This window comes from Zea mays, chromosome 1 (assembly GCF_902167145.1).
Source record: "Zea mays cultivar B73 chromosome 1, Zm-B73-REFERENCE-NAM-5.0, whole genome shotgun sequence".
Taxonomy (NCBI): Eukaryota; Viridiplantae; Streptophyta; class Magnoliopsida; order Poales; family Poaceae; genus Zea; species Zea mays.
In genome coordinates, this window is record NC_050096.1 from 270,752,941 (window position 1) to 270,819,893 (window position 66,953).

General features: G+C 46.2%; 6 protein-coding genes and 2 pseudogenes across 7 annotated transcripts; 5 read left to right on the forward strand and 3 right to left on the reverse strand.

Moving 5' to 3' along the window:
- Positions 1-9,964: 9,964 nt before the first annotated feature.
- On the reverse strand, positions 9,965-11,278 carry LOC103645552 (uncharacterized; annotated as a pseudogene).
- Positions 11,279-20,788: 9,510 nt separating this feature from the next.
- On the forward strand, positions 20,789-22,485 carry LOC103643853 (putative nuclease HARBI1). Of its 2 annotated transcripts, XM_020547280.1 has the most exons (3): positions 20,789-21,036; positions 21,140-21,300; positions 21,441-22,485. In XM_020547280.1, exon 3 carries the CDS (start codon positions 21,504-21,506, stop codon positions 22,404-22,406), a length of 903 nt encoding a protein of 300 aa, XP_020402869.1. In that variant the 5' UTR covers positions 20,789-21,036; positions 21,140-21,300; positions 21,441-21,503; the 3' UTR covers positions 22,407-22,485. The 2 variants fall into 2 exon arrangements, with proteins under 2 accessions (XP_020402869.1, XP_020402868.1); XM_020547279.1 differs by having other exon boundaries at positions 20,789-22,485.
- A 261-nt stretch (positions 22,486-22,746) lies between these two features.
- Positions 22,747-23,688, reverse strand: LOC103643854 (histone-lysine N-methyltransferase ATXR3). The gene is made up of 3 exons (XM_008667029.4): positions 23,426-23,688; positions 22,856-23,226; positions 22,747-22,782 (listed from the first exon to the last, which is right to left on the reverse strand). The coding sequence occupies exons 1-3, from the start codon at positions 23,559-23,561 to the stop codon at positions 22,747-22,749; spliced, it is 543 nt and encodes a 180-aa protein (XP_008665251.2). The 5' UTR covers positions 23,562-23,688.
- LOC109943536 (splicesome associated protein pseudogene) lies at positions 27,072-29,267 on the forward strand (annotated as a pseudogene).
- On the forward strand, positions 29,587-31,332 carry LOC542657 (formate dehydrogenase 2). Its single transcript, XM_020546877.2, has 3 exons — positions 29,587-30,160; positions 30,240-30,364; positions 30,650-31,332. The coding sequence occupies exons 1-3, from the start codon at positions 29,652-29,654 to the stop codon at positions 30,772-30,774; spliced, it is 759 nt and encodes a 252-aa protein (XP_020402466.1). The 5' UTR covers positions 29,587-29,651; the 3' UTR covers positions 30,775-31,332.
- Positions 31,333-31,942: 610 nt separating this feature from the next.
- On the forward strand, positions 31,943-35,547 carry LOC100193051 (Adenylosuccinate synthetase, chloroplastic). Its single transcript, NM_001358606.1, has 4 exons — positions 31,943-32,300; positions 33,902-34,594; positions 34,666-34,977; positions 35,242-35,547. The coding sequence occupies exons 1-4, from the start codon at positions 32,007-32,009 to the stop codon at positions 35,410-35,412; spliced, it is 1,470 nt and encodes a 489-aa protein (NP_001345535.1). The 5' UTR covers positions 31,943-32,006; the 3' UTR covers positions 35,413-35,547.
- Positions 35,548-36,639: 1,092 nt separating this feature from the next.
- LOC541936 (silencing gene B 102) lies at positions 36,640-39,025 on the reverse strand. Its single transcript, NM_001111599.1, has 6 exons — positions 38,841-39,025; positions 38,670-38,760; positions 37,814-37,946; positions 37,270-37,339; positions 37,026-37,086; positions 36,640-36,861 (listed from the first exon to the last, which is right to left on the reverse strand). The coding sequence occupies exons 1-6, from the start codon at positions 38,916-38,918 to the stop codon at positions 36,770-36,772; spliced, it is 525 nt and encodes a 174-aa protein (NP_001105069.1). The 5' UTR covers positions 38,919-39,025; the 3' UTR covers positions 36,640-36,769.
- Positions 39,026-39,296: 271 nt separating this feature from the next.
- On the forward strand, positions 39,297-43,761 carry LOC100284442 (uncharacterized). Its single transcript, NM_001157337.2, has 2 exons — positions 39,297-39,778; positions 43,070-43,761. The coding sequence occupies exons 1-2, from the start codon at positions 39,398-39,400 to the stop codon at positions 43,442-43,444; spliced, it is 756 nt and encodes a 251-aa protein (NP_001150809.2). The 5' UTR covers positions 39,297-39,397; the 3' UTR covers positions 43,445-43,761.
- Positions 43,762-66,953: the final 23,192 nt, after the last annotated feature.

Consider the following 66,953-nt stretch of genomic DNA (forward strand, 5'->3'; position numbering starts at 1 on the left):
AGTAAAATGCTGGTAACAGCTAGTTGGTGGGTGAGGGCTATTTATACCCCCTCCACCCACCATATTCAATGTCTTGCACCCCACATTTATTCCAGCACATTGCTAGAGCATTGCAAGCACCAAAAGCCTAGTGAGGAGATTAGAGAATCTTAATCCGCGTTTGTTCCTCATTAGCGCTAGCGAGAGCCACCTAGAGCACACACCACTTGCATTAGGCTTCTCTTGGTCAAGCGAAAGTCTACGGCTTGTTACTCTTGGTGATCGGCATCACCTAGACGGCTTGGTGGCGTTGGGAGCTCGGTGATCACCGTGAAGATCTTGTTGGTGACCCGACTCAAGTTTGTAAGCGGTCTCGAGGGATCCACCGCGCCGGAGTAGCAAAGGATCATCTCGTAGTGAGCACTTGGTTCTTGCAAGGACCAAGGGGGAGCGATACCCTTGCGCGGGTGCTCCAACGAGGACTAGTGGAGAGTGCCGACTCTTCGATACCTCGGGAAAAATTGGAGGAGTCTTCTAAACCTTGCTTTACATTCCGCACTTAATTTAAGCACTTTACATTGTGTATTTGTTTAGCAAGTATTTGAAGTATTGTCTTAGCATTATTGTATTTCTAGTATTATTATCTTAGTGCTAGTTGTTGGGGTGAAGTTGGGCTCTTGCTTAGCTCTTGCTTAGCTTTTAATTAGTGTTGATTTTTAGAAAAGCCCAATTCACCCCCCCTCTTGGGCATCGTGATCCTTTCAAATGCCCAACACAAAAATGGACTAACTAGTTTGCTCTAGAATACATGTTCTATAGGTGCATAAAGGTTCAACACAAACCAATAAATATTCAAGTTAGGGATCAAATTCAAAGGAGCAAAGAAACCGAGTGTGTTGTGGTCTGGTGCACCGGACTGTCCGGTGTGCCACCGGACAGTGTCCGGTGCACCAGGACCGTACAATCTCAAACGAGCCACTCTCAGGTTTCTTCAGGCGCACTCCGCTATAATTCACCGGACTGTCCGGTGTGCCACCGGACCAACGACTACTCGCGCAACGGTCGACTGCAAAAGTCGCGCTGACAGCGCTACAGTGAAGAATAGTGCGCGGCAGAGTAGAGTGCAGAGTCAGAGGCGCACCAGACAGTGAACAGTACCTGTCCGGTGCTACATGAGGACAAAGCCTCCAACGGTCGACCAGCTCCTAACCCTGACGGTTGGCTGACGTGGCGGCACACCGGACAGTGTCCGGTGGTGCACCGGACTGTCCGGTGCGCCCATCGCTAGCAGCCTTCCCCAACGACTACAATTTGGTTGGTGGCTATAAATACCACCCCAATCGGCCATTTCAAAGCGTGGGAGCCCAAGCAACATTCCAAGTCATATAGTTGACATATCCAAGCCCTCCCAACCACCTCTATTCATTGATCCATCTTATACACAAGATATAGACCACCACAATCAACACAAGTGCCACAAAAGAGAGATCTAGCAAAAGAGAGCTACTCGTGTGAGTTTAGCATTAGTGCCTTGTGAGAATAATTGAGAGAAACTGTGTGTCAGTGCTACATCTTGTGATCTTTTGAGCGTGGAGTTTTAACTCCCATTCATTGTAAAGCGAGCAAGAGCCCCTTATCTTTGTGGTTGGCCTTGCGGAGACTTCAGTCTTTTGTTGACAAAGAAGAAGAAGCATTCACCAGTCTTGGTGATCGGTGGAGATAGGGAAAGGGTTGAAAAAGACCCGTCCTTAGTGGACTCCTCAACGGGGATTAGGTTCTTGGTGAACCGAACCTCGGTAAAACAAATCACCCACGTCACTTGTGTTTATTACTTGTGATTTGTTTGTTCTCTCCCTCTCTAAGTTCTCTTGCACTATTCCTTGCTAACTTTATTTTGTGTTGCTTCAAGTTACAATTCTCATTTACAGAAGCAACGCCTTGCGAGAAAGAACTTGTGTTGTTCCTCTTCTTATCTAAGCCCTCTTACTTTATTCTCTATAAACATTTTAGTTGTGTTGATTTGTTAATTCCGCATTCTTTGAAAACAACACTCTTTGCAAGCAAAGGACTTAGTTTTATACTCTGATAATTATGCATCTTGTTCTAACCACTAATCAAGGGACCAAGTCCAGGTTTAAAGTTATAATTTCCAGGTTTCGCCTATTCACCCCCCTCTAGGCGACTTTCAGAAGGAGATGAAGAAAGCACGATTAAGAAAACCAAGCAACAAGAGCAACAAATAAAACACGAATAACACCCTCTCAAGTCACTAATCACTAATGATCACTAGTCTCAATTGTGGCACTTGGAGAGGTTTGAAAGCTTTGAATGTGTATTGGACTGAAGTACTGGCTCTTGTATTGAATGCGAGTTAGTGGAATGCTTGGCTCAAATGAATAGAGGTGGCTGGGTTGTATTTACGGCCACCAACCACTTCCTAGTTGTTGCCTCCTTTCTGCCAACCGTGGAAGGTCCGCGCCTCAAGTCCGGACGATCCGCCACGCACATCAATGACTGAAATCACAACAGTCAGCAGTAACGGCTATATCAATGGCTATAGTGCATTAATTGTGTCATCAGATGTCAGATAAACAGTTGCAGACGTTCCGGTCGTGCACCCCGGATGGTCCGCGAGGACGCTAAAAATGAATTTTTACCGAACCCGTCATCTTCGGGTTTTTCTGTTTTTTCAATGAGCGGACGGGCCGCGCCTGAGGCCGGACGGTCCGAGCTTGGTCCCGAACGGTGCTCTCTTCTGCTTCAGACGGTCCATAGTATAAATGCAAGTTTTGCACAGTTCCTATACGAGACACACCTTGGTGTTGCGGATGGTCCGCTGGAACGGTTCGGACGGTCCACGCACAGGTGAAATTTCAAAAAGGCTTCTCCTGTTCGGAATAATCTACGATATTATGGACAATCGACTTGGAATTGATATAGATGGACTTATGCACGTGAGAAATAATAAATTAGGCAAACTAATTATTCCATAATATTTGTGATGGTCGTCAAGCACCAAAATTGATTATAGAAAATGGTTAAGACCATTTCCCTTTCACACCCATCATAAACCCAAACTAAAAGGTCACATATTAATCTTGTGTTCACAATCTTTCTCTTGATGTACATTGTCAACACAACAACACAAACATAGAGAGCAATAGAAAAGAAGAATAAGAAAAGCAAGAAGTCACTCAAATATGGAGTATCTTTCTTCAAATCTTGGAGAGATTGGATGAACATTTCCCCTACTTCACTCTTAAGACTGATGCACTTAGCTACAATGGCTCCCCCACCAAAAACGCACAAATGCTCTCCGCATGCTCGTCTATGATAGTGTTCTTGACTCCATTAGAGAGTATATTAAAATGGAGAAAAAATCGTGCATAGAGTGTCTCAAATATTTTTGCAGGGGTGTCATTTATGTTTTATCGAGTAGTCGTCGTCCCATAATTGACAATTTTAGGCGAATTTTAGCTAAGGGCAAGGAGAGGAGATTTCCTAGTATGATAAAAGTATAGATTGTATGAATTGGAAGAGGAGAAACTGTCCCATTGTATAAAAGAGTCAGTTTATAGGGGAGACATTGGATTCACAATCATAATGCTCGAGACAGTTGCCTCGTATGACTTGTGAATCTAGCATGTTTTTAGTAGCAGGTCGAACAACGACGCTAATGTGCTTAATCAATGATCGTTGTTCATTGACGTGTTGAAGAAGGAAGCATCATATGGAAACTTCGCGATGAATAGGGTTAACCTTTTCCTATAAATAATTTTGGTGGTTGAATGCCCAACACAAATATTGGACTAACTAGTTTGCTCTAGATTATATGTTCCACAGGTGCATAAAGGTTCAACACAAACCAATAAAAGATTGAAGTTAAGGTTCAAATTTAAAGGAGCAAGAAACTTGAGCGTGCCCTGGTCTGGCGCACCGGACAGTGTCCGGTGCAACAGGACCGTACAATCTCAAACTCGCCACTCTCGGGTTTCTCTAGGCGCGCTCCGCTATAATTCACCGAACTGTACGGTGTGCCATCGAACTGTCTGGTGTGACAGCAGAGCAACGGCTACTTCGCTCAACGGTCGACTGCAAAAGCGCGGGCGACAGAGCTACAATGAGCAACAGTGCGCGCAGAGTCAGAGCCGCCCGTCAGAGGCGCACCGGACACTGAACAGTGCATGTCTGGTGCGGCACCGGACTGTCCGGTGCCACTAGAAGACAAAGCCTCCAACGGTCAGAAGCTCCCGAACCCTAACGGTTGGGTGACGTGGCTGGCGCACCGGACAGTGTCCGGTGCGCCCATCGATAGCAGCCAACCCCAACGGCTATGTGGTGGTTGAGGGCTATAAATACCCCCAACCACCACCACTCCAAGCATCCAAGTCTTCTGAAGTTTTCATTCAATACAAGAGCTAGTGCATTCACTCCTAGACACAAATCAAAAGATCAAAGCCTCTCTAAGTCCCCAAAATCATTCCAACCACCTAGTGACTTGAGAGAGTGTTTGTTCGTGTTCTTTGTGCTCTTGTTGCTTGGATCGCTTTCTTCCTTCCTCATTCTTGTTCCCAAGTGAATTGTAATCAAAGCAAGAGACACCAAGTGTGTGGTGGTCCTTGTGGGGTCTAAGTGATTCGTTTGATTAAGGAGAAAGCTCACTCGGTCTAAGTGACCGTTTGAGAGAGGGAAAGTGTTGAAAGAGACTCGGTCTTTGTGACCACCTCAACGGGGACTAGGTTCTTTAGAACCAAACCTCGGTAAAACAAATCAATGTGTTCATCTGCTTTATTTCTTGGTTGATTTGTTTTCCCCTCTCTTTCGGACTCGGATTTAATTCTAGCGCTAACCCCGGCTTGTAGTGTGTGCTTAAGTTTATAATTTTCAGATTCTGCCTATTCACCCCCCCCCCCTCTAGGCGACTTTCAATTGGTATCAGAGCCCGGTGCTTCATTAGAGTTTAACAACTTGAAGTGATGTCGGGAGGATCCGCCAAGAGGGAGATGGAAACCGACGAGAAGGCCACAAGCCACGGGAAGGCCCCATCAAGGGAGTCCGGCACCAAAGCTAAGGAGGGATCCCCTCCCCACGTCAAGTCGCATCGAAGTGCCGACAAAAAGAAGAAGATGAAGAAAGTGGTCTACTACGAGACCGACTCTTCGTCGCCTTCCACATCCGGCTCCGATGCGGCGTCCGTCACTTCTAAGCGCCATGAGCGCAAGAAGTATAGTAAGATGCCACTTCGTTATCCCCATATTTTTAAGCGCGCTCCTTTACTTTCCGTTCCATTAGGCAAACCACCATTTTTTGATGGTGAGGATTATTGTATGTGGAGTGATAAAATGAGGCATCATCTAACCTCACTCCATGCAAGCATTTGGGACATTGTTGAATTTGGAGCGCAGGTTCCTACCGTAGGGGACGAGGGCTACGACTCGGACGAGGTTGCCCAAATTAGGCACTTCAACTCCCAAGCCACAACTATACTCCTCGCCTCCTTGTGTCGAGAGGAGTATAATACGGTGCAAGGGTTGAAGAGTGCCAAAGAAATTTGGGACATACTCAAGACCGCACACGAAGGAGATGAGGTGACCAAGATCACCAAGCGGGAGACGATCGAGGGGGAGCTCAGTCGATTCGTCCTCAACCAAGGAGATGAGCCACAAGCAATGTACAACCGGCTCAAGACCTTGGTCAACCAAGTGCGCAACCTCGGGAGCACCAAATGGGATGACCATGAAATGGTCAAGGTTGTTCTAAGATCCCTTGTTTTTCGTAACCCTACTCAAGTTCAATTAATTCGTGGGGATCCTAGATACAAATTAATGTCTCCCGAGGAAGTGATAGGAAAGTTTGTGAGCTTTGAGTTGATGATCAAAGACTCCAAACACATCGTCAACTTGGAGCAAGGCGACACCTCCACACCCGAGGTGCAACCTGTCGCATTCAAAGCGACGGAGGAGAAGAAAGAAGAGTCTACAACAAGTAGGCTCCCCATCGACGCCTCCAAGCTCAACAATGAGGAAATCACACTTATCATAAAAAGCTTTCGCCAAATCCTCAGACAAAGGAAGGGGAAGGACTACAAACCCCGCTCCAAATGGGTGTGCTAAAATGTGGTAAGCCCGGTCATTTTATTGCAAAATGTCCTATGTCTAGTGATACTGACAGGGGCGATGACAAGAGGGGGAAGAAGAAGGAGAAGAAGAGGTACTACAAGAAGAAGGGCGGCGATGCCCATGTGTGTCGGGAATGGGACTCCGATGAGAGCTCCACCGACTCCTCCAACGAGGATGCCGCCAACATCGCCGTCAACAAGGGCCTCATCTTCCCCAACGTCGGCCACAAGTGCTTCATGGCAAAGGACGGCAAAAAGAAGAAGGTACAATCTAGAACCACCCCCAAGTATACTACATCTAGTGATGAGGGTAGTTCTAGTGAAGATGAAGATGATTTGCTCACTCTTTTTGCCAACCTTAACATGCAACAAAAAGAGAAATTAAATGAATTGATAGGAGCTATTCATGAGAAGGATGAACTTTTGGATAGCCAAGAGGAATTCCTTATTAAGGAAAATAAAAAGCATGTTAAGTTGAAAAATGCTTATGCTTAGGAGGTTGAAAAATGTGAAAATTTAACTAAGAAGCTTAGCATGTGCCATGATTCAATTACCAATCTTAGAAATGAAAATGCTAGTTTAAATGCTAAGATTGATAAATTGAATGAATCAATTTCTAGCCTTAAAACTAAAAATGCTAGGTTAATTTCTAAGGCTAAAGATTTAAATGTTTGCAATGATTCTATTTCCTGTCTTAGAGAAGAAAATGCCATGCTAAAATCTAAGATAAATGAATTAAATGTTTGCAAACCCTCTACATCTACTGCTGATCATGTTTCTATTTGTACTAGATGTAGAGATGTTAATGTTGATGCTATTCATGATCACCTTGCTTTAATTAAACAACAAAATAATCATATAGCTCAACTAACTGCCAAAATTAATGAGCATGAAATCGAAAATGAAAAATTTAAATTTGCTAGGTGCATGCTCTATAGTGGGAGACGCCCTGGCATTAAGGATGGCATTGGTTTCCAACAGGTAAGCAATGTCAAGCTTAATGCCCCTAAGAGATTGTCTAACTTTGTTAAGGGCAAAGCTCCCATGGTTCAGAATAATGAGGGCTATATTTTATATCTTGCTGGTTATCCTGAGCACAAAATTAGGAAAATTCATGCTAGAAAATCTCATTCTATTTCTCACCATGCTTTTATGTATAAGAATGAGGTATCTAGCTCTAGGCAAACCTCTCATGTTAAATTGCCTAGAAAGAAAATTCCTACTGCATCAAATGAGCCTAACATTTCATTTAAGACTTTTGATGCATCTTATGTTTTAACTAGGTGAGTGCCCGTGCGTTACAACGGAACCGTATAATAACACGATAACTTATGTACATATGTGTGTTATATTGTTATAGGTATGTGTCCGTGCGTTGCAACAGAAGTAAAACTTTTGTATGAAACATTGATACGGAACGACAAACATCACTATAATATGCAAAATCTGTGTGGAAAACATTATCAATATCACACAAATTATTTCTCAAAAGTTAATTTAGAATTTCTAATTACAGACAAATGTGTCGACAACCATACACTAATCGGCTAATCTTTTTTAGCGATATCGATAAGTCTCTGTTGTATGTTTGCAGGGATGACATATCGACACAAATTGTCCTCATAGCTTAATAGATCAATCACAAAGTTCCTTCGAAAAATCTCTGTATCCTACATACAAAGACATAAGAGAACAAAACGTCAATTTGTATTATATGACTGGAATGTATGTTTTGAACATGAAACGAACGTACTACACTCAACCTAACAAATTTCATTCGTCTGTCATTCCCACACATGGTCATAGCTTGTAGAACGAGGTAGCTGGTATTAAACCTATAGAATAATGTTTGGCCAACTATGTCTTATACAATGATTATCATAGAACGAGTTAGTTGCTCGTGCCGTGCGTTGCAACGGCAATCTACTGGGAGTTTGATATAATATGTATATGATTTCTCTTTCAAAAGAAAACCAAAAGAGGTCAGTTCTCACATCTATTCTGATCATAGTGATCTAAAATAAAATCTTTTCAAATACAACTTGTTTATTAGAGTTGATATAAGCATGGGAAAAAGGAAGAGTAAAAGGAGACAACATAACATGTACAGCTTTATCATGTTCTCACAACAAACCTGTGTTGGTGTGTATCCCTATCTGAACCATGAAATCAGAACTATGAACTGAGCAAGCTAAGAATTTCAACAAATGAAAGAATTGTTATTATTCATCAGGTAGAGTTGATAGACTAACTAATCATATCTTTTCCCACCATGTTTATTGCAAATGCCACATCGCCACGTATCCTGTACCATAGAGAAAATAAAAAACTGCATGAAATCGTTTTTTTATATATAGAAAAAGGAAATTTCAATTGCTACGGACTACAATGGAACTCTTTACTGTAAAAAGTTGTGCATATACAAGATATATTTCCCTACCATTAAGGGCACATAATAAATGAAATGTGGTTTTTAGTAACCCAAGGAGAACTGCACAACGATGCTAGTCAATCTAAATACTAAACATCAAGCAGAAAGTGATGTTTAGCCATTTTTAGGTGCAGACAAATAAAAAGTACCTGAAGGAATATATCTAGTATGATATTGACCCTAACACGTGCAAGTATAAGGAAATGACTACTACTTTTAGCTTTATCCAATAGACTATCTTTGAAGGAGTGAAATACACAAACCGTAAGGACTTATTTGGAATCAAGGGTAATATAGGGAATTGAGGGGGCTAGATTCCCCTACTATTCAATTTTAAATAGTGAAGGATTTTAGTCCCCTTAATCTCCTCTATTTCACTTGCTCCCAAACAAGCCCTAAGAATTAATCTAGTGGTAGTGGGCATAGTTGATGACCATTTTAGTGAATCTACCAAAATATACGGTTACAAAAAAAGTAAGAATTGACCTGACAAAACCAAGCCAATTCACTTTTGCATCCACAATTTTCATTTGCCAAAAGCAGCGCATGTGCACCATTGGACGATTGAGTGACCAGCAAACATAAGTATGAAAGAGTTCTTTTTCAATAACCAAGTCAGTATGTCGCTTTTGCAAATCTATTGCCACGACAAGCCAAGTGTTAACATGAAGAAAAAATGGGATGTTCAACGCTCCAACTTAGGCATTTGGATATGGAGACCACGTAGAAGTTCTAATGGACTTTATACCTGCAACCAGATATCCAATGAAGCAAATGAAAGGAAGAGATTTGATAAAAATACCCTCCAAATCCAGCGCTCATTCCATTACATTTCAAACATTAAACTTCCTCCACTTAAAGATATGGATATAATCGTCAATCATGTCGTCCCAAAATTTTGTTTATGCTTTGAAAAGCTCATTCTTTGATGAGTAGGCATCCATTTCTTCGCCTGGAAGCCTCTTTGGTGGCTCCATTAAGCGTGCAGGCCATTGAACAGGAGTTGCTGGTTCGCCGTTCTCTAGAAGCCGACTAATACATGCTTTGAGACCAATCTGAGTTAAAATAGAATGTAAAAAGTAATAAAAAGGGGTTTTGCAGCAAAGATATGTACATATGGATGACAACCAATGTGACAAATGAAAAGATGATCAGATAAATCCACATAAATTTATGGCGCAATGAGATCTGATATAAAGAATACATAATCTCATTAAGTACAACTCAACAGTAGTAAGAAAGGCTGAACCCAGCTTATAGAAGAGAATATTAAATCGACATGCGTTTCAATAATTATAGCAACAGGCTAAATGAGTACCAGACGTCATCCGGGTTATCATCAGCGTCACAAAGTGGAGGTTTGCCTTTAGGACCTTGGTTAATGTTGCAAGAGTTATTTAATGGTTTCCTCCACATAGCAATGTATCCCTCTTTCTTCACAAACTCCCAGCAAAGTCGGCAGTGAGCTTCTCCATCTCTACACATGATTTTGTATATGAGCAATGGTTTCAGTAAAAACAAAAGCAAAAACACAAGTTATTGAATGTATATCAAACTGATGATGCAAAAAATATAAAAAAGAGATACTTATCTCTGAGTTTCCATAAAGTATTTTTATATTTTAAATAAAATCAAGAGCAACTTCTCTAATCACCCTATCATGATACTGATTTCTGCCTAAACAAATCACTCAATCTTTGGTTCTGTGCAAGCTACTAATTAATTCTTCACTACACTTAACAACAACTTGTACACATACAACGCAGTAGGAATAAACATTCTCCTATGAGAAAATAAAATGTGTACCGGTAGCAATTATGTATCTTTGGCAGGTGCCCTCCAATGAATTGAACAAAAATATCCCAACCATCGAGCTCATATAGTAAGACCCAAATCAAATGACAAAAACTCAAAATTAGATATGCATGAATGGAGAAATATTAGGCTAGCAAGGAAAAAAAGATGCCCTGATATTATCAAACCATACATGCTTCATTTGCTTTAGACAACAGAATAATTGGACAAACATGTGTCTACAACAGTAGGGTTCTATCCAGTAGTGAGAGTCTTTGATTTTCCATACACCTTGAAGTTGCTCAGATATGATTGCAGCATCTTTGTCCCTTTTGTCACTGAATCCACAACCGAGCTACAGAGTCGCTCATTCGTAGCAGTGGCCTCTGAGATCAGCTCCGTAGCAAGCCTGCATTTCCATTCCTAGCACGAGTGAACTGCAAGGTGCGGAGGCAGAACCAGATTTCAGTCACCATAGCAGCATGACCTCTCGTGAAGCAATGAACTGTTCATAATATAATGTAGCGGAAGAAAAAGTTTGTTGTTCATACATGTGAGAGACTCCCTGGGTTGTGATGGGAGGTCTCGGAGCTGATCCTTGAGTCCCTTGAGTTGCTCTACAGACATGAACACCCAACATCCAAGTGAGTGGGGATGGGATTTGACATTTCAACGCGCACCTGAACTGAAACAAGGGGGAGATAGGGGCTAGGGAGGACGGGCATCGGTGACAGTACCTCATCGGCTCGAGAAGGTCTGTTCAGCAAGCGTCCGACCCGACGTGAGGATCATGTAGAACTCGTCTGCGTCCCTGGCGCATTGCGTGGCCATTCGACGCTTAATCGCCGCCACCCGTTCTGGCATGCCTCCCCTGTCTATAGCAGATGCGATGGTGATGTGGGTCACACGACAGAGGCGAAGGTCACCTGCTGCTCGAGGTCGGACGACGACGACATTTGTTGCTCGTCGAGCTGGCTCTCCATCAGCACAAACAAAACCATAATAACCAAATTAAAAACCACCAAGCTCGCTCGTCGAATGTGGAGATATCTTTGAGTGCTTACAAAACCCAGAACGTAGCCAACAGTTTGCAACGTTCTTGGGGTGGTCGCAGTCGTAGAGCACCATGGAGGACCAGTTCTTGCACGGATATACCATCTAGATGGCATCGTCCATCCTGGTGGCCACGACGGGTTGGTACTCGTGCTTGACGCTAGCCACGACAATGCGGTTGGCGATGGCAAGGAGGTCGGCCAGGTCCACGAGGTAGAGGAAGTCGTAGTCGACGAAGACCGCCTAGCTGCAGTAGCCCGGATAGGCCACACGTCCAGCAGGATCGACGAGCACCGGACCAGGCTGCGACCGCACACCTCATGCTCCCGCGGGTCGTACCCCACGAACATGTGGAATGTCTCCTCCGCCGCCGGCAACAGCGGATTTGGATGCGGCGACACCGACATGGCTAGACGTTTGGGGTGTGGTGGATCTACTCGGTAGGATGGAACAGAGGAGCGCTAGGAGGGACGGAACGGGAGGAGGAGGCAAGGGACGAGGGCGGGGTGGTGGCGCCGAGTACGGGAAAGGACGACGGCGGGGAAGAGCGCCGTAGACAGGGAGCAGACATAGAGGGCAGGGATGATGACGCTGCGGAGGTCGCGACGGTCATGGAGCGAGGCGCCGAGGACGAGGAGGACCGGGCCGCACGATGTCTATCACGATGGGGGAAGAAGGTAGAGGCAACACGAGGTGGGGGCGGGGGCGCTGGGAGGGGTGTCGCGGGGATGGCGGGGCGCGTGCGATGGCTTCGCGAGTCACAGGCGGTGATGGTGCGGGGTTGGAGGGGGCTGGAGCGGGCGCATCCTTCCCCGACTCGTGCGGCATCACTGTGACGGCTGGCGGGGCGCGTGGAGCTGGCGGCGGATCTCGCCTTCCGGTTTGGTGGGGGCAGGTCGGGGCGAGCTTGGTGGGAGGCGGGCTCGGGTGTGGGGTTGGTGGGGGCGCGGAGGTGGCGGGCTGCCAGGGAAGGAAGGGCGGCATCACTGTGAGGCTGGCGGGGCACGCGGAGCTGGCGGGGGCGGGCTGTCGGGGAAGGAAGGGCGCCATTGGTGGGGATCGCGCGTGGCATTCGGCAGCTGGGAAGGAAGACCCGCGTGGGGAGATAGGCGGGGGCACGGTGATGCCTAGTGGACGCCCTCACTCTGTCCTTAAGATGTAGTAGAGACTAACAAATCAGGCAAAGTAGTTGCCAAATATGTTGGGGGAAAACACAATGGCTCCAAGACATGTGTTTGGGTACCCAAGGTGCTTGTTTCTAACGTGAAAGGACCCAAGACTGTTTGGGTACCTAAGAACAAGGCCTAAATTGTTTTGCAGGTTTATGCATACGGGGGCTCAAGTTGGATAATTGATAGCGGATGCACAAACCACATGACAGGGGAGAAGAGAATGTTCTCCTCCTACGAGAAAAATGAAGATCCTCAAAGAGCTATCACATTCGGGGATGGAAATCAAGGTTGGGTCAAAGGACTTGGGTTTGTAGCGCATGTCAAGTAGGAAAGCAAGTTGGCGCCCATCATCCACACAAGAACATAATGACAACGGACATGCCACTCGAGCTACTCCACATAGATCTATTCGGCCTGATAGCTTACATAAGCATCGACGAAAGTAAGTACTGTCTAGTAATTATGGATGATTATTCTCGCTTCACTTGGGTATTCTTTTTGAAAGGAAAATCTCAAACCCAAGAGACTTTAAAGGGGTTCTTGAGACGGGCTCAAAATGAGTTTGGATTGAGAATAAAAAAGATAAGAAGCGACAATAGGACGGAGTTCAAGAACTCTCAAATCAAAGGCTTTCTTGAGGACGAGGGCATCAAGCATGAGTTCTCTTCTCCCTACACATCTCAACAAAATGGTGTAGTGGAGAGGAAGAATAGAACTCTACTTGACATGGCGAGGACCATGCTTGATGAGTACAAGACACCGGACCAGTTTTGGGCGGAAGCAATCAACACTGTTTGCTATTCCATCAACCGGCTCTACCTTCACCGAATCCTCAAGAAGACATCTTATGAACTCCTTACTAGTAAAAATCCCAATGTTTCATATTTTAGAGTCTTTGGTAGCAAATGTTTTATTCTTGTTAAAAGAGGAAGAAAATCTAAATTTGCTCCTAAGGTTGTAGAAGGTTTTTTACTTGGTTATGACTCAAACACAAGGGCATATAGAGTCTTCAACAAATCCACTGGATTTGTTGAGCTTTCTTGTGACATTGTGTTTGATGAGACTAATGGCTCCCAAGTGGAGCAAGTTGATCTTGATGAGCTAGATCATGAAGAGGCTCTGCGTGTCGCGCTAAGGAACATGTCCATTGGGGATGTGTGTCCTAAGGAATCCGAAGAGCCCACACAAGCACAAGATCAGCCGACATCTTCCAATCAAGCATCTCCACCAACTCAAGATGAGGATCAGGCTCAAGCTGATGAAAATAAAGATCAAGAGGATGAGCCACCTCAAGAAGAGAACAATGATCAAGGGGGAGATGAAGTTGATCAAGACAAGGAAGATGAGCAAGAAATACAGGGTCAAAGGCCGCCACACCCAAGAGTCCATCAAGCAATACAACGAGATCACCCTATGAACTCCATCCTCGGTGACATTCACAAGGGGGTAACTACTAGATCTCGTGTTGCTCATTTTTGTGAACATTACTCTTTTGTGTCCTCTATTGAGCCATACAGGGTGGAGGATGCACTAAGAGATTCGGATTGGGTGCTGGCAATGCAAGATGAGCTCAACAACTTCATAAGGAATGAGGTATGACATTTAGTTCCACATCCTGACCAAAATGTTGTAGGTACCAAATGGGTATTCTGCAACAAGCAAGACGGGCATGGTGTGATGACAAGGAACAAAGCTCGAGTTAGGGCCAAAGGGTATTCACAAGTCAAAGCTTTGGATTTTGATGAAACTTATGCACCTGTAGCTAGGCTTGAATCAATTCGCATATTACTTGCATATGCTACTTACCATGGCTTTAAGCTTTACCAAATGAACGTAAAAAGTGTCTTCCTCAATGGACCAATCAAGGAAGAGGTCTATGTTGAGAAACCTCCCGGCTTTGAAGATAGTGAGTACCCTAACCATGTCTATAAACTCTCAAAGGCACTTTATGGGCTCAAGCAAGCCCCAAGAGCATGGTATGAATGCCTACGAGATTTTCTTATCACTAATGGCTTCAAAGTCGGTAAAGCCGATCCTACTCTCTTTACTAAAACTGTTGCAAAAGATTTGTTTGTATGCCAAATTTATGTTGATGATATCATATTTGGGTCTACTAACAAATCTACTTGTGAAGAGTTTAGTAGGATCATGATACAAAAATTCGAGATGTCTATGATGAGGAGTTGAAGTACTTCCTAGGATTTCAAATCAAGCAACTCCAAGACGACACCTTCATCAGTCAAACAAAGTACATTTATAACATTCTTAAGAAATTTGGAATGAAGGATGCCAAACCCATCAAGACACCCATGGGAAATAATGGGCATCTCGACCTCGACATGGGAGGTAAGTCCGTAGATCAAAAGGTATACCGGTTGATGATAGGATCTTTACTCTATTTATGTGCATCTCGACCAGATATTATGCTTTCAGTATGCATGTGTCTAGCATCCCAAAAATTCAAATCCTGGAATTTTCTCAAACTTGCTCTAAATTCAAAATGAATTTCAAATTTTATTTCAAAATGTTTGTTTGCAAGTTGATATCAACAAATAAAATATAGTGGTCTATATTCTCTCCAAAATTCTCCTCAAAATATCCTACAAATATTTCCCCAATGATCCCTATCAAATTCTTTCCAGAAATACTGCCCAAATATTCCACCGATATACCTCCAAGTATTTTCTTCCTGGGAAATACCTTCAGAATCATTTTTGAACTCCCTACAAATATTTTCTTCATAACTTTCCTCATGCTCATACGTATACGTATGCCTCCGGTGTCATACGGTGAGCTCTACAAGCTAATTACACTCATATAAGACAAATCCATGCTAATCTCCCACTAATCCTCTCATCCTCCCACTAATCCTCTCATCCCTCCCCCTAATCCCCCCACCATGGCTATAAATAGAGGGGCAAGGACCTCCTCTCATCCCACCCCAAGCCATTTCATGGCAACTCCCTCCCTCCCCCCACACCCACATGCCCACTCCCACTCCACCTCCCACACAAGCACACACTAGCACAAGGATCGTTCGGTCGTTCTTCAATCGTTCGTCCCCCTGTTCTTAGTTTGTTCGTTCGTTCGTCCGATCGTTCGTCCGATCATTCATGGTTCGTTCGTCCGTTCGTCCGATCGTTCGTCTGTTCGTCCAAATAATCTTTTTCCTGCCGTTATGCTGCCGAAATTCTGATCGTTCGTTCGTTTGATCATTTGATCGTTCATCGTTCGTTCATAGTTCCTATTTATCGTTCATCGTTTGTTCATCGTCACTATTCACGTTCATTGTTCGTTCATACGAACTATTCACCATTACTATTCATCGTTACTATTCATCGATCATCCGATCACCCCAAATTTCAACTACTCATCCATCATGCTGTCCAGTCCACCTAAGACCAGCCAGACCCATATTCCAGTCATACGAACTCCGGTGACTGTGATTTTCATTCCAGTAGGGAACTTCCCATCTGGTCACCCATCCTAGATTTCTCCAAGTTGAGCACGCTTAACTTTGGAATTCTTTCAAGCCAGACTTCCAAAAAGAAAGGCAAACCATGTTTGTATGGATACGTCTTCAATCCTATAAAACCTGGCCCAAGATACCATAGCCCACTCGGACCAGAATACCACAACATTCCAGCTATTTGGGTCCCGCCTCACTGCTGTCTGATGTGACACAGTAGGTAGGAACAGTTTCCACCAACATAAACCTCTGACCAAGAAAAGCCCAAAAATAATTCCTCGCACCTCGCTCAAAAATACATTTGTATTTTTGATTTTCCAAATATCTCTAAATATTCAAATTCTAGAATATTCCAAGAATATTCCTTTCCTTTTCTTTTTCTCCCTATGATTATAAAATCCAAAACTCCTCCATCCAAACTCAGATTTTAGTCATTCTTGTTTCTAAAATTCTTGTCAAACTATTCCCTATCCAATCATGTCATCCCTTAAGCATGGTTCATATTCCAGAAAACTCCCAAAATACTCTTGTCTCATATTCTGCCTATAACTCTCCTGTTCATATTAAGTCAGACGATTCATTCGTCACTATTCTCACCAATAGTGAACTTCACTGTGCTACACCACATACACCCAACTATAAATACACCCAGCTACCCTCTCCCTCTCCACACACACTCAACACCCTCAGCCAAGGCAAACACCCCACCCACTCAGTTACTCTGCTCTGCCGGCTACACGCATAGTGTCGCTTCGTCTCCAGTCCACCCTCCTGGTAAGCACCTTTGCTCCACCACCAGCAGTATCTCAACACCACATGACACAGATTCTACTCAAGACTCTACCCATCCATATATCGCTATTCTGACCACTATACTAAATATTTGTTGGTATACTTGTTGGTTTGTATGTTTGCTTGTTCATGTTGCATAGTTATCGGAGCGTTCGTGCCGTCTCGTGGAGGCCAGATCTGCAAGTCTACGCCAGGCAGTGGAGCTAGAAGCCAGTTCCACGAGCTCCTCTTTCCCCTTCGCCGAATAAGCACGGCAAGCTCACTGGATCCCTTTGATGCATAAATTACCTATGTTTTTTCAACCACAACCCTCAGCCTGTTATTTTATGCATGATATGATTTTGAGACAAGTTATTATGGCCACCCAGCCGCTTGCCGCAATCAATCCTTGATATATTTGTTACAAATGATTTGAGAAAAGGTGTGAGGTTTCAAAAGAAAATGCTTTTCAAAATGTATATGATGAAGGGTTTTCACCCTTATCACCTTTGAGTAGGGATGATCAGGGACTCCCTGGTTTAGGGGAGGGCCTAAGGTGAAGGCTCAGCTGGTTTAGGCGTGAGCAGAAGGATTGTCCCCTCATATAAGGACCGGTTTGTCATCCTTCACTACCTATACTCATGATAAGTACAACCACTCGAGACTGTGTGGGCAGTTACTCAATTTGAACTCGTACAGTCCAACCCCAGGGTTATGAAGGCTGGGGAGCACCGGGAGGATAAGGAGGGGGAATGTTTTGTCCGGTTTGGACATGGCGGTGGCCTGACTCCTTCCGGTATAACCGTTAAGGTTAGGACGTGCGAGGAAAGAAAGAGATTTGGCATTCGGGTCTCATGACGGTGAGATCGCAGAAACCGGACTAGTGGGTAAAGTGTACCCCTCTGCGAAGAGTTTGAAAACCTATTTGAATAGTCTGTGTCCACAGGAATGGACGAGTCTGGTATGGTATGGCAATTAATGTTTTGTTTTCAAAAAAGGGTGTGTTTGAGAAAAATGGTTTTTAAAAAGGTCTGGCGGTTGAGCTGTGAGCTATGGTGGACGGGAAGTCCAGTAGCTGTTTTTGAAAATAAAAACCAGTGGGAAACTGCTGAGATACATGGATGGTTTAGTCCAGGGGATTTTGTTCTATATTGAAAAACTTCCTGCTCCTTTGGGAGAGGATGCGCTTTGCAAAATACAAAATGTTTTACAAAACAACCCTGCATAAAATATTGTTGTTTCTGCAAAATATCCTGAGCTCCAGATATTCCATGCATTATATCTGATTTCCCCATTCCACGGGTGAAGGTGGGCTACGTTTGTACTCACCCTTGCTTATTTGTTGTTTTTTAGAAAAGGAGATCGGGTAAGAGTTACGACTGTTCCCAACCTTGCCTGTGGCTGTTGGACCGCTGAATTGCTTCGCTGCGTATATCGGGCTGCTTCATCCCCACTCTTATGATATGTCCCGAGTTGTGGACCAACTCTTAAAGTTGATCGCCACCTTTATAGGTTTGTCTCGTTTAAGCAGATCTGGAATCATCTGATGTATAAATATGTTTACTAGCCTCCTGGGACTAGTAATTGTATCACATTTGAGTCCCAGAGGATTGGGGCGCTTCAATGTGTGCAAGGTTCCAAGCCGATCATAAGGAAGTTCACCTTAGGGCCGTGAAAAGAGTCATAAGATATTTAGTTTACACTCCTAAGTTTGGGCTTTGGTACCCCAAAGGATTCACTTTTGATTTAATAGAATATTCAGATGCCGATTGGGCAGGGTGTAAAATTGATAGGAAGAGCACATCAGGGACTTGTCAGTTTCTGGGGAGATCCCTGGTGTCTTGGGCTTCAAAGAAACAAAACTTACTAGCTCTTTCCATTGCCGAAGCCGAGTACATTGTCGCAAGCCATTGTTGTGCACAATTACTTTGGATGAGGCAAACCCTCAGGGACTATGGCTACAAATTGAGCAAAGTCCCTCTTCTATGTGATAATGAGAGTGTAATCTGTATGGCGGATAATCCCATTGAACACAGCCGCACTAAGCACATAGACATTCAGTATCACTTTCTGAGGGATCACCAACAAAGGGGGGGTACCCAGATTGCTTATGTTAGCACCAAAGAACAATTAGTCGATATCTTCACCAAGCCATTAGACGAGAAAACCTTTAGCAAACTTAGGAATGAGCTAAATATACTTGATTCTCAGAATTTTGATTGAAACATTGCACACATAGCTCATATATACGCCTTTGATCATATCTCTTTCATGAATACGACTAATGTGTTTTCAAGTGTATTTTAAGCTAAGTCGTAGATTGAAAGGGAAATGGAGTACTCGACGAAGACAAGGCTTCCACTCCACTCTACCGGTATCATTTATCCTTCGTCGTCACTCCACATCACTCTCCGGTGTGACAGCGGAGCAACGGCTACTTCGCGCAACGGTCGACTGCAAAAGCGCGGGAGACAGAGCTACAGTGAGCAACAGTGCGCGCAAAGTCAGAGCCGCCCGTTAGAGGCGCACCAGACACTGAACAGTGCCTGTCCGGTGCCACTAGAAGACAAAGCCTCCAACGGTCAGAAGCTCCCGAACCCTAACGGTTGGGTGACGTGGCTGGCGCACCGGACTGTCCGGTGCGCCCATCGACAGCAGCCAACCCCAACGACTATGTGGTGGTTGAGGGCTATAAATACCCCCCAACCACCACCACTCCAAGCATCCAAGTCTTCTAAAGTTTTCATTCAATACAAGAGCTAGTGCATTCACTCCTAGACACAAATCAAAAGATCAAAGCCTCTCCAAGTCTCCAAAATCATTCCAACCACCTAGTGACTTGAGAGAGTGTTTGTTCGTGTTCTTTGTGCTCTTGTTGCTTGGATCGCTTTATTCCTTCCTCATTCTTGTTCCCAAGTGAATTGTAATCAAAGCAAGAGACACCAAGTGTGTGGTGGTCCTTGTGGGGTCTAAGTGATTCATTTGATTAAGGAGAAAGCTCACTCGGTCTAAGTGATCGTTTGAGAGAGGGAAAGGGTTGAAAGAGATCCGGTCTTTGTGACCACCTCAACGGGGACAAATCAATGTGTTCATCCGCTTTATTTCTTGGTTGATTTGTTTTCCCCCTCTTTCGGACTCGGATTTAATTCTAACGCTAACCCCGGCTTGTAGTGTGTGCTTAAGTTTATATTTCAGATTCCGTCTATTCACCCCCTCTAGGCGACTTTCAATAGGCATAGTACAACCAAGGGTATTACCTCGCCTATGACATATACCTTAGAGGCCGATGTTTGTGAAGATCAGTTTCCTTCAATAAACTCCGAAGCAGTGGGTGTTTGTTGCATGTCGGGAGGACGCACACAAATATGTATAGAGAGCATTTGAGGTCCTCAAGGCTCGCTTACATATTCTCACCAGTACAAGTTGTTTTTCACACCAAATACTCGGTGTGACCATGTATCAATATATTATTTTATACAATATGATAATTAAGAATGAAAGCAGAGGATCTTACAATGTGGATGACTACGAGATATTATTCCCCGTTACAGCAACAACGATCATCCCTAAAGCATCGACAAGCTTTGTAGCCATTCCTCAATGTCAAGACATAATCCATGTTGACACGGTCCGTAATCGACTCTAAAAATAATTTAGTAGAGAATATCTAAATTTTGCACCATAATCACTAAACTTTATTTTATAAATTTATTTTCTAAAGTAATGTATTTTTTATCTATACTACTCCTTAAGAGCAACTCCAAGAGTTTGCTTATAACATGTTGCCCAAAACGTCTTTTTGGGGACTGTTGAAAAAAAAAGTACCCCAAAAAAATGTACATGCACAGCAGAACGCTAATACTTTGTCGCTTAAAATTTTTTAAATGTAACCTCGGCTGATGCATGCTTGTTGGGCCGTACTGTTATCACATGCCACCAATATTCTTATCTGCATGGTTGGTAGATCATTGACCGCTTCTTCCGCGCATGATTAATCCGTCTGTGGTCTCCTTTGCCCGAATTATTTGCATGCTATATTTTTCTTGACCGGTGATTGGAGCACGCAAAGTAATCCACGATTCGGTCCCAACGGAGGAACTCACAAGACATCGTTCTACATCTCAAGGCGACCCTTCTCAGCACGGTCATATGATTTGCAGCATTGCATAATTTTCCTCTCGACCATTACAATTGCAGCAGTGCGTATTTTGTCCCTTCAATTCTAACCATTCATTCGACGGCCTGACAGGTAAAAGATTATCACAATGAATCGTCGGGCCCTATCAATGCAAATGGTGTTGGATTCGTCGTCAGATGATGACGATGAAGATTTGTTTATCTCCGTTACTCAGGTTGCGATGAATGCGGATGAGCTAGATAATGAAACGAAACATCGTGGTTCTGTCCAAGGGCACCGAGTACTTCAACGAGATAGACATGCTGGACATCAGAGGTTGTATCAAGATTATTTTTCAGAGAATCCTACGTATGGACATAATTTGTTTCGTCGAAGGTATGTAACAAATATGGTTTTAAAAAAATTAGTAGTATACATGAGTCTTATTACTAGTGACATGCAAGTTTCGAATGAGACATACATTGTTTGTACGCATATGGAAAGCTGTGGAAGAACATGACCAATATTTTGTTCAGAAAAGGAACGCTGCTGGTATTCTTGGCCTATCTAGTCTGCAAAAAATTACCGCGGCATTTCGAATGTTATCTTATGGAGTAGCAGCTGATGCTACTGATGATTATGTTCGCATTGGTGAGAGTACTGCAATTGAGAGTCTACGAAGGTTTGTTAGTGCTGTTGTTGAGGTTTTTGGAGAAGAATATTTGAGATCACCTAATGAAGACGATATTGCAAGATTACTGGCCATCGGAGACAGTAGAGGTTTTCCTGGTATGCTTGGTTCAATTGATTGTATGCATTGGAAGTGGAAAAATTGTCCTTCAGCTTGGCAAGGTATGTATACCGGGCACGTGCATGAGCCTACAATTATACTTGAAGCTGTTGCGGATAAAGATCTTTGGATTTGGCATGCATTTTTTGGGATGCCTGGTTCCCACAATGACATCAATGTTTTGCATCGATCCTCTTTGTTTGCACGCCTAGCAGAAGGTGAAGCTCCAAATGTGAATTATACAATTAATAACAATGATTACACGATGGGTTATTATCTTGCTGATGGCATCTATCCATCGTGGGCTACTTTTGTCAAGACCATTCCAGAACCACAAGGCAATAAGAAGAAATATTTCGCTATTGCACAAGAAGCTTGCAGAAAGGATGTGGAACGAGCGTTTGGAGTTCTGCAAGCTCGATTCGCAATCGTTCGGGGTCCAGCTCGGTTTTGGGATGAAGACACTCTCGGACTAATCATGAGAGCTTGTATCATTATGCATAATATGATCGTCGAGGATGAGCGAGATGACGAACATGATATAATTTACGAAGGCGTAGGAGAAAAGGTAAATTTGTCGCATGAAGGGACACCAGAACTTGAGGAATTTATTCAAAACTACAAGAATATAAAGGATAAAGAAATTCACACTCAGCTTCAAGCTGACATCATTGAGCACTTGTGGCAACATCATCCAGACCTTTACAAATGATTTTATATATTTTACTATTATTATTTGGTTCTTGTAACAATTGTGACTCATGATTACAAAGTTATTATGTAATAACATCATCTGCACTTCATCAGCAATATCTTACTGTTTTATTCTCTTACTTGCATCAAAACATGTATGACATACAAATGTGTACACATGAACTTCCATAGACACATGTATCAGGGCAATTGGGTTTGCTACTCTCTGGATGAGACGCCACGTGAAGGAAGAGCCACATACATATTTAAAATATAATAAGTACATCCTGGAGCTGCAAAATAAAATTCGACCACCAGATACCATAAGACCACCAGCTACCAGCACCATTCGTCAGGCATCAACCAGTACCCCAAAATACAGATCGATACTGCATCTGCACCAGTCCAACGTTAGGATATAATAGAAGTAATTTCTCAAGAGTTCAAACAGATAGTCAAGACACATACCATAATATCACAAAACACCGAATCAGTGCAAAGAGGACCAACAGAAGACAGATCAATGAATCTACACATGTTTCTGTAATACTTCGCAGCAGCATTCCAGCTCTTACAGGTAGCTGCAGAAGAAATAAGTGATTTCAAATCTGCCCTCATAAAATGAAAGATTCTTGCTAACAGATGGTCATTTAGTAGACCCCAGCTTGCATTTCCTGCTCTGGGATTCACAGAATCATTATCAACAGACGATGCTCCATCACATAACTCTTCAAAACAGATGTCCTCCTTCCGACTAGCAATAATGTCTTGTGACAAATGAATATTTTCGTCACTCTGGTCAGGTAGCAATCTTGCCCTTTTTGCAGACCCACCATCTTCTGTGAGGCTCACAAAAGAAAACGAAAATGTTACAAATGTCCACAAATTCCGTTCAGTCTTTAGTAGCTACAAGGAATATGCGAGAGTGAAATAAATTTGATAGTTCAATATTTCATATGTATTAAGATTAGCTGAAAGTTAAAATTTAAGAACTGAAAGTAAGTAAATAAAATGCTGTGTAGGACATGACCATAGTACCTGGCAGGAAATTCCTAGATGCTGAATTGTGAGAAAAGTATGCTTCAAACTCTTTTTTTGGTTGCTTTGCTGAAATCCATGGATCCAAGACCTCATTTATAGCTAAAGTAAGTTCCCTGCTCTTGAAATATTTCATGACTAGTTCATGTAATTTGCCACGTGTATAACCCGCGAACTGGGGGTGTAACTCATGGAAGCTACTTGATCCTTGGTTCACACCAAAATTATATTGGTCTGGGTGCGTAAAATCCTTAAGAACTGGAAACCATGTCACCCCGATTAACTGACAGCTCATCAACATTGCATACATGGTCCTTCGGAATGTTTGGAACAGACTTGGACTTGTGAAAACACATTCGTTTTACAAATAGGAACATAAATTTAGAGAAAGAACAAAGCCAATAAATTAGGAAGAGAGAACCCAAAGGTAAATAGCAAGTATCCACTGATTTGAGACTACTATCATAAATAACTAGTATCCACTGAAAACAGTAAATAAACTGGAAGCAATGACAGAACTATTCGAGACTAGTAAACATCAACTAAAACACTGACATGGACTCCACTATATGGGACTAGTAAACTGGTAGCACTAACCCTCAAGCACCATACAACCTACAAGTAGATTGGTGAGCACCTGCAACATACAAGTAGATAGGAATTTGTGTAAGTTATAATTGCAACCACAAGTAATAAGTAATTGCGAATCAAGGCTACCTAAGCATCAGAAAGTTGGTCCAAAATCTTAGCTCGCAACTTCGTGTAGTAACTCTGTTGCTCTTCTGTCAACCCACTAAGATCCATATTTATTATCCTCTCTTCATCTCTTCGCTTCTGTAATTCAATCTCCTCTTTCCTCACCTCGAGAAGTGCCTTTTTTGTGTTAACTCGATCAACTTCAAGTGCAAATGCTTTATTGAATCTCTCCTCTTTCTTCTGCTCTTTCTCGGCATCACTTTCTTTCTTTGCAGCCCACAAATTTTCTATTGCTACAGTCACACTTTTCCTCTTCTCTTGTACTAGTGCTGCTTTAGCTGTTTTCTTCCCGGGAGGCCGGGTCAATTGGTAATTCTCTACGACTTGAACTTGAGATTCTTTGGTTTCATATGGTAATGTTCTATTGGCATCCCCTTCACGAGTGGTCTTTTGTTTCTTGTTTGAAGGTTTAGGAGCAGCCAAATCATCTACTTTACCAAGCCATTTGGGTTGTAATCTGAGCTTATTCCAGCAGTGCATGAATTGAAATCCTTTTTCATGTTCATCTTCGGACTTGTACAACGCACATGCCTGTGCAACCTGGGAAAAACATTTGCATGTGTTAGGCTCAAATACTAAAAATGAAAGAAAATGTGATACTGCATGATGATTAATTACCATGTCTTGCATTGTAGTACCACTCTGTCGTCTTAACTGAATCCTTGTTAAACAACCACAAAACTTGTTAACACATTTCTGAATTGTCTCCCATCGATGCATTAGAGAATTAACAGTACGTTGTGATTGGCATGGTTTATGTTCATTGAAGTACTCATAGATACGAGACCAATACCTTCCTACTTTTTGATCTTTACCTACCACAGGATCCATACTGATATTCAACCACGCTGAAACCAAAATTTCATCTTCTTGATCACTGAAATTTTTTGATCTCTTATGGTTTGGCCTCGATGTGGGGACTATTGGTCCAACTTGCATTGATTGTGGCTGAATATCAGGACATGTATTGCTATTATTATCAAATTCTCCTTCAACGTAGTCATCCATCATCATGTTTGAAAAGTATCCATTCCCTGGAACTACATCTAAAAAATGGTACTGTAAAGTCAAGACAGGTCTACTATGTCTCACATAAATGGTACATGGTGACTGCAAATGCAAGGGAACAAGTTCAGGCAGGAAGCCAACCTTCTGGACAAAACATATGCTCAAACAAAGTATGAACCAAACTGAGACAACTGAACACACTAAGTTATCTTCCAAAGTAATCTGAGCAGAGGATGTTGGGCACATGTTTATGGATTGAAAGAAAGAAAAAGTTCTTGTCTATGGCCTATGGGTGTCCAGGTCACAATGGCTGAACCTTGGGCTAAGAAGACCATCAGTAAAGAGTCATTATGATTCCTCAAAAAGTTTTTGCTCAGACTCACAGTACCAGGGTATGGAACGGATAGAGCAACTTTAGAGGTGGACGACCGAATTCAATTCACTAGTAGCTCAAATATGCAAATTAAAGAAAACCTCAGCTTGGAGTGCAAAATCAGATTTGGGATGCAAGGTTTTCGCTTGGACTTCGCTTGAGCAGAGTTTGGTCAGGATCAGATCAAATACCCTGCTTGTGTAGAATTTTATGACCGCAAAAGAAGGGACGGACAGAGCAACTCCAGGAGCCAAGCATGTGAAAAACGTCAGCCCCAAAACCAGCTTTTAGGGATACTGTAGCTGTTTTCATAGGCTAAAATTACTTGCGCGCACAGCAGCTCCCTACAAAATTATATATTCATATGCTCAAACAAAGTATGTACGCACAATTTCTTTTCTTTCTATACTGCTATAAGCTACCTATTCATTTACTGAACAATAAGGCTCACTATATTGAATCAACAATATGCAGCTCGTTGAAATTTTAGACTGCATCACACTTGTGTCTGACCACTATCAATGAGACAAGCTTCAGTTCATACCTTCCCCTTGGCCGAACGATGAAGGCAACTCGTCCCTGCAGCTGAACATGGTCGACGCTAACGGATCTGCGACGACTCTCGCACGTGCAGGCACAGCTGGCCAGTAGTCGCCGCCGCGTCCGCCTGCATCACCTCCACCGCCGTGTCCGCCTCCTACCCCAGCACCGAGTCCGCCTCCTCCACCACGTTCGGCTCCTCCTGCACCACCGAATCGGCCTGCTCCTCCACAGCCACGGCCGCGTCTGCCTCCTCCACTGCTGCCCAATCCTCCCCCTCCGGTACTGCCTCCGTCGCTCAAGCCAGATCCCGCCATGGAGCAGCTCCTTCCAGCACGAACGCGAGCTTGCTTTGGCAAATTTTGGCGCGGGAATAGCAGATTTCGCGCGCGCGCAAGCGATTGGGGACGGAGTCGCGACGCGAAAATATGCGGGGATGAGCGCTGCTTATTCGGGATGCGAAACTTTTGGGGGAAAAATAGATGGACTGTTGGAGCGCTGAAAAGAGCAGTTTTGCTAATAAATTCTTTTTGGGGTGTTTTAGCGCGCTCCGTTGGAGTTGCTCTAAGACCACAACGAGGGCGTCCACCATGCCTCCGCGGCTCCGCCCACGACACCCCCGCCCCGCTCCCGTCAATCACGCAAGCTCCACCGTCGGCCATACCGCCCCCGTTCTCGGCGCCCCCTCCCCCATGCGCCCTAGACCCGGATCTCGCCCCCGTCCTCGGCACCTCATCCCCGCCTGCCCGAAATCCAGATTCCCGCCACCGCCGCCGCTATGGACGCCTCCTTCTCCACCTTATCCTACTCCCACCACTACCCCAACCTCCTGTCCGCGCTCGATCTGCCCAGCGGTGAAGGTTCAGCGCTCTGAGTTCGACGTCGAGGTCCCCGTCCTCGAGGTCTCCACCGGGTACTTCGTCGGCGGGGACCACATCTTCGGCCCTGACCCGTCATCCTAGCGGTGCTCCACGCTCGGCTGCAACCGTCGCGCACGCACCCGCCACTCCCCGTCTCTGCGCCGCTCCCCTGTCTCCACCGTTCCCCGTCTCCCCCTCCAAGCCCCTGCCTCCGTAGATCTCGCCTCCGTCCAAACCTCAGATGCATCCCATTCACCTACAGCCCGCACGGTTGCTGTGGCATCTTGGGGAAGCCCAGCCGCCCAGCACCCGTCAGGGAGGACGACAGGATACACGTCACCTTGCGCCGCTCCAGCGCGTCGCGCTCCGACGTCTACCAGCGCCGCTCCGTGGGCGGCTTCTCCGGTGCCACCCCGCGCCCCAGCAACCTCACCAACACCGAGATCTACTCCCTACAGTCGTCGTGCAACCCGACGCCGCGGGATCCAGCTTCAACCACAACGGCTTCTACTCCATGGTCGGCCGCAGCTCCAATTTCGGCGCGTCCGACGCGTTTGGCGCCGTCTGCACCGGCACCGGCGCCACGCCGCGCACGTCGAACTACGAGGACGACCCGCCCATTGCACCGGTCCCTGAGGGGAGGCAAAGGTCCAGATTTCTTGCCGTAGGATCCTATGATAACACCATTCGTATCCTCTCATTGGATCCTGATGATTGCCTGCAGCCTCTAAGCGTCCAGAGTGTATCATCGGCACCAGAGTCACTCCTATTCTTGGAGGTCCAGGCATCAGTTGGTGGTGAGGATGGTGCAGATTATCCAGCCAACCTTTTCCTCAATGCTGGTTTGCAGAATGGTGTTCTTTTCCATACCAACGTTGACATGGTTACGGGTCAGCTATCTGACACACGTTCTCGATTCCTTGGTCTGAGACCTCCAAAGCAAATAGTGCTCATTGATTCCAAAAAACTGCAACCTCTAATGATATGGTGATTCATTTTATAGTGCTCATTGATTCCAAAAAACTGCAACCTCTAATGCCAAAAAAAAACTGAATCGATTCTTACCATGACATGTAACCATGTAAACCAGCAACCTCTAATGCCAATTGATTTCTCTAAGTAAATGAATAATATAGTGCTCATCAATTTGAGCCTGTAATGTGTAGTGATTGTTCTACTGTAAGCATGGAAATTTTGTGTGTCTATGAAGACTGAGTAATGCTTTGTGGCCTTGTGGGTTTGCGATAGGCAATGACGCTGATTCTAGAATTTTGTTCGATTGGTTGGTTGTTCGGATGGGATGGGAAGGGGATTGATTTCTTTTTTTCTTGTCCTTCCTGCCCCACCTTTTTAACAGTGCATGTTATCTTTGCCTTTTTCTAATTTTTTTATAATATTATTCATAATAGGATGAGAATTGCAATTTATCACTACCGCTAACCTGCTTGAGTTAGACACGTGTTGCATTCATTTTCTTCTTAAATATACATCAGGTACCACTGTACCTATCTTCAGCTTATTCTATCTAGCAAACATTAACTCTATACTTTACACTCATTCATTCACTTTTTTAGTAGTGCAGTTCTGCATTTCAGATTTCAGGTTAAAAGAAGCATAGCAAGAAGCCATGGTAGAGTCCACACCATTGCTGGTTTGCTTGCTAGACACAAACACTGGTAAAAACTTTCACTGTTGCTGGCAAAGTTAAGTATTTTTAGAAATTAGATAACTCAAGAGTCAATTAAATTTGTGGTAAAAGTCACACCTCTAGAGAGGTCACACTTTTATTTGATATAATTCCCTGCTACAAATTTAAACTTCTTTTTATGGTTACTGCAATAACACAAGAATTTGAGCATTAAAAGGTTAATCTGGCTCCTAAACAGATGTTACGGTACATGTGGTTGACAAAAAAATGCATAATAAGTATTCAGAATATTTAGTAATTCTCAATAAGATAAATTCATTGAGCATGATAAAAGGGTCATGTGTTACCTTTGGTTGAGATGAAAATATTCAGAGGAAAAAAATGGGATATACAGATTTTTTCTGAACTGTTGGTTCGCAATAAAAAATATTGAATAGACATTTTTTCGCCCACTGTGTTATCACCATAACGTTGTTACGCTGTCATAAAACTGGTCTGTTCTGTTGTTAAGAGTGCAGAGAATGATGGCATCATCTGACGGCCTGACCCTTGTATTTGCTGCCTCTTTCTTTCTCGGAAGAGATAATAGTGATCACTTTGGCCTGTGAACATGTGATAAGCTCCTAAACACTGCTCTTGCGTGAAACTAACTCCACCCCAAGAAAGTTCTAGACTTGTTTAGAGCTCGACACCTCCAAATGGAAATGCATTTCCTAACAAATCTAACTATACTTATTTAGGCCTGTTCCAAACCTCTACAGTTAATTATTAGTCAACTAATAAGTTATTTGGCTGGTTTTAGCTGGGTTAGAGCAGCTAACAACTGTTATATAGCTATTTAAGAGATATAACTAACAATTATATGGTTTATTGGCTGGTCTGTTCTGAACCACTCAGCTAATTTTAGCTGCTAACCGTTAGTTTGAGGTTTGGAACACGACCTTAGTATAAAAAAAACACTAATATCTTTTCATATCTGTACTTGTTTCGACTAAATGATTTCTATAACTGTTTTCAGAACTGGAGAAGCACATTGAAGACATGCATGTCCTGATTACCACCCCATTCCACCCAGCTTATGTCACTGCAGAGAGGATAAAGAAGGCGAAGAATCTTGAGCTTCTTCTCACGGCAGGAATCGGCTCCGATCTTCCAGCAGCTGCTGCTGTGGGCTTAACTATGGCTGAGGTCACTGGAAGCAACACTGTCTCTGTGGCAGAAGATGAGCTCTTGCGCATTCTGATTCTACTCAGGAACTTCTTGCCTGGGTACCAACAGGTAGTTCAAGGCGAATGGAACGTAGCAGGCATTTCCCACAGAGCTTATGATCTTGAAGGAAAAACTGTTGGGACTGTTGGGGCTGGTCGTATTGGCAGGCTCTTGCTTCAGCGTCTTAAGCCCTTTAACTGCAACCTACTTTACCATGACAGACTTCAGATTGACCCAGAGCTTGAGAAAGAAATTGGGGCCAAATTTGAGGAGGACCTGGATGCTATGCTTCCAAAGTGTGATGTGATTGTGATCAACACACCTCTTACGGAGAAAACAAGGTTTGTATTCACCATGTACCTGACATTTCCAAAATAGTCTGACAGTATTTTCTGAGTTTTGTTTGCTGTTTTTTTTCAGAGGCATGTTTAACAAAGAGAGGATTGCAAAGATGAAGGAACGTGTAATTGTTGTGAATAATGCTCGAGGAGCAATCATGGATGCTCGAGCAGTCGCAGATGCATGTTCTAGCGGTCACATTGCTGGTACTTACTACGTTAATATGTTTTCTTTGTCTCTTTACACAACAGTATTGCTACATAAGTTAGTCTGATTCTACCGAAGGGGTCCATGAATTAATATTATTTTCCTTAAGCTTGGCATGCTTTGTATTCCGTGGCTTCAGCACGAAAACTTCAAATGAGCCGTTTTGCTTTCCTGAAAAGACACCCTGCCTACATTTTATCTGAAGAATAGGGAAATAATGCGACTATATTCCTACATTGACAGGTACTTTGTGTAACATGGAGCATCTCATTCCCATTTCTCAGGATATGGTGGTGATGTGTGGTTCCCACAGCCAGCACCAAAGGATCACCCCTGGCGCTACATGCCTAACCATGCCATGGCCCCTCACATCTCTGGGACTACAATTGATGCGCAGGTCAGGTTCTGAGTTTTGTTACCTGAGTTTGAAAATCTATCTAATTCTAATACCTCATAGGACACTAGGTCTCTGCTTCATGCATTAGCAGAACTCAATAGAATGGCAATCACCTTAAGGCTTTACTGGATTAAAATCGTACTGAGAACTGGAACAATTAGCTAATAGTGTGTCTGTGTACCTTGAGTCCTTGGCTCCTCAGCTCCTTGCCGACGAAGGAAGAAGAGTCGCTCCTCAGCTCCTCGCTGACCCTCTGCTCTTCGGTAAAATTTTTATGTACAACATGTTTGACTTACTCGACCCATAATTTGTACATGTGATGATGGATTGCATGTTCTTTTGCTCATGTGGCATTGGATTTAATCGAACTCACTTGGGTTTGTTACCGTATTTTGAGCAGCCTGCAGCAACCTAGGGAAGAGATACCAAGATTGAGGACCTGAACTGAAGATGCTATGCGCCTGTTTAGTTTGGGCCTATTGCATATCTATCGATATATTTGTCTATTATTCAAAATTCTATATTGATTTTTAGAAATAATTTATACGATATTATAATGTTCGTTTGACATCAATTCATTCAATTTAAGTCGGCGTATCTATAATAATATTACATATTTGTATCGTCAATATAATATTAAAGTTATGATGATATTTGTCATACATATTTTATATATTATAGTGATGTTTATCGTTCCGTATCTATGTTTTATATTAATTTTTAACTCTCGTGGCAACGCACGGGCACATACTTATTATAGTGATGTTTGTCGTTCCGTATCAATGTTTCATATAAATTTTTTACTTCCGTTGCAACACATGGACACATACCTCTAACAATATAACACACATATACATAAGTTATCGTGTTATTATACGGTTCTGTTGCAACGCACGGGCACTCAACTAGTTTTTTATGAACTATGCAATTTTAGTTGTTTAGTTATGTACTTGAATGTATTTAAATTTCAATAAAACGTCGTATTTTATGTCAATAAAAGTCTATAAGAGTAGAATTAATGTCTGATATAAAGATATATATTTACTGACGGTAAAGACTATGCAATATGAAGCTTACGTTACATAAGTATTTATGATCAATATCATGGTAATAGTTGATGTAACGGTGTAAATGACAGATGGACTGCAACGCAGCCACCACCCACTCATCAGCCGCCGCCTCCGTCCTTTCTCTCTCTTACCCCTTCACCCGGACCCGCGCCCGCGCCAAGCCAACGCCACGCCATGCCGCTGGCTCCTCTGTCGCTGGAACCCCCTCCCTTCCGTCTCATCCGCCCCGCCACCGGCAGCGGCGGACGCGTCCTCCCGGTCCCAGGGCCTGCACCGCGCCTATGTCGATCGCTGAGGGCGGCTCCGGTGGCACCCGACACCACGGAGGAGCCGTTTGCGGCCGCGCGGGGCCGGCTAGAGTCGCTGAGCCAGGTCACAGGAGTGCTGGGCACGCAGTGGGGCGACGAGGGGAAGGGAAAGCTCGTCGATATCCTCTCCCAGCGCTTCGACGTCGTCGCTCGCTGCCAGGTCTCTCTCGCGCCTGTCGTGAAGTCGCAATGATGCTCGCCGCGCTGTTACTATTCGTTGGCGCGTTGGTGTTCGATGAATTGCACCTCGATATAAGTTAGTTTCAGGGTTCATGTAGGCGTCAGATGAGTTGGTAAATCCTTTATGTAAATTTGTTTGCTGTATAATGTCATCATTTTTTTTACGTTCTCTATGCGGCTGTGCTTCCATCTTTTTGCATTTCGCACGGCCGCGCGGTCCCTTGTCGTCTTAAAACAATGCCATCATCGCAATTGCTGTAGTACTTCCATGAAGGTGGCTAGAGATTAGCTACTCCAGGAACTTTATTAAGTCTTCATAAAAGCTTTTATAGAGGCTCTGATCTGTGAAAACCTGTTCGGTAGTGAGTAGTTACTACTTAATACTGCCATGCAAATTATCATGCGAAACGGCCAAGTTAGTTTGATCATGAGTTGTTGCCTTGTGCTTCTTTAGGATAATTGGATAAATCATACCCATCAAGTTTGGGTGCTATCATTGGTCCCCAATTCTCTTGAATTCTGTTGAGATCTTGTCATTTCATCCCCTCCCCTCATCACGATTTTAGTGACATTCAATAATGTGGCCAGTTCAGGTAAAATATGAGGTGCCCTGTTCATTTACATCTGACTTTTCCCGGCTGCTCAGTGGCTGAAATGTTTCATCAACATCTTAGTTAACTGCTAGAACTTATGTAATGCTAGATCACTACCTTTGGGGTTATGGACGTGATAATGATCTAATAGTGTCAAACAGTGTTGATCCCTTTTCAAAGTAAAAAGTAGCAAACAGCAGGCTGACATAGCTTTTAGTATAAGACTGACAGTTGGTTTTATTTCTGTTTCTAACCAGTTGTATATAATTTTCATTGCAGTACAACAAATATAGCTTTTTTAATGTAACTTTCCTGTTTCTCAGTCGCCCTATTGACTCAATTCCAACTGCAATGATTGACTTGGAAACATTGCATTTTCTCAATGGCCTTTGCGTCCCCCCTGTTCTTCAACAAGCAAAGGAAAAGTTATAGGTAGCGAAGCATCAATATGATTTCTGTGGAAGCCAAAGTTTTATGTTACTTACCACTAATGCTGTACTCAACCGAGTCATTACTTTTACGGTGTACAGATTTTTTGGTGGCATGTCCTATTTACAAAAACGGTATCATATGAATTAACTTTTGCAATAAAACCTCTATAGCAGTTTACTACCAAGCAACCACTATTAAGAGCACCAGCTATTAACATGTGTAGCTCCTTGTGGTATGACATATGATTGTGTATTGTGTTCCCTTGTGAATAATATTGCCTGTGCAGACTGCAGAGTCCACTTAACTTACTGTTCTTCTGTGGTTCTATGTGGTTATTTGAAGTAGGTCCTGGTACTCTATCAGAGGAAGGATCAACTTAAAACTTCAAATAATGGTTGTAGGGTTGTTTAAAACTTAAGATTGGAAGGATCAACTTAAGTTGATGCTATCCTCTTTCCAATCATATTGTAGGATCAACTTAAAACCTACTTTTTGCAATAAGATTTGATGCTATCCTGTTTTCACCTTTAACTTGTAGGGTTGTTTATGTTCTTAGGGTGGGGCTAACGCTGGACATACCATATACAATTCTGAAGGGAAGAAGTTTTCACTTCATCTTGTTCCATCAGGCATCCTTAATGAAAACACTCAATGTGTAATTGGTAATGGAGCAGTTGTTCATCTTCCTGGATTCTTCAAGGAAATCGATGGGCTAGAGTCTAATGGAATTTCTTGCGAGGGAAGGCTTTTGGTATCAGATCGTGCCCATCTTTTGTTTGATCTTCATCAAGTTGTTGATGGTCTTAGGGAGGCAGAGCTTGGGAATTCCTTTATAGGAACAACAAAGAGAGGAATTGGACCATGCTATTCGAACAAGGTTACAAGGAATGGACTTAGAGTTGGTGACCTGCGACATATGGATATCTTTGGTGCAAAACTCAACACCCTATTAAGAGATGCAGCTCTACGCTTCAAAGATTTTGAATATGATAACAAGATTCTGAAAGAGGAAGTTGAGAAGTATAAAAAGTTTGCTGAACGATTGGAACCTTTCATCACCGATACCGTGCATTTCGTGAATCAGTCGATTTTGCAGAAGAAGAAAATATTGGTTGAAGGTGGTCAAGCTACCATGTTAGACATAGACTTTGGGACCTACCCCTTTGTCACTTCCTCTAGTCCCTCAGCTGGTGGAATCTGTACCGGGCTTGGTATTGCTCCCAGAAGTCTCGGTGATATCATTGGAGTGGTATGCTCAATTAATTACTGCTTAAAATTTCTTACTTCCCATTCTCTTGAACGTTATGTTTTTATGTGTAGGTAAAAGCCTACACAACTAGGGTTGGATCCGGTCCTTTCCCAACAGAACTATTGGGTAATACTGGCGATTTGCTTCGTGCTTCTGGAATGGAATTTGGTACCACAACAGGTCGCCCTAGGCGTTGTGGCTGGCTTGATATAGTTGCCCTGAAATACTGTTGCCAAATCAATGGTTTCTCGTCTTTGAATCTCACAAAGCTCGATGTCTTAACTGGACTCAAGGAAATTAAGCTGGGTACCTCATACTACACCGATGATGGTAACTCTGTCCAATCATTCCCAGCAGATCTCTCTCTTTTGGAGCAAGTAAAGGTAAGGACTGGACCAGTCAATCCTGTTTTACCAAGTTGTTTTTCATCTGTAGCTTCTTATATATACAAAATCAAAGCGGCCTCCGGCATGGCACTTAATCTGGGTCTTGTTTTGTCTTTGGCTCTTTTGGGGACCTGAGTGTGTGTGCTTTGGGTGTGTTGTAGACTTGTAGTTCTTAATGCAATGATATGCAACTGTCCTGTATTCGATTTGAGGGGGTTTAGTTTCTCTTGACAACAGTTCCTGTGGTATCTGCTGGTGTAGGTCAAATATGAGGCCCTGCCTGGATGGGAGGAAGACATTTCGTCAATACGAGATTACAGTGATCTCCCAGAAACAGCTCGTCGCTACGTGGAGAGGATAGAGGAACTGGTCGGCATTCCAGTACACTACATTGGTGTCGGGCCTGGACGCGACGCCCTCATATACAAATAATAACTCGTCTGGCTCTGGTTTCAAAGATCTCTCGCTTAGTTCAATAATGTAATTGCTTTGGTTACTAATAAAACAGGCTGATCGTGGAAGATGTAGAATTCAGCATCCTTTGCTAAGTGAGTTCAAATTAGCTGCATCTCTCCATAAAATGCCTTTTGCATTTGTTATTTTTACTGGCCAACTAATCTAAACATCTCATTTCAAAAACTTGACAGACCAAAAATGGGCAAGAATTTTGAAGCAAAAGAAACACCGAATGCTCTGAATTTTTGAATTTGTTTGAAATTCAAGTATCCAAATAAGTTGAAGCATCCGATACCCCGACATTTTTAATTCTGAATGAACCTTTTGATGTCCTAACTCCTAAGGCCATTCATAGTGGGAGTTTCATTTTTATTAAATGACATATCACCTAAGCAAACGGGGTGACAGAGGAGAGATATGAGAGTTTTATATAAATAGCCTTCTGTTTGACAACCTTAGAAACAATGTACTGAAACTATTCATTGTTTCAATGACCTAAGTCTGCACATTAACCTCGCCGGTCCAACTTTTTTTTTTTTTTTGAAAATTCCTAAGACCTTAACATACATTTAACTCTGGCACCGGCAGCCTTCCCGCACCTGAGAACCAGCATATCAAGCACATGACCTGTTGCACCGTGTATTGCTGCTTGAATCAGTGTTGATTTTCACCTCATTTTCCCTGTTTGGTCTCCTCTGCCTCACCCTTCTACTTTACCACCATTGTGCAGAGTAATGTTTTTCGGAATGAGGTCACTTGCATGCGCGCCTAGGGCTAATAATGGGCTATAAATTTTACACTATAATATTTAAGGATCGAATTGGATTAGAATTAGACTCTATTTCTAATCATTTTTGAACTATAATTTATTTAGGACCTTGACATTTTATGAAGAACCATTTAAATCACGATCTATTACCCTATGCGCGCCCACAACATGTGGAAGGGCGATGAGTCATGAGTGATGGTCACTTATCATTTGATTGACAAGCTCACGGTGCCATTCATGATCTCAGGCACTGAATTGCCAGTAGGTTAAATTCTACCTATCACCGCTTAGCACGGGTCGAATATAACTTATATATTATGCAAGCTGTATAAAAACACACTACAGAGCAAACAGCGACGGATAAATACGACATCACAACAAAGCAATTTGATTCCATGCCAAGTCATAGTTCTTGCTATTCTCAAATACAAAAACTGCAGAATTCACCATCAAAACCTGTCCCCTAGCAGGCGTAAAAACGACAACAATACACTCACTACCAGATTTTCAAAGCCTGTCAAATTCCCCACCGGAGCATCCAACGTAAGCACCAGGTAGCTAACATCAATCATATTCAAGTTCATCAGGCGTAATTGGCCTCTTGAGTGGTATGATGGACTTCTTCTCAACATCTTGTGATAATGCTTTTCTCATATCTGGATCAAAAGCATACACAGGCATAAGTGCACCATAATAAGTACTCGCTCCGTTCTTTTCTATTTGTCGCGTTTTAGTTAGTTCAAAAATAAACTAGTGGACGACAAATATTCGAGAACTGAGGTAGTAACAGATTTGGAATATGTATGCTGCAAGCGCTTACCGAGGCCATCTTCTTCCCCTGAGTAGTACCGGAGCACCCTTCGATAAACCACATAACCAAGCTATGGACACAAGGAGCATAATTAGGCAGGTTCAGTCACTAAACTACTGTTTAACCAAAAACTTGGTTTCACTGGTTGACATTGATAAATATTTAGAAGTTCTGTTTGGAGCGGCAGAATGGAATATTGGCCTATTGGCGTATCAAGTAGGGCATTGATGCTGAAATTTATAAACAATGTTACCTTTTCATACATCCTTATCGCTGGCATGTTAGATGCCCTTACAAAGAGATCCACGAAGTAGGCCTTATCCCTGAATATGAAAACTGGGTTATAATAGTATGTGAGGTGATATAATATATATGACATATATATGACTTCAAGGATACTACATCTATCGAACATGACAACAACATCGTGGGTTGAACATAGCATATATTCAGGGCCTATCAGGAAGAAACGTTCCTTGATCTAGGCAACGATAGCTGGAATCAAGAAGTAGAAGCGTACCATTATTAATTTCCTGATATATAAAAATTAAAAAGTGAACCCAAGCCAATGGGATTTTAAGATAGGAAAAGAATATGAAATGTCTGGTCAGAAAAAAAAAGATTATATGAACTATTAGCATTCCATGACCTATGAACTCAACAAACAACAATTAAGACCATAGCAATCATACATTGTGAACATCCAATAATAGAGCTAGAACTCTGTATCCATAATAAAGGGGGAAAATATATCATAGAGACTAAATTAAATAGAGAAACGAAAAGATGTTACTCACATCTTATCACTGATTTCCTCCAGTAAGTTCATAAGTTTTTTGGCTAACTTCTGCCTACGAAATTCAGAGGCAACAGAAACCGCTGTGACATGTCCATGCCAAGATTCACCTTGGCCTTCAACTTTACCCATGACTGCAAAAGATTTCTAGCTTACTTCTCTTGAACTAAACGAACACGAACAAGAGAGAAATGGAACATGCAGAACAATATTACATTCAACATTCCAGAAGGAGATAAATCTCTAATTTGTTGCTCACCATTCAAGATTAAAACCAACAGAGGCAATAGTGAGTTAACCAGTCATCCTATACCTTCACCAGCCATTTCAGATTTCACACGCTCCTTGAATGGTGAGCAACAAATGCTAAAACAATGCTACTTGGAGAAAACAAACCATGGATTGCACCAGGCAGCATGTAAATATGTCTAATTCCATTTACAATGGTGAGGCAATAGTGATGTTTGGTTCAGACATTGTTAAGGGAATGGTAATGAGATCTCTTACCGGCGGTAATGGTTACTAGTTATAATTGGATTGAATAGTAGTACATAGTATTACTAGAAAGAGCACAACCAAACAAAATATCGGTATCCATTACCCCATGTAATCTATTTACGTTAGACTTCGGCGAACCAAACACCACCTTAAAAACATTGTAGAAGAAGATGATCCAGTGTCTTTACACCACTCATGTCTGAACACTCAAACTAGCATATCCAGGGTTTGCACTCTACATGTTCAGCTAATTTTAATTTCCCAAGCAAAGATGCAGAGGCACTAGCAGCACACAACTGCCGCGAATTTATGACAGGCCGGGACACCCAAACAAAGATGCAAGGTTACGAGAGACATACTGTAACCCATGACGCGGCCGCCAGGGCTGACGGCGGCGTGGAAGTAGTCGGGCCAGCGCGCCAGGTACGTCATGTAGAACGACATGTTGAACTGCGGCGACCGAATCGAGAGATCAGAGAGGGGATGCGCTCGAACAAGGAAAAGAGAAGGGAAACGCATCAGTGTCGCACCGTCTCGGTGAGGTGGTCCAGGTTGACGGAGGCGAAGCGGAGGAGGTCGTCGCAGCAGAACCGACGGATTGTCGTCATGCTTCCTTCTCTCCTCTCTCTCTCTCTCTACTCGGGCCGGCGGCGAGCAGGGTCGGCGCAGCAGGTTGGGGGGCGGCGCTCTATCCGGATTCGTGACTCGTCTCGTCGGAATGCTGCCGGCCGTTCGAGTTCCTACTTCCTAGAAGCTTCTGGTGGTGAAGGGTGAAGAACTGAAGACGGCCAGGCCCATGTAGAATTTGGATGGAGCAAAGAGTCCATGTGGAATAAAATACCCGTAAAAAGCCTATTTGGAATCGTGGCAACTGCGCCATACAGCCCAAATCCAACCGCGAAGTGGAAGAGGAGCCGGGGCCCTTAGTGGGCTCTTTGACACTTTGTGCAGGCGGCTCTCCGACACCACACGGCCCGACCGCTCGAGTCCGCCTCCGCCGACCGCCGCGCCACCTCCGATCTCCCATTTCCTCACAACCTCACCCGGCTCCATCCACGCGGCTCCAACGCCAGCCACAGCACGAGCCATGGACTCGCGCGTCGTGGACGGCGCAGGTGGGGGTGCCGACGCCTCCTTGCCGGCCGATCCGCCGAGCCCCGTGCCCGATCCGGCCGCGGGCGGGATGGATGCGCGCCTCCCATCGGACCTGCTTCGTGCAGTGCTGCAAAGGCTGCCGCCGATCGACCTCGCGCGGTCCGCCTGCGTCTGCCGAGCGTGGCGCGCGGTTGCCTCCGACCGCGCCGTGGTCGAGGCCGCCTTCTGTGCGCCCTGGGGAGTGCGGCGCGTCGTCGGAGAGCCGGCGACGGGGGCCTTCTGGCGGGCCGCCTCCCTTGGGAGATTTGCGCTGTCGCATGCGATCCGCCGCGGGGATACCGTCCCCGGTGTCGCTCTCAAGTACTCCGTGCAGGTACGTGTTATGTATCGTGCGCGCTCTACCTTCCGAACGACGTTGCGATCGACCTAATTTGCTTGTTTGCTGATGTTTTATCCAAATTGTTGACGCGCCTATAATCCTCACATGAATCTGGTTACATTCTGTGGCAGTGTCAGATCTTATGCTTTAAGATTTGATGGCTTGCATAGTTGTTAGCAGCATTAATTCAGACAGAGTATATGAAAATGGAGTAGGTCAAAAACTCAAAGCTAATCACCAGTTCATCATCAGTGGTTATTGAACAAGTATTCTAGAAGGAAATGAAGAAACTGTTAATAATTCGTGGGTACACAAAGCGTGTAAGAACATCCACCAACTTATGATCAATCAAATACTTTGTTCCAAATTATAGTTCATTTGAGCTTTGCCCTAAGTCAAAATTTAATCACATCCAGAAGTTTCAAATGCATTCACCACTGAGAGTTCAATATATATTTCATGGATAATTTAATGAAACTAATATGATAATATAGATGATGCATTTTTCTATCAACTTGGTCAAAGTTTAGAAGTTTGGCTTAGGACAAGGCTGAAGTGAAATATAGTTTGGAACAGAGGTAGTACATCTGTGTAGTTTGAGATCTGTCACTCTGATGCCTTCTTGACACTGGTGAAGATTAGCACTTGTGTAAACTGTAGAGTACATTGTTTTTCATGCTGTCGTTACCTTTGTCCTTCGAAGTAAATGAAAGAGGTGCTCCAAAGTCGTGGTCAGGAATTTGATGTGGCAGATAAACATAACCATGATTCATGGGAAAGAATGAAACAATGGGGCTGGAGCACCAGAAGTTTGCTACGTCATTGTTAGGCTTGTTGTTAGGCTTGTTTTTTGGATGCTTACAATTACTCTTGGTGTTCAAGGTGTTGGCTCGTTAATATCTTACTGTAATTTCATTCCTTGGGAATAATAACTAGGATTTATTATATTAATAAAGTTTTATGTCTGTGGGTTGGGCATCACTACAGTAACTACTAAGAACTGCACTTATATGTTATAGCTATTATACTGTGTCATAGTGTGTCTGAAGCTAGTTTCATGAGCTTCTGGTAGTCACTTGGTGATTGTTTTGGATCACATATTATGCATATGTTTTCACAAGACAGGTTTTGTTAGGATTTTTAGTAAATTTGGTGTAGTCAGGTCCAGATTTATGAATCACTCCCTTCGTTCTAAATCATAAGACGTTTTGACTTTTTAGATATATCGATTTTTCTATACTCTTAGATGCACGGTATATCTAGATATGTAGTAAAAAAAATGTATCTAGAAAAGTTAAAATATCTTATAGTTTGAAATTGAGTACTTTGTTTGAGTTTTGTAAACTAAAAACACTCGACCTACGGGTAAGACCGTACCGCGATATTATATTAAGAAAAAAAAATCACGCAGATCGAGAAGACTTTTAAACCCCTGTGAGAACGACCGCGACCTGGGCCGGATAGACCTGTGATTTGGCGTGGGATAGATGAGGGGATTTTTTAACCCTTGCCTGAAATTTGCTCCTACAGGAGTCGAATTTAGGATCTGAGTAGTGCTACTTAGACTACCTAACAACTCATCTAGAGGCACTTTTGCTTTTTGTAAACTAAAAAAAGTATCCTCTAAAACCATTACATTGCACCATATCACTTTTCTCTCCAATTTAACAATTGATTAGGCATTAATAAGTAGTATACTAGTATGGATTAGGATGCTTAGTTAAGCATATGACATAAGATGATAGAAAGAACGAAGCACATGACGCTGAACAAAAGGAGGTACAGGAGTTGGTTTCTAAAACAACAGGTAGGAATCATATTTTTTTTAAAGAATGTATTTTTAGTTATTCTGTTTTCCTTTTATATCTATCCAAACAGAGTTTTAGGCGGTTTAGGGCTTTATGCTCACATGTTATTTCATTCAGATCTACATCTACTTAGCTTGTTGCATCTGACCTTAATGAGGGATCCGACTTCATACAGATGTTCAAGTTTTGGATAAAAGTTATTATTTTCAAAAGCTTTTTGTGTTCATACAGATCAGACTTCATACTGACTAACACCAGGATGCCAGGTCATATCCTAACACCTGGCATCCTGTTGTTAGGATATTTTCTGTGCTGGATGAGGCTAGAGTTTCCTAATATAGTGCTTCAATATGACAGTAATGTTTTTATCAGCTTTATGTACTATTATACATATCAAGTTCGAAAAGCAGATGATTCTTTTTGCTCAATCATTACCGGTGTTTAAATTGGCATGGTCTCACCGCTTACCACATGCACCCATGATTGTGTTGGTTTGATAGGCATTTTTCTTTTTGAAGATAAAAAGTTTATTGGATGCACTGCATTATTGAAGGGGTGGATGTTTTATTTTAGTGGCTACTGCTGGATGTTACTTGTCTTCCACGTGTATATAGGATGTATACCGTCGGATTACATGTGATTTATAAGAATCTAATGATCATAATAAATCATTCGAGGTAGTATATATATTAAGTATGCAAGTGTACGTAAGATATGTAATTGTACTTATTTTACATGATAACCTGATAAATGAGTATGTACTCATACGCCACATAATTTATAACTATACCCGAGAATAGGAAAAATATACCCTATATATGGGGGAACATATCGAATGCAAACCACATTTTGGTGCAAACCCCGTGCAAACCTACTAAAAAAGTTTCAAAAAATTCTGAAAAAAAAACATTAATGTACATCTAAGCTTACCTCATCTATATACAAAATTTTATTGTCAAATTCATCTTACTCTAGCAGATACAAAAAATGACAAATTTTGGTGCATTTGAACTATTACTGTTTGTCAGAAAATTTGTCTTTTTTGTAACTGCTAGAGTAAGATGAATTTGACCATGAAATTTTGTATATAGATGAGGTAAGCTCAGATGTATATTCATGTTTTTTTTAAATTGTTTTAAACTTTTTTTAGTAGGTTTGCACGGGGTTTGCACCAAATTGTGGTTTGCATTGATATGTTCCCATATGAGAGATAATCCAGTTGATATCTAAGCATGCCCTTAGTTTATCTCCTGCAGTTTACTCATCCACATCTTTCATTTCAAACTTCACTCTGTAACCAGTGTAGTCTACAATGTTTTATACGGTCATATACATGATCTGCTAGACATAGTACCCTACCAAAATTTATCCAGCGAGTTACTGAAAAGGACACTCGGCAAAAGGAGCTTGGCAAATGCTATCTGTGTTTCTATTCTTTCATGAGACTGCGATTTCATGCTTGTTGAATTGCATGCAGGTGACCGATATCAAACGATTCAACAACATGATGAGTGACCATGGCATCTATTCGAGGGAGAGGCTTCTGGTTCCGATCAGCAACCCAGAAATCCTTCTTGGCAGCACCTGCTACATCGAGATGGACCATAACGCTAAGAGAGAGGTTGCAATCTTTTACCCCGAGGGACGCCCAGGTGGCAAAACTGACTCTGTGGCAAGCATTGTCTCTGCGGAGAGGAGAAACAAAAGGATTCTCGAGTCGGTGAGGCGGAGCCTGCACGTCGATGATGGCACTGCTGCGTACTACTTATCTGTTACTGAGGGTGATCCGAGGGCTGCCATGACGGAGTACTCCGAGGACCTGAGGTGGGAGCAGCAACGCGCAGGTCGGTAGATTCATATATATTCCAATGGCATATGTTAAGATCATGGTGCTTGATCCTTATCATTTGGTGTATATATTGTACAATCTGGATGGTTGTAAGTATAAATACAAACTTTGGTCTAATGAATATAGATGCATGTACATGATAACAATTGCCAAATGGCATCGGTGCTGAGAACAAAAATCGCGCCGGGTGATAATTGGCTGGTGAAAAGTATTACATGACATTCGTGAACCTGCTTGTTTGTAAGTAACATTGTTTGTTGTTGCTAAATTCCTTGCGGAATACTCGATTATGCTGCCGATTTTTAGTTTCTGTATTTAATAATTTAAAGATAAAAATAGTTTTAGTGTCTGCATTTAATAATTTAGAGATTAAAATAGAATAAAATGGGGTGCTAAAAATTAGCCCCTAGAAACTTAACATCCAGCTGAAATCAATATAACTATTAGAGCTGCTTAACAACAGTATAATTGGCGCGCATTGATTCACTGACATAGATAAGACCTATCGCTGTTAGGTGATGATAGGTGCAGCTGATAATCCAGTACTAAAATGCAATCATCATAAACGACAAAAATGAGAGTATATACAAAGTACGATGCTAGGTTTAGGCTATTAGTTAAGAGTTTTCTGCTTAATAACGAGCTAACTAAAAACTATCTAAAGTATGTGTTACTTGGAAGGACCAACAGATTGTACTCCTTTGATCCTAAAATATAATTTGTTTTAGACTAAACATATAGTCATTAGTCAATCTATAATTATAACTTATAAGTGTATCTACATTCATTATTATTCATTTAAATATACACAGAAGAAAAGAGATCTAAAAAACTACATTTTAGGACGTAGGGAGTGACGCTCACTCAAAAAAGTTTGTGCCTTTGGCCCGCCGCAGGCCCGCGGCATACCAAGAGGAGGTGCGTTTTGTTTTATATTTTTTAGATTAGTTGCTCTTTTTTTAGGTTATGTTTGGTTGGAGAGTTAACTAGAATAGAACGACTTCATTTCGGTTTTTAAGAATGGAGTCATTTTATTCTGCGTTTAGCAAATAAAATAGAGTCACTCTATTTTTTTTGTTTGATTAAATAGTAGAATAGAGCGTAGCCGCTCCGTTCTTTATTTGGTTAGAGAGCCATATGAGTGTAGATGGGAGGAGAGGGAGGAGAGCGCTCGTATTCGGTCATTTTGGTGAAGCGAGAGCACATCAACTATTTATGGTAAATTTTTATATGGAGACTCCATGATCATTCCGCTCCTCTATTGTTGAAACCAAACATTCAGAAAACAGAAATGAAGTTGTTCTATTTTCCTCCACTCCTCAACTAAACACACCCTTAGTATCATGAATTGTTTGGTTCCATGGATTAAAAGAACAGTCCCCCTATTTTAGTCTCATGTAGTTTATAAATTGCTAAACGGTGGTCTCATATCCTTTGAAAAAACCGATTGATGGCTAGAGGGTACACAACACTTAACATAACTTGTTACACGAAGATGTGGCCTTAATATGCAATACTCACTCTTAATCTAACAAGAGTACTCCTATACAAAAACTAGGAGCAAAGTTAGCAACTAGCAAACCAAACAAGCAAGCTGACATAATGTTTTTGGGGTTTTTATGGTGGTGCCCTCGGTTTTGCTGGTGTGCTCATTTTTACCTTAGTTGTGTTTTTTGCTCAGTTTTGCCCTTCCAGTGCTATAGAACAGAAGGGCAAAACTGAGAAAAAACACAACTAAGGGTAAAAATGAGCACACCAATAAAACCGAGGGCACCACCATAAAAACACCAATGTTTTTTCTCCCAACCTTCGATCGCTTATGGACAATGTACTCCCCGTTATGGCGGGTCCAAAGGATCGTCACTCATTCACAATCTCAGTAAGCTCTCAATCTTGGTTCTAACACGAGTGTTTGCCTATTAACCCGTCCATCAACTAGGTGCTCTAACATTCACATTCAAATATAATGCCCAAATTTCGGGTAACCGATTATGATATCAGAAATAAATTCAGGTTTTGTTTGTTGCTATCCGAAAGAGAAATTCGGGATTCGGCTATTTCGGTTTTGGATTCAGGTTTCGGGTTTTTTCTCAGACCTACATGTATCATGCACGTGAGAGAGATATTCCGGCTGTTTGGTTTCTGTATTTGAGCGTGCAAGGCCCATGAGGTGCAGCATCTCGGCGGCCCGTTTTGTTTGGATACCTGGATACAGTTTTGGACCAGGCTCTGTGCATGCAAATTACCGGTCTCAGCCTGGCTCGCTAGAAACGGACGAAATCCGCGTTCGTCGGGAGCCTGGTTGTGCTCATTCACTCGCGCATCCGCTCGAGCGGGCGAACCCCCGCTAGGGTTTGCTGTCAACGCCCTCGCTCGTCGCCGTCACTCGCCGCTCTCCCTCTCCGATCTCCACTCGCCCTCGAGCTCTCCCTCTCTCCCTCGAGCTCCCCCTCCGCTGTTGAGGCTTCTCCTTCCAGGTGGAGGTTTCGCTCGAGCGGGCGAACCCCCCTGCTAGGGTTTGCTGTCAACGCCCTCGCTCATCGTCGTCACTCGCCGCTCTCCCTCTCCGATCTCCACTCGCCCTCGAGCTCTCCCTCGAGCTCTCCCTCCGCTGTTGAGGCTTCTCCTTCCAGGTTTCGTCAAAAGGTAACGAGGTTTGAGTACCATCTCTTGCCCTCTCCCTCCGTTGTTGAGCTCGTCTTCTAGATCTGATAATCTTGAGTACCATCTCTTGTCCTCTTCCCCTGTCACGATTTCTTCGTCTAGATCTAAGAATCTTGAGTACTAATTTTAGGGTTGAGTACCATCTCTTGTGGTTGTGTACATCCTGTTTTTCCCCTGCCACGATGTTCTCTAGATCTTGCTGCTTGTCCGTTTGCTGCGTTGTTACAGTAGGTTGAGTACCATCTCTTGTGGTTGTGTACCATCTCTTGATGTGATTGGCGTTTGAAACGGATTGTGCCTGCCTGCCCTGCTAAGATCTTGTTCAGCATTTTAAAACTGCCATGTGCAAGCTCCAAGCTGCTAGCTATCACTGATTATTTTTGTCATACCTATTGTTCCATGACTCTGATTGATGTATTTTGCCATTGGTGAACCAGTGGTTTGTGAGATTTGAACTGAAGGAAACACACACCTCTGTTTGACTATTGCTACAACCACTGGCTTAGATGTTAGTTTGTGCTATGCGCCCGCATCCGCATCAGCTCAAAATAAAATTCAACTCAAAATAAGATTTTTATACTGTATTTGCTTTATAAAATTCATGTTAGACACTTCATGGTCTATTCTGTTAATTGGAGCTTAATATTATCTTGTCACTGTCTATTCTTTTAATTGGAGCTTAATGTTACCTTGTCACTGTCTATTCTGTTATTTTAAGCTAAATATGAGCATAATGTTACATATTTAAGCTGTCTATTCTGTTACACACTGTTACATACTGTCTATTCTGTTACATATTGTCTATTCTGTCTATTCTGTTATTTGGAGCTTAATGTTACCTTTGTCACTGTCTATTCTATTATTTTAAGTTGAATGTTACCTTGTCATTGTTATTTCTGTTATTTTGAGCTGAATGCTACCTTGAATGTCTAAGATGGGTGAACTATTGTTGCAACTTGTTGTTCTCATACTTGTTTAAGTCTCTGAGCTATCAATTAATGGTATGTGATGATTCAATGCCTCTAGGTGGCGCATCTCTTGTATGTCGCAGTCGTGGCTCGTGTAAAAATTTGTTATCATATATTTGCAACTGGCACATCACTATGATAAAAATGTTATTTTCTGAGCTATAGATCAATGTTCTATGATGCTAGTGTGCCTATGAGCTATAGATCAATGTTCTATGAAATTCCTTTTTAGCAACTAGCACAGTACATGTGAGCCAACTTAGACCTCTAATCTCCTTTTCTATTTTATTACTCTAGCAATGGATCCTACTATTGCACGTCGGCGGCTAATTGCAAAGGCCGTGGTACTTGTAGCAGTTATGTCAGCCTGGTTGGATGCATGGTTGAGGTACCGACTGCATGCTAGGAGGTCTATCACTTATGGCTCAATGCACCAAAGAGACCAAGAGAGACAAAACAACCTGAGGTTTATTTATGAATCCACTGATGTTGAGTGTGTTGACTTACTTAGGATGAGAAGAGTCCCTTTTATGCAGTTGTGTGACCTTTTTCGCACTAGGCAACTATTGAGAGATAGTATTCATAGCTCAGTAGAGGAGCAGGTTGCCATGTTTTTACATGTGGTAGGTCATAACCAAAGGTTTAGAGTTGTACACATGACCTTTAGAAGGTCTATTGAGACCATCATCAGATACTTCAGGGAAGTATTGTATGTTGTTGGTGAACTGAGAAATGAAATGATCTTGCCACCTTCAACTGCTACACCAACCAAAATTAGAGATAGCCACAGATGGTACCCCTATTTCAAGGTCAGCCATCCAAACACACCACTACTGTTGATAAGGGTACCCCTGGTGACTCCATTGATACCAAGCCTATGTCCAACTTAGGGAAGAGGAAGAGGTACATGACTGATGAAGATGTTGTTGTGTTCAATGGGATGAAAGAGGATGTATCTGATGTTGTTGCTGCTGTCCGTGAAAGCATCCATGCTGAAGCAGCACCTGGGATCTACAATGTTGTAATCAACTGTCCTGGGTTCTCTAGGGAGGCTCTCATGTATGCCCTAAACCACATGATGGAGCACAAGGCCACCTCCCTGGTGTTCCTGGACATGACTCCTGATGATCGTGACCTATGGCTCAAGACTTTCCTAGCCAAGCACTACCACAACTGATCTGATCTGTCTATCCTATTCCTATATAATGCTTAAGAACAGATATGATACACTTGCGCGGATCTGTCTGTCCTTTTATGCTGTTTAAGAACAAATGTGCTACACTTGATGTATTCTCTATATCCTATATGGTACTTAAGAACAGATATGCTACATTTTCATAGAATAATGATGTTTCCCTGAGTTCTATGGATTAATTTGAGTTCTATGGATTTCCTTATTTGAGAATAGATATGCTACACTTGAATAGAACAATGATGTTTTTCTGAGTTAGATTAACCTGAGTTCTATGCATTTCCTTATTTGAGAAGAGATATGCTACACTTGTATAGAACAATGGTGTTTCTTGAGTTCTATGCATTTCCCTGTTGGCTTGTTTATTGGTCTATTTGTAGACCTGTTTGCTGGCCTGTTTGCTGGCCTGTTTGCTGGTTAAGAAATGATATCTTTTGATGATTAAGAACTGATATTATACTCTTGTTCTTACAATAATTGACGAGTTTGGTATGTGCCTATGATGCTAACCTTGTATGCAAAAAAGTGGTCAATGAAAGCTGAGGCTAATCTTCTTTGTTGGATCAAAGAAACAAGTGTAAATTGGTTTCATAATTTGTACACTGCAGTGAGTAACTTCATAGTAGCTGATAATTTAATATTAGCTGTTAGTAGCTTGATAATTTGATAGTAGTTGTTAGTAGCTTCATAGTAGCTTGATAATTTGATAGTAGCTGATAGTAGCTTAATAATCTGATATTAGCTTGATAATTCATAGTAGCTTAATGATATCTGTTGATGATTTGATAGTAGCTGATAGTAGCTTAATGATATATGTTGATGATTAAGATCTGTTTTAGCTAGGTATTACTTGTAATTCATAGTAGCTTGATAATCTGATAGTAGCTTCATAATCTGTTGAGCAACTTACAAGTGTTCTTGTATTAACAGAAATCCTGTATTAACAGTGAAAAATGATAACAAAAATCCTGTAGCACTTGTAGTTCTGATAGTAGCTTCATAATCTATCAAGCTACTATGAATACATGTGTTCATAATATACAGGATTATGTATTAACACTTGTAATTATATACAGAAATCCTGATATACATGATAGTAGTTCTGATAGTAGCTTCTGATAGTAGCTTCATAATCTATCAACTTACTATCTGATTTGTAATTATATACAGGATTATGTATTAACACTTGTAGTTTCATTTCTATATACATGTGTTCTTGTATTAACAGAAATCATGTAGCACTTACAAGTGTGTTCTCATATCCTTTGAAAATGTGCAGTAAACTAATGATTATAAGTATAATTGTCTCATAAATTCTTTTTGCCAACAACCAATCTCAGTAAGCTCTCAAATATTGGTTCTAACACGAGTGTTTGCCTATTAACCCGTCCATCCACTAGGTGCTCTAACATTCACATTCAAATATAATGCCCAAATTTCGGATAACCGACCGATACCCGAAATAAATTCGGGTTTCGGGTTTTTTTTGCTCAGGCCTACATGTATCATGCACGTGAGAGAGATACTGAGTATCTGCCAGACCGCCATCATCACCGTGAAACATCAAACATGTATTGATGTGCATGTGCATACGTGACGATATATGGATGGAGAGAGGGCGACCGGGACCAATAATAATAAAGAGAAGGGCCGGCTCCTTGTGGAGTCGGAGTCGTGCATCGCGTGCTACTTACTCCCTCCGTCCACGAACGTTGGGCGTTCTAAAGATTCTAAGACAGATTAGCACCTCTACCAAAAGACGCATGTACCCTTGTTTTTTTGTTTGATTACAAGGTTGGAGTAATTACAATTAAAGCTAATTACAATCTACAGCAGCAGTATCCAAGCGACTTGCACCCCTGCAGAAGCATTTTCTGGCGCCAAAAAATGTCCACATCCCTCCTTGGCGCCAAGCGACTTGCACCTCTGTTAGCCATAAAAAATGAAAAGTTTTCAGAAAAGTTTCACATGGCGCCAGTTGCTTTTGCCAAAATCAGAAAACTTTGACATGGCGCCCAACAACCTGTACATAAAGCTGCTGCAACCTGCCACAAGCCGCCAACACCACCCAAGCGTAAAGAGACACCATGCCTTTGCTACCTGATCTAAATCATTCTGCATCCGTACCTGATCTAAATCAAGCTGCACAAAGCGACACCCAAGATATTAGCTCTTCTATCCCTGGTAAGTTCATCATAAACCAGCAACGAACATTAGCTCAGCTCATTCCATTGTTTGCACCATTTGAAAACAGCATGATCATTTTAGAACATTATCTTTTTTGATCAATGCATTTATTTGTTGTAGAAAATGATGGACAACACTTACCTGATCTCAATGAGCCAACACAAGGTACAACTGGTTTTAGCATAAATATCAGTTGCAAAAATACAATTGATATTTTTTTCATTCCATTTTTCATGTAGAAAACGATGGACAACACTTACCTGATCTCAATGAGCCCTTGAACCCATTTGAAAACCAGCAAGTCCATATAGGTGGTCCTCCCAATAGAAGAAGAGGTACTTCAATTAGTATTTGAGTCATCAAATTTAGAATTTAACAGCATCTAAAAATCAGTATGACAAAAAAAAGTCCGTACAAATGCAGGCAGAGGAAGTAGAGGAAAAAATTTAAGCAAGCAAGTTCGGGATGATATATATAAACATTTACTAGCTGATAGCAACCAAGGGAAAAAGAAGAAGTATTCCACTCGGACTGTTGCTACAAAATTCGGTTGTAGCATGAGGACTGTGCAACGCATATGGGACAGGGCAGATACATGTATACAAGCTGGCTTACCAGTTAATGTTGGGTCATTTATACCACTAAATTGTGGCCTAAAAAGACTAGAAGCTGATCTAACACCCATTGCTAGTATCCCTCTTAATGAGAGGAGTACAATTCGGTCTGCGTGTGAAAAACTTGGGATGAAAAAAAGCACGTTTCATAAAAGGTTCAAGGAAGGTCACCTGCGTAGGCACTCTAATAGTTTGAAACCACTACTAAAAGAAGAAAACAAGATGGATCGACTGCGATGGTGCATATCTATGGTACACGAGGGCACTTTGCAAAACGAACCAAAATTCAGTTGTATGGACAATATTATTCACGTGGACGAGAAGTGGTTCAACATGACAAAGAAATCTAGAAATTTTTATATGCTGCCAGAAGAACAGGACCCCTACCGAACCGTGCAGAATAAGAATTCTATAGATAAGGTCATGTTTCTTGCAGCAGTTGCACGTCCACGCTTTGACAATGAAGGTAATTGTACATTTGATGGGAAAATAGGAATATGGCCCTTCGTTAGAGAGGTATATTTACCATTTTCAGGTTTATGCCATTAATTGTTGCTAATCTAAGTCATGTTAACCTAACCTTGTGTGTGTACATGCAGGAACCTGCTCAAAGAACAAGCAAACATAGACCAAAAGGTACCCTTGTCACAGTCTATTAATGTAGACCGAACAACAATGAGGTCCTATTTTATTTCGAAGCTGCTACCGTCAATTGTTGCAAGGTGGCCTATGTTTGATCGTGAGAGGACAATCTGGATACAGCAGGATAATGCAAGGACTCATGTTCCACCAAATGATTTAGAATTTCAAGCTGCTGTAGCTCAAACGGGTCTTGACATCCAGATTTTTTTACCAACCTTCAAACTCTCCAGATATGAACATTTTGGATTTGGGATTCTTTTCTTCTCTACAGTCTCTAACTCACAGGAAATCATGTAGGAATATTGATGAGCTGATAAAGAATGTGGACAAGGAGTACAATGATTACAACCCTAAGATTCAAAATAGGGTATTCTTGTCACTTCAATCGTGCATGGTTGAGGTGATGAAGATTGATGGAGGAAATCGGTACAATGTTCCACATATGAACAAGGAAAGATTAGAGTCTTTGAACATTCTACCAAAATCCCTAGACTGTCCATTTGATCTATATGAAAGGGTGCTGCAGATCGTGACCAACCAGCAACAAGCATGAAGACATGAAATTTTAGCCAAATTTGTATCTGTATGTATCAAGCAAATTTTGGCCAAATTTATGTCCTTATGTATCCAATCATTTGCACCCGAGTCATCATAATATTTTGTTGCTTGACTGATGAAGTGAAAACAATTGAGGAAATACCCATGAGCTGCAGATTAACAACACAATCACATGAAACATATCCTACTAACATGAACGACCGAGTACCAGAAATTAACGACATGTTCGATAGATTAACTGTCTACTATCAACATCCACAACATGATTACTTGTTCTCCTTTGATGTCGCTTCATCACTTTCTTCGCTGGACGCGGCTGGATCCCCTTGTTCCTCCGCATCTGCTTTCTTCTCCCCTTGCTTGGACGCCGGTTGAACCACATCTTCACTTGCTGCCGCACGACCACCCTCTTCTTTGACCCCAACCTGACCCCCATCTGCCTTCTCTTCTTCAACCACAGTATTATCAGACAGATCCACCTCGTCGGGATCCCAAAGCTTCGCACCTCGGCGTTGCCCCTTTCTGATGTATGGGTAGTAGAGGATGTGGTGGCGGATGGGGTTGCGGGGAGCCTTGCGGGCAGCACGACGACGACCTCCCCGAGCTTTCCTTGCTGCGACAGCCGCCGGAGACCGAAACGCCCAACTCGGATCGGACTCCGAGCTGGAGGACCGAGCGTTGCTGCTCCCCTGTTCGTCGTCCATGCGAAAGCGCCGAGCGTCGCTGCTCGTCGTCCGAGCTGGAGGACCGAACGTCGCTGCTCGCCGTCCGTCTCCTGGTCCTGGGACTGGGAAGAGGTGGCGATTTTGTGGAGAAGTGAGGGAGGCGGCGGCGTAGGGAAGAGGCGAACGCGAGGAGCTTTTATCCAGAATTGGCTTCGTGTGGGGAATTGGAACGGACTGGCCGAGGGAAGCAGTCTTGGGTAGTAGACGCCTCGGCTCCGTTAGCGTCAAACGCTGGTGGAATTGTTAGCTGGGCCAAAACGTCCAACGTTCGTGGACGGAGGGAGTATATTATAATAAAGTCTCTACAGAAGCATGCGACGTATCGACAAACGAAAGGGGATATAGGGATACGTGATTGATATATACACTGTGTCTCTCTGTTTGTGTATTTATCTATCTATCAATCTATTTTGTTTTGTTTTGGACTGGAACTAACAGCGTGTATATATCTACCACACCGCCGTCTTGCGTATCTATCTATCTGTCTGTCTGACTGAAGCTGACACATCGCATCTCTGTTGTGATTATGAAAATACTACTCGTGCGTTGTTGCAGCTGTCTTCTTGAATGTATCCATCCATCCAGTGGATTCCAATGACTCAGTCACGCCCTCGCCTGGAACGACGTGCGTTTAATTGCTCATAAACTAATCACAGACGCCGCCATGACGGGCAACCGTACCACAGGAAAGTAGGAAACCTGCCCGTGTCACCGGTCAGAACGATCGCGCAGGGGCAGAGAATACCTTGCGATGGCCTCGATTGTACCATACGCTGACGCCTCGGTTTTCGAATATTTGTTTACTAATTTATTTTTATACTAAAACGCGATAAAATAAAATAAAACGGAGATGATGACATTTATTTTTTTAAGCATGTGGGAAGAAGTCGTCGACAATAATCAAGGCTAGCGCCTGGCACAACCACATATATGCCCTTCTAGATTACAGAAAACAGTAGCCATGCTTTCAGCAGATTTCGTTTTTTTTTCTTTCGGACCCTGCTAGGCTGCAATACACATCAGATTGTACAACTAGTTTAAATTAACAAGTATTAGGTTATCTTCGGTAGATCGGTTTTAAACTTTACTATGTAAACAGTGTCATATAGTCATCTACAGTTTTATGTACCTTATTTTATATAATCCACTGAAGACAACATTATTAGTTTATCAGATCACACAGGACCTACACAGTAACACTGGCTGCAAACGTGACTTACTCTTCGGATTTGGAACAGTATTCCTCCGGTCCGAAAAAAAGACAGTGTGATTAATAATGATCAATAAAATATTGAAACAGTTCGGAAACTAATCGTGCCTTGTGAAGCGGGGAGAAAAGGACAACATGAAGAAGGCACGTGGGGGGTTTGACGATTAGCCTTTTAACCTTTCCCTTTCACGCGGCAACAAAACCTTTCCTTTATTTTCACACGAGTCTATTTCAGGAATTTAGAGTCGATTAATAATGTCTTCCTTTATTTTGTTTCACTCACTTCATCCGTCTCAAAATATATGATTTTATAGAATTCAACACTTCAGAGGTCAGCGTCATTATATGTGGATAATGCATTAGAGCAGTCCCAACCCTTCACGTCATCTAGTTTCTATATCATTAATTTAGCTACCACATGAGCAATCTGGTGACATAGCAAGAAAATTAATGAAAAAGGAGAGGAAATGGTTTCCTCTATGAGAAATCAGGTCTACACGTGCAACAAAGACCCAAGAAACCATTGTTTTGGTGTTGGGGGTGAGCATCCGGTTTCTATCTGTGGAGCTCACACGCATCTCATTGGTCGCACCGTTACATTCACATTTATTACGACACCAAAACAAAATATTAGCGTTGGACCTTATAGTTTCTACAACGGGTCGTTTGGATCCCTTCATTTTAGAGAAATTGGTATTCACTCAATAAAGTAACCTATTTAGCTCGGAATTTTATATTCCACCATTTTCCAAAGTTCAGATATAAGTGTCGGGGACCATAATTAGGGGTACCCTCAAGACGCCTAATTCTCAGCTGGTAACCCCCATCAGCATAAAGCTGCAAAGGCCTGATGGGTATGATTAAGTCAGGGATCGGTCCACACGAGTGACTCGATCACGCTTCACCCGAGCCTAGCCTCGGCCAAGGGCAGCCGACCTCGAGAGACTTCCGTCTCGCCCGAGGCCCCCCTTTTTACGGCGGACACATCACCGGCTCGCCCGAGACCTTGGCTTCGCTCAGAAGCAACCCTGACTAAATCGTCACACCGACTGACCAAGTTGCAGGAGCATTTAACGCAAAGGTGGCCTGACACCTTTATCCTGACGCGCCCCCCCCCCCCCCCCCGGCAGAGCCGAAGTGACCGCCGTCACTCCACCGCTCCACTGACCAGTCTGACAGAAGGACAGCGCCGTCTGCGCCACTCCGACTGCAGTGCCACTCGACAGAGTGAGTCTGACAGGCAGTCGGGCCCTGCCAAAGGCGCCATGGCGAACTCCGCTCCGCCCGACCCCAAGGCTCGGACTCGGGCTAAGACCCAGAAGACGGCGAACTCCGCTCCGCCCGACCCCAGGGCTCGGACTCGGGCTAAGACCCGGAAGACGGCGAACTCCGCTCCGCCCGACCCCAGGGCTCGGACTCGGGCTAAGACCCGGAAGACGGCGAACTCCGCTCCGCCCGACCCCAGGGCTCGGACTCGGGCTAAGACCCGGAAGACGGCGAACTCCGCTCCGCCCGACCCCAGGGCTCGGACTCGGGCTAAGACCCGGAAGACGGCGAACTCCGCTCCGCCCGACCCCAGGGCTCGGACTCGGGCTAAGACCCGGAAGACGGCGAATCTCCGCCTCGCCCGACCCCAGGGCTCGGACTCCGCCCTGGCCTCGGCCTAACGATCTCCGCCTCGCCCGACCCCAGGGCTCGGACTCCGCCCTAGCCTCGGCCAAACGATCTCCGCCTCGCCCGACCCGGGGGCTCGGCCTCGGCCTCGGCAACGGAAGGCAGACTCGACCTCGACTTCGGAGGAGCCCCCACGTCGCCCTGCCTAGGGCACAGGTCCGCCACGTCAACAGGAAGCGCCATCACCAACCTACCCCGAGCCGACTTGGGACACGAAGGACAAGACCGGCGTCCCATCTGGCCAGCTCCGCCGGATGGGCAATGATGGCGCCCCCCGAGCTCTGTGACGACGGCGGCTCTTAGCTCTCTTACGGCAGCAGAGCGACGTCAGCAAGGACTCGACCGCTCCAACAGCTGTCCCTCCGCCAGGCTCCGTCGCTCCTCCGACAGCCACGACATCACGCCAGCAAGGTGCCAAGACCTCTCCGGCTGCCACATTGGCATGTACCCAGGGCGTTAGCTCTCTCTCTCTCCGCTAGACACGTAGCACTCTGCTACCCCCCGTTGTACACCTGGATCCTCTCCTTACGACTATAAAAGGAAGGACCAGGGCCTTCTTAGAGAAGGTTGGCCGCGTGGGACCGAGGACGGGACAGGCGCTCTCTTGGGGCCGCTCGCTTCCCTCACCCGCGTGGACGCTTGTAACCCCCCTACTGCAAGCGCACCTGACCTGGGCGCGGGACGAACACGAAGGCCGCGGGACTTCCACCTCTCTCACGCTCGACTCCGGCCACCTCGCCTCTCCCCCCTTCACGCTCGCCCACGCGCTCGACCCATCTGGGCTGGGGCACGCAGCACACTCACTCGTCGGCTTAGGGACCCCCCTGTCTCGAAACGCCGACAGTTGGCGCGCCAGGTAGGGGCCTGCTGCGTGCTGACGAACAGCTCCCGTCAAGCTCCAGATGGGCAGTCTCCAGCAACCTCTCCGGCCCGGGGCGGTGCTTCGCTTCGGGACTCTTGAGTTCATGTTCTTCGACGGCAGCTACGACATGATACTTCTTCCACCGCCACGCGACGACGACAATGGCGGCCGACAGCCCGCCCGCCGGCGGCGGAATCGACGACATCTTCCCCGCGTGGTGGAAGAGCAACATTCGAGCTCGCTCCGTTCTCTCCCCCGCCAACGGAGGAGGAGGCGGGGCCGTCAAGGCCAGGCGGGAGGCCGCGCTTCGTTGGCCGTCGAGCGAATCGACGCCCACGACGCCCCGACGGAAGGCACGCCGGACGTCGACCTCGCGTTCAAGACGGAGGCAAGCGCCGTCCCCCCGCGACACGCCGACCCCGAACCAGAAGACGACGCCAGCGCGCTCGCGGAAAGCCTGCAGGACGTCGCCCTCGTACCTGAGATGACGGTGCAACCAGTCCCCGATGTGACTACGTCGCTCCTCGTCGACCAAAAGGTACCAACTAACTCCCATCTTGCGTCATTTCGACTCGGCCTCAACCCGCCAAACGATCTCGTTTTGGCGGGCGCTCTCATTGAGGCGAGTGCAACCCCACTGGGGTTTCGTATGCGGTCGCCTTGGGACCGGCTGACGGACGTCTCGACCTACGGGCCCTCTGGGTCCGAGGAAGATGACGATCCCAGCATCTGTTGGGATTTCTCCGGACTTGGCAACCCCAGTGCCGTGCGGGACTTCATGACCGCATGTGACTACTGCCTCTCCGACTGTTCCGACGGAAGCCGCAGCCTTGGCGACGAGAGCTGCGGCCCAAGCCGCGAATGTTTCCACATCGAGCTAGGGGATCCCTCCGAAGGCAACCATCTCGGCATGCCGGAGGACGGTGATCTTCCTAGGCCGGTGCCTCGCGCCGACACCCCACGGGAGCTAGCTGTGGTCCCCGCTCCGGCGGGGGGTTACGACCCACAACTCGAGCAAGTCCGCGAGGCGCAGGTCAGGCTTAACGAGGGAACAGGAGCGCTTGAGCCGATCTGTCGGGACGTCGGACAGGCATGGGCGGGCCAACCCTTGGCCGGAGAAATACGTCACCTGCCCCAAGGTCTCCAGCACCGCGTCGCCAACGATGTCAGGGTTAGGCCGCCGCCCGCATCCAGCGGGGTTGGTCAGAACCTGGCAGCCGCAGCGATGCTCCTCCGCGCGATGCCGGAGCCATCAACCACCGAGGGTCGGCGAATCCAGGGAGAGCTCAAGAATCTCCTGGAAGGCGCTGCGGCCCGACGGGCCGAGAGCACTGCCTCCCGAAGGCAAGGATACCCCTCGGAACCTCACGCCGCGACTTCCCGATTCATGCGGGAAGCCTCGGTCTACACCGGGCGCACGCGCAACACCGCGCCTGCGGCCCCGGGCCACCTCGGCAACGAGCACCATCGACGCGACCGTCGGGCTCACCTCGACGAAAGGGTGCGCCGAGGCTACCACCCCAGGCGTGGGGGGCGCTACGACAGCGGGGAGGATCGGAGTCCCTCGCCCGAACCACCCGGTCCGCAGGCCTTCAGTCGGGCCATCCGACGGGCGCCATTCCCGACCCGGTTCCGACCCCCGACTACTATCACAAAGTACTCGGGGGAAACGAGACCGGAACTGTGGCTCGCGGACTACCGCCTTGCCTGCCAACTGGGTGGGACGAACGACGACAACCTCATCATCTGTAACCTCCCCTTGTTCCTCTCTGACACTGCCCGCGCCTGGTTGGAGCACCTGCCTCCGGGGCAGATCTCCAACTGGGACGACTTGGTCCAGGCCTTCGCTGGCAATTTCCAGGGCACATACGTGCGCCCCGGGAATTCCTGGGACCTTCGAAGCTGCCGGCAACAGCCGGGGGAGTCGCTCCGGGACTACATCCGGCGATTCTCGAAGCAGCGCACCGAGCTACCCAACATCACCGACTCGGATGTCATCAGCGCGTTCCTCGCCGGCACCACTTGCCGCGACCTGGTGAGCAAGCTGGGTCGCAAGACCCCCACCAGGGCGAGCGAGCTGATGGACATCGCCACCAAGTTCGCCTCTGGCCAGGAGGCGGTCGAGGCTATCTTCCGAAAGGACAAGCAGCCCCAGGGCCGCCCATCGGAAGAGGCTCCCGAGGCGTCTGCTCCGCGCGGCGCCAAGAAGAAAGGCAAGAAGAAGTCGCAATCGAAACGCGACGCTGCTGACGCGGACCTTGTCGCCGCCGCCGAGTACAAGAACCCTCGGAAGCCCCCCGGAGGTGCAAACCTCTTCGACAAGATGCTCAAGGAGTCGTGCCCTTACCATCAGGGGCCCGTCAAGCACACCCTCGAGGAGTGCGTTATGCTCCGGCGTCACTTCCACAGGGCCGGGCCACCCGCCGAGGGTGGCAGGGCCCGCGACGACGACAAGAACGAAGATCACCAAGCAGGAGAGTTCCCCGAGGTCCGCGACTGCTTCATGATCTATGGAGGGCATGCGGCGAATGCCTCGGCTCGGCATCGCAAGCAAGAGCGTCGGGAGGTCTGCTCGGTGAAGGTGGCGGTGCCAGTCTACCTAGACTGGTCCGACAAGCCCATCACCTTCGACCAGGCCGACCACCCCGACCATGTGCCGAGCCCGGGGAAATACCCGCTCGTCGTCGACCCCGTTGTCGGCAATGTCAGGCTCACCAAGGTCCTGATGGATGGGGGAAGCTGCCTCAACATCATCTACGCCGAGACCCTCAAGCTCCTGCGCGTCGATCTATCCTCCGTCCGAGCAGGCGCTGCGCCCTTCCACGGGATCATCCCTAGGAAGCGCGTCCAGCCCCTCGGGCGACTCGACCTCCCCGTCTGCTTCGGGACGCCCTCCAACTTCCGAAGGGAGACCCTGACGTTCGAGGTGGTCGGGTTCCGAGGAACCTACCACGCCGTACTAGGGAGGCCATGCTACGCGAAGTTCATGGCCGTCCCCAACTACACCTACCTGAAGCTCAAGATGCCGGGCCCCAACGGGGTCATCACCGTCGGCCCCACGTACAAACACGCGTTCGAATGCGACGTGGAGTGCGTGGAGTACACCGAGGCCCTCGCCGAGTCCGAGGCCCTCATCGCCGACCTGGAGAACCTCTCCAAGGAGGTGCCAGACGTGAAGCGCCATGCCGGCAACTTCGAGCCAGCGGAGACGGTTAAGGCCGTCCCTCTTGACCCCAGTGGCGACACCACCAAGCAGATCCGGATCGGTTCCGGGCTCGACCCCAAATAGGAAGCAGTGCTCGTCGACTTTCTCCGCGCAAACGCCGACGTCTTTGCGTGGAGTCCCTCGGACATGCCCGGCATACCGAGGGATGTCGCCGAGCACTCGCTGGATATTCGAGCCGGAGCCCGACCCGTCAGGCAGCCTCTGCGCCGATTCGACGAGGAGAAGCGCAGAGTGATTGGCGAAGAGATCCACAAGCTAATGGCAGCAGGGTTCATCAAAGAGGTATTCCATCCCGAATGGCTTGCCAACCCTGTGCTTGTGAGGAAGAAAGGGGGGAAATGGCGGATGTGTGTAGACTACACTGGTCTCAACAAAGCATGTCCGAAGGTTCCCTACCCTCTGCCTCGCATCGATCAAATCGTGGATTCCACCGCTGGGTGCGAAACCCTGTCCTTCCTCGATGCCTACTCAGGGTATCACCAGATCCGGATGAAGGAGTCCGACCAGCTTGCGACTTCCTTCATCACGCCGTTCGGCATGTACTGCTACGTCACCATGCCGTTCGGTTTGAGGAATGCGGGCGCGACGTACCAGCGGTGCATGAACCATGTGTTCGGCGAACACATCGGTCGCACAGTCGAGGCCTACATCGATGACATCGTAGTCAAGACAAGGAAGGCTTCCGACCTCCTCTCCGACCTTGAAGTGACATTCCGATGTCTCAAAGCGAAAGGAGTCAAGCTCAATCCTGAGAAGTGTGTCTTCGGGGTGCCCCGAGGCATGCTCCTAGGGTTCATCGTCTCCGAGCGAGGCATCGAAGCCAACCCGGAGAAGATCGCGGCCATCACCAGCATGGGACCCATCAAGGACTTAAAAGGTGTACAGAGGGTCATGGGATGCCTCGCGGCCCTGAGCCGCTTCATCTCGCGCCTCGGCGAAAGAGGTCTGCCTCTGTACCGCCTCTTAAGGAAGGCCGAGTGTTTCGCTTGGACCCCTGAGGCCGAGGAAGCCCTCGGCAACCTGAAGGCGCTCCTTACAAAGGCGCCTGTCTTGGTGCCCCCGGCGGATGGAGAAGCCCTCTTGGTCTACGTCGCCGCGACCACTCAGGTGGTTAGCGCCGCGATCGTGGTCGAGAGGCAAGAGGAAGGGCATGCATTGCCCGTTCAGAGGCCGGTCTACTTCGTCAGTGAAGTGCTGTCCGAGACCAAGATCCGCTACCCACAAGTTCAAAAGCTGTTGTATGCTGTGATCCTGACAAGGCGGAAGCTGCGACACTACTTCGAGTCTCACCCGGTAACTGTGGTGTCATCCCTCCCCCTGGGGGAGATCATCTAGTGCCGAGAAGCCTCGGGCAGGATCGCAAAGTGGGCGGTGGAAATCATGGGCGAAACGATCTCGTTCGCCCCTCGGAAGGCCATCAAGTCCCAGGTGTTGGCGGACTTCGTGGCCGAATGGGTCGACACCCAGTTGCCGACGGCTCCGATCCAACCGGAGCTCTGGACCATGTTTTTCGACGGGTCGCTGATGAAGACAGGAGCCGGCGCGGGCCTGCTCTTCATCTCGCCCATCGGGAAGCACATGCGCTACGTGCTGCGCCTCCATTTCCCGGCGTCCAACAATGTGGCCGAGTACGAAGCTCTGGTCAACGGGTTGCGGATCGCCATCGAGCTAGGGGTCAGACGCCTCGACGCCCGCAGTGATTCGCAGCTCGTCATCGACCAAGTCATGAAGAACTCCCACTGCCGCGACCCAAAGATGGAGGCCTACTGCGACGAGGTTCGGCGCCTGGAAGACAAGTTCTTCGGGCTCGAGCTCAACCACATCGCTCGGCGCTACAACGAAACCGCAGACGAGCTGGCTAAAATAGCCTCGGGGCGAACGACGGTCCCCCCGGACGTCTTCTCCCGGGATCTGCATCAACCCTCTGTCAAGATCGACGACGCGCCCGAGCCCGAGGTACCCTCGGCTCAGCCCGAGGCACCCTCGGCACAGCCCGAGGTACCCTCGGCCCCCGAGGGCGAGGCACTGGACGTCGAGGAAGAGCAGAGCGGGGCCACGCCAGATCGGGATTGGCAGGCCCCGTACCTGCAGTATCTTCACCGAGGAGAGCTACCCCCCGACCAAGTCGAGGCTCGGCGGGTAGCACGACGCGCCAAGTCGTTCGTCTTACTGGGCGATGAAGAGGAGCTCTACCATCGCAGCCCCTCGGGCATCCTCCAGCGATGCATCCCCATCGCCGAAGGTCGGGAACTGCTGCAAGAAATACACTCGGGGGCTTGCGGCCATCACGCAGCACCCCGAGCCCTTGTCGGGAATGCTTTCCGACAAGGCTTCTACTGGCCAACAGCGGTGGCTGACGCCACTAGAATTGTCCGCACCTGCGAAGGGTGCCAATTCTATGCGAAGCAGACCCACCTGCCCGCTCAGGCTCTGCAGACAATACCCATCACCTGGCCCTTCGCTGTATGGGGTCTGGACCTCGTCGGTCCCTTGCAGAAGGCGCCCGGGGGCTACACGCACCTGCTGGTCGCCATCGACAAATTCTCCAAGTGGACCGAGGTCCGACCTCTGAACAGCATCAGGTCCGAGCAGGCGGTGGCATTCTTCACCAACATCATCCATCACTTCGGGGTCCTGAACTCCATCATCACCGACAACGGTACCCAGTTCACCGGCAAAAAATTCTCGGATTTTTGCGAAGATCACCATATCCGGGTGGACTGGGCCGCCGTGGCTCATCCCATGTCGAATGGGCAAGTAGAGCGTGCCAACGGCATGATTCTACAAGGGCTCAAGCCTCGGATCTACAACGACCTCAACAAGTTCGGCAAGCGGTGGATGAAGGAACTCCCCTCGGTGGTCTGGAGCCTAAGGACGACGCCGAGTCGTGCCACGGGTTACACGCCGTTTTTCCTGGTCTACGGGGCTGAAGCTATCTTGCCCACTGACCTGGAATACGGCTCCCCGAGGACGAGGGCCTACACCGATCAAAGCAACCAAGCTAGCCGAGAAGAATCGCTGGACCAGCTGGAGGAGGCTCGGGACAGGGCCTTACTACACTCGGCGCGGTACCAGCAGTCCCTGTGACGCTACCACGCCCGAGGGATCCGGTCCCGAGACCTCCAGGTGGGCGATCTGGTGCTTCGGCTGCGGCAAGACGCCCGAGGGAGGCACAAGCTCACGCCCCCCTGGGAAGGGCCATTCGTCATCGCCAAAGTTCTGAAGCCCGGAACGTACAAGCTGGCCAACAATCAAGGCGAGATCTACGGCAACGCTCGGAACATCAAACAGCTACGTCGCTTCTACCCTTAAGATGTTTACAAGTTGTCCATATACCTCGCACCTGCGCAAAGTTTAGTCGTCAAGGAAGGGTCGGCCTAGCCTCGGCAAAGCCCGACCCTCCCTCGGGGGCTAAAAGGGGGGAGACCCCCTCTACGTCGAATTTTTCCTCGAAAAAGGATCTCTTTTTAGCAGGATTTCTTTCGTGCCTCTTGACTACTTCGGAAAGCGGATCCAGGCTGACCGAGCTGAGGGACTCCCATGCCTCTAGGATACGGATACCTCACTCGTCCCTTCCGCGAGAAGCAACTCTCGCTCGCACAAACATCCCTATTACCGACAGAGAGTCCAGATGCTCGAAACAAGAGGAAAAAAGACGCAGCTTCGCAAGCACGGCGAGGGTGTGTTTTCTGGCCTCGGCGGCCGCAGAAGGCACACGCTACAAGACGATCTGATCCTGCAGGCTCGGGTCTTCACGCTGAAGGAAGCCGTAGCACCCTCGGCATCGACGGCGTCTTCAGCAAAGTCCAACCCAGCCTCGGACGGCGACGCGGTCCAGGGACTCCCCCGGGAATCCGACCCGAGCAGGCGGCTCGGCCGGTTACCCCTGGGGCCTCGGCCAGCCGGCTTCCAAGGGCGCCAGCCCGACCCGAGGCCTCGGCTGATCGACTTTGGCGTCGGCTCTGCTGACGGACGACACGGCTAGGCTCCGGCCAATCAGGTTCCCATTCTCGAGCCAACTCCGCCTCTGTTCATACTGATATCGCTACCCCTGGCCTCGGCTCATCGAAGGGCGGCCGAGGGGTCCCTTTAACTAAGCTAGAGGAGCCCCAGACAACAAGGCCGAACGGGCCGAGGGATTCCTACGCCTCCGGGATACGGATACCTCACTCGTCACCTTGACACGGGGCGACTCATGCTTGGCAAAGCGATTCAGATAATCAACAGGCGAGATTTAGTGCTCGAAAATGAGGAAAAAACACGGCTCCGTGCCGAAATTACATACATGTTCAGGCCCCGACAGCCACAATGAACAAAAAACACTGGCATTCGAGATGCCATTACAAACGGAACTCCGGTTCCCCTCCGCAGGAACGAACAACCCCACTCCGAGGGGGAAGGCCTGCGGAGTAACAGAAGAACGATGAGCGGCTCGCTGCCGCCCGTTCCAACCACGACGACAACCACCCCCGCCCTCGGCAGCGAAGCGGCTTGGGCAGCAGCTTCGGGGCAGGTGTCACGACAGGAGGGCTCTCCCCCGCTGAGGACGAGAACCAGCCATTCAGGCAAGGAGACGGAGACCCAGGGCCACTAGCGCCCTACCTATCCCGGCATGGCTGGAGGAAGTCTCCGTGGGACTCGAGGGCGCCATCCTCCCCCAGGCGCGGGGGGAAGAAAAAGGCAGCCGACCCACGCAGGGGCAGCCCCCGACTCGCCTCATCTTCCATCTTGGCCTGGATGACGAAAATCCTTGAGGCCGAGGGAGGGGCAGAGGCCGCAGCCCGGCTCGCTTTCCCCCACCATCAAGCCGGAGGTCATCATCTCGGGTGACCGCCGGTGGAGGGGAGCAGCCGGGCTGCATGATGAAAATCCTTGAAGCCGAACGATGGCTGAGAGGTACCAACTCCCATGGAGTTGCGTTCCTCCAACAAGGAGGCGGAAAGGCGGCGGATACCCCCCATCCGGGGCCTTGGAAGATGGAAAGACACGACGCATAAGGGAGGAAGAAGACATGGTTGCCTTCTGAAAGGAGTCTCCCTCCTTTTAAAGGCAACTCTCCCTACGTGCGCCCCCAGACGCCGCGGGCTAAGTCTTCTACAACACGCTCCAAGGCCCTCCCCTGCGACTCGGGGGCTGGGTCCCGCATGTCATGCAAACCGGCTCAGGGCAGAAGAAGCCAAACCGCCGCGCGTGGTGCGCACGACCGCCCAGCGGTTACAAGCGACCCCCACTTTTGCCCAGACCAACGGGCGGAAGGGGCGGGCAGCCATGCAGGCGGCATGCAACCGCGCCAGGTGGATGCGCTTCTCCGACTTCTGACACGCCAGCTTGGAAGCCCAGACCCACGCGTCAAGCAATCGGCGCGCCAGTTGCTGCATGCAAGCAACCGCACCGCCACTCGTGCCACTGTCGCGCCTCTCCGGTTGCGGAGCCTATGCCGCGACTCGAGGCGACCCAGCGGCGCCAGCCTGGCGCGTCAGTCAAAGCGACCGAAAGTGGGCCGACAGTAATGGCGGTGGCAGGCGGGCGGGCGCAGCAGTCACGTCGTCAGCCAGGCTCACGTCTCATCCTGGGACAACAAGAGAGCCTCCTCTCACGGCGTGAAGACGGTGCACCCGTGACCCGTTCCTCGAACGGATCGCGCACGCGCAACGGCCGCCCCGCCAACTACACGCCCCGTCGCATTAACTCCGCGGCGGGACACGCGGCGCCTCTGGCGGGAGAAGCGCGCGACGCTTCGCCTTCGCCGTAATAACCGCGTCAAAAAGAGGTACGCCACGTCGTTCAATTTCGTATCCTTTTCCTTTTTCCTCTTTCTCTATCTCTTGCAACAGGGACCGGGAAAGGGGGATACCCCGAAAAGGACCCTTCTCCGTGAAGGAACCGGGCTCCGAGCCCCCCCTACTGATCAGGGGTTCGAAGACTGGCCCTCCGAAGGGTTCAACAGTCGCCTCAGATCGCGTGGGCCCGACACCCACTACTGGTCAGGGGTTCGAAGGCCAGCCCCCCGAAGGGTTCCATGGCCGCCTCAGGCTACTCGGGCTCCGCGCCCATTACTGATCAGGGGTTCGAAGGCTGGCCCCCGAAGGGTTCACAGTCGCCTCAGACACCGAGCGAGGGATGACCAGGGGTACGTTCGATACATAACTGAGGCTCGGGCTGCGCTCCCGAGGTACCCTAGGACATTTCCGAGACTAGCGGGAACGATCTTGTAACGGAATCCCATCGGAGGGAGGCATCGAGCCCTCGGACCCCGTCGCCAGGGGACCGGGTCCGGCAAATCACCCGCAGGTACTTTTGGGCGTGCCTCTGGGCCCCTAGCCGACCCCCAACGAACGGGGCACGGACGTCCACTCGGATTACCCACTTGCAGCTCACCGGAGACACCATGTTCGGTGCCCATCGAGGGTAACATGGCGCACTCCCCCCCTCCTTGCGGAAAGGCGACGTAGGGGCGTATGTAAAAAGCCGAGTCTGTCCCTGATCGTCCTCTCGCCCTGTGCAGAGGCTCGGGGGCTGCTCTCGCAAAAACCGGCTCCGGCCGAACCGTTGACAGCGTCAACATACCAGCCCGAGAGCTTGGGCCCCGACCGTGCACCCGGGCTACGGCCAGTTCGCATGAGGGAACGACCAGACCAGCCGAAGCATTACGCAAGGTATTAAGACCTCGAAGGAGTGTAACCACTCCTCCGAGGCCTCGGGGGCTACACCCGGCGGGTGCGCTCGCGCGCACCCACCGGAACGAAATGCAACCGAGAAAGGCTGGTCCCCTTGCAAAAAAGTGCGACGAAAGCCTCCAAGCGAGTGCTAACACTCCCTTCGAGGCTCGGGGGCTACTGTCGGGGACCATAATTAGGGGTACCCTCAAGACGCCTAATTCTCAGCTGGTAACCCCCATCAGCATAAAGCTGCAAAGGCCTGATGGGTATGATTAAGTCAGGGATCGGTCCACACGAGTGACTCGATCACGCTTCACCCGAGCCTAGCCTC

Excerpts from the sequence above, each read along its gene's own strand:
- LOC541936 (NM_001111599.1), bottom strand. The coding sequence starts at position 38,918 with ATGACGACAATCCGTCGGTTCTGCTGCGACGACCTCCTCCGCTTCGCC. Across the intron at positions 37,947-38,669 it reads CGGCCGCGTCATGGGTTACA|TCATGGGTAAAGTTGAAGGC; the intron begins GTATGTCTCTCG and ends AATCTTTTGCAG. Across the intron at positions 37,340-37,813 it reads GAGGAAATCAGTGATAAGAT|GGATAAGGCCTACTTCGTGG; the intron begins GTGAGTAACATC and ends TTTCATATTCAG.
- LOC542657 (XM_020546877.2), top strand. The coding sequence starts at position 29,652 with ATGCATGTCCTGATTACCACCCCATTCCACCCAGCTTATGTCACTGCA. Across the intron at positions 30,161-30,239 it reads CCTCTTACGGAGAAAACAAG|AGGCATGTTTAACAAAGAGA; the intron begins GTTTGTATTCAC and ends GTTTTTTTTCAG. Across the intron at positions 30,365-30,649 it reads TTCTAGCGGTCACATTGCTG|GATATGGTGGTGATGTGTGG; the intron begins GTACTTACTACG and ends CCCATTTCTCAG.
- LOC103643854 (XM_008667029.4), bottom strand. The coding sequence starts at position 23,561 with ATGAAATATTTCAAGAGCAGGGAACTTACTTTAGCTATAAATGAGGTC. Across the intron at positions 23,227-23,425 it reads ATCTAGGAATTTCCTGCCAG|AAGATGGTGGGTCTGCAAAA; the intron begins GTACTATGGTCA and ends TGAGCCTCACAG. Across the intron at positions 22,783-22,855 it reads CGGTGTTTTGTGATATTATG|ATGCAGTATCGATCTGTATT; the intron begins GTATGTGTCTTG and ends GGACTGGTGCAG.
- LOC103643853 (XM_020547279.1), top strand. The coding sequence starts at position 21,375 with ATGAGACATACATTGTTTGTACGCATATGGAAAGCTGTGGAAGAACAT.
- LOC100284442 (NM_001157337.2), top strand. The coding sequence starts at position 39,398 with ATGGACTCGCGCGTCGTGGACGGCGCAGGTGGGGGTGCCGACGCCTCC. Across the intron at positions 39,779-43,069 it reads CTCTCAAGTACTCCGTGCAG|GTGACCGATATCAAACGATT; the intron begins GTACGTGTTATG and ends AATTGCATGCAG.
- LOC100193051 (NM_001358606.1), top strand. The coding sequence starts at position 32,007 with ATGCCGCTGGCTCCTCTGTCGCTGGAACCCCCTCCCTTCCGTCTCATC. Across the intron at positions 32,301-33,901 it reads ACGTCGTCGCTCGCTGCCAG|GGTGGGGCTAACGCTGGACA; the intron begins GTCTCTCTCGCG and ends TTATGTTCTTAG. Across the intron at positions 34,595-34,665 it reads TCGGTGATATCATTGGAGTG|GTAAAAGCCTACACAACTAG; the intron begins GTATGCTCAATT and ends TTTTATGTGTAG.